The sequence below is a fragment of the Nyctereutes procyonoides genome, unplaced genomic scaffold (genome assembly GCF_905146905.1).
Source record: "Nyctereutes procyonoides isolate TBG_1078 unplaced genomic scaffold, NYPRO_anot_genome, whole genome shotgun sequence".
Lineage (NCBI taxonomy): Eukaryota > Metazoa > Chordata > Mammalia > Carnivora > Canidae > Nyctereutes > Nyctereutes procyonoides.
This window is the reverse complement of record NW_026575142.1, coordinates 67,260,804-67,332,892: the sequence shown is the minus strand read 5'-3', so window position 1 is coordinate 67,332,892 and position 72,089 is coordinate 67,260,804. Positions and strand designations below refer to the sequence as shown.

The window sequence follows — 72,089 nt, the reverse complement described above, 5'->3', positions numbered from 1 at the left end:
TCAAAATAAACAGTGTTTGTATAGGAGAAAACAGTGACAGAGGTGATAATCAGAGCATAGATATTACATTTAAAGAGATTATTACTTTCTTTAAAAAGCATTTATTTATTTGAGAGGGAGAGAGAGAGCACAAGCAGAGGGAGGCACAGAGGGAGAGGGAGGAGAAGCAGGCTCCCCACTGAGCAGGGAGCCTGACAGGGGGCTTGATCCCAGGACCCCGGGATCATGACCTGAGCCCAAGGCAGATGCCTACGACCAACTAAGCCACCCAGGTGCCCCTAAAGAGATGATTATCTTTAAATTACACAGTATTATGTTATACAGTAACTAACTCGGGACTTTGAATTTAGGAGGGACTCACCTATTTTGGGGCTAGCACAGATTAAACTCCTTTCCACCCCGCTGTGAGAACATGCCAAGAGGAGCTCTGGGGGGTCCAGGGCCTTCCCTGCCGTCTTGGGGCCGTGTGGCTCTGAGTGCCACCGTCCCACCCTTGAATGGAGGCGGGGGGGGAAGTCCTATACCCTCTTCTGCATTCTCGGTGTTCTCCTGGACCCGCAGTGTCCATCCCGGGGCACTTGTTAGAGACGCGGACTATCGCTCTAGCCCCAGAGCCACTAAAGCCAGATCTGATTCATATGCACCTTAGTTTTGCGCTGTTTAGATAAAAATGGGCTAAAGCCATTTACCTGCTTTAAATGTCTCCACCATTGCTTATAAGTCAATGTAAGATTACAGCCCAAAAAGATTTCTCAAGACTGAAGTCTTTTTCTTTGCCAACACTTTGAAGAGAAATGTTTTCCTAATCAAATAGAAGTAGCTTATGTTTCCAAAACTTTTTTTTTTTTAAATTGTTGGTGATAGTGATTTTGCACCTGGGAGCTGAGTGTCTCCCACAGTTACTCTCATCACGGTGACAGGACACTTTTAGCTTATAGGTCATGTAAACGAAAGGCTTCTTTAGCCCTAGAAAATACTATTCTAAAATAGAAAATGATACCAACTAGGATGCTTTAGTTTTAAAAATATAAAACTATGCCATGGGTTGTAAGAGTCTGCTGAAAAGTCTTCTTGACATTTATAATCCTCTTCCCAGTAGCCCTTTAATGAGAGACAATTTAAAAGTAGTTTGCCGAGAGTTCAAGAGTTTAGAAATCTGTTTTCCCCTCACTTTTATTATCCTGCAGTCTGTGCTACGGCGGCCGAGGAAGAGGCGAGGAAGAGGAGCCTTCTCATATCTTCTGCAGCGTCCAGATGGGGTTGAAAACGAAAGGCTTCCGGGGCGACGGCTTCAGGAGAAAGATCAAGTGTGCAAATTATATTTGTGACTCGGAGATTTTTGTGAGGTCCTTGTTAGCATGGGAACTGTGGCCCTTCTTCTGGATAAATATGTCCAGTGTAACTATTAGACATTAAACGTGCCTAAAGAGAAAGAGGGGAAAAAACCCCCAAAACAACCCCTCACATTGGAGTCCTGCATCTGGAAGCCTTTTTCTCCCCTTAGGAGATATTTGTGGCTGGTTCCGTCCAGGAGGAAAACGTGCTTGTAAATTTGACCCAAGAGCAAGCCCATCTATGCGGCCACCGCGTCGGGAAGGAATAGAGACAATCCCACAAACATAGGCCCAAATCTCCAGAAATCTGACCAAAGGCTAGGGACTGGGAGGGGCTGGGGGGGGGGGTGGACATCTGCTCAGAAAGCAGCCCAGCCTGGAAAGTTCCTCCAGGAGGCCGCCTGCGTGGGTCTTGGCCTCTAGGACAAGCTCCCCCCCTGCCGCCCCCCACCAGGTTGCTGGGCCCGCAGAGAGGGCAGGCTGCACCGGGCCTCGACGTCCCTGCACACGAGGCCTGCTGGGGAGACAGAGCAGACGGGCCTCACAGCCCGCACACCGGTCTCTACTGCTGGGCCCGGCTGGGCCGGGGAAGTCAGCCCAGGGTTCCTGTGATGGCCTGTTGGGGGCCTGAGCCTCAGCCCCTCCCAGTCCTTCCCTTCTGGCCAGTGTTGGAGTCGCCCCATCGCCTCCTGGTGATGCCAACCGACCCCAGGGCAGGGGACATCCAAGCCCAGGGTTCTCTGTTGCACCCAAACCCACCCGAGGCCCTGCTGCCAGCACGGCCCCGGTGGTGATGGGGAGCAGAGAGGGTGATCCTCAAGCAGGTGCATCCATCATTCCTGCTGCCACTCTTCCTCGTTCCTACTTCTTGGAGTGTGTGTGTGTGTGTGGGGGGGGGGGGTGAACTGTTTTCACACCAACACGAAGTGTTTGCTCGCCGGGTGAGGCGGGTGGGAAGAACTGAGATTAGACACTTTATTATGCTTTGCATCCTTTGCTTTTGGATGGCGAGGATGGGCTCTGGCGGGATTCCTCACTGGTGGTTTCCCCCCATTTTGGGGGATGAGACCTCTTCTTGAGTGGTGGCTGCTGGATATCAAGCATTGTCTTGCCAGTTAGGGCCCCAGTCGCACCCGGTCGCTTGAGAGCCCCGATCACTGCATATTTTCAATGCCCTCCCCCGCAACCTCTACAATTAGAATACTTTACACTTAAATGCTTCCTGAGGTGAAACCCTCTACTTCAACCAGAAGTCTCAAGGGAAGCATTTATTGCATTAGCCTTAAAAAGCCACTCCTAACGATTAATTAAATCTGTTACCTTGAATATTTAATTCCTACCATACCTAATTTTAACGATCCCTTCAAAACAATTTGTTCCTTTATTTTTTTATTTAAAGATTTTACTTATTTATTTGAGAGAGAGACAGAAAGAAAGCATAAGTGTTGTGGGGGGGGAGCAGAGGGAGAGGGAGACAAGCAGACACCGTGCTGAGCATAGAACCCAACGTGGGGCTCGATCCCAGGACCCTGGGATCATGACCCGAGCTGAAGGCAGACACTTAAGCGACTGAGCCGCCCAGGTGCCCCAAAACAACTTGTTTTCATCACCGGGCTTAACGACCCTCTCCTCCTGCTGGAATCACACTGGCCCTTTAGGAAGGAAATCTGGGTATCACCCCAGCAATACTAAAAAGAGCTCAGCAGTTAGAGGTGAACTGGGGAACCTTCGCTTTGTTGGTTCTGCGTAGCTCACACCTGGGCTTGAGGCCTGTGCGTGTGAGACAGGTGCACACACACGCCTCACGGAGGCCGAAGCTGGTAAGTCTGAGCGGCCCTGATTCATACTTCCTGGCTTGTGCTCCAGCTTCTGAGGCTCCTGACCTCGGGTTTCTGCAGCGTGCCAAGCAGGAACTATCTGTGCACGAGGCTGGGAATGGCAGTGGAACATTTGAAAAGCATCTGGGGCTCTTGAGAAAACCTCCCTCTAGATTGCATCTTTGGCCCTGTTGGCGTCCTTCAATCTCTGCCTGCCCCCCCCCCCCCGACCCCCTCCTCCCTCCTGAGGCATCTCCGCCGGGGGGGGGGGGCAGCTCTGCTCCCCACATGCGTCCCACAGTCTTTAGAGATCAGTCTTCTTGCCTCGACCTCCTGTCCTGTCCCCCCCTCTCCCCACCCTTGTCCCCAACTCAACTTCTCTTCTAGTTCTTCCTTGGTAGCAAAATTATAATAACTAATATTTTTTGGCACTTGCGACTTACAAAATGTAGATAATCATGTTGAGCACCAACAACCCAGGCGGGGTGGTGTAATTATCCCCACATGAGCATAAAAACAAACGCAAGGCTCAGAGGGCCGAAAAGACACGAGAGAGCTTCCTTCCTGGGCTCCATGTTCCAAAGGGCACGGATACACGCACATGGACCCACATGCACACGGACGTTCACGGTGGGAGCCCGTGACTCATGGCTACTTGGGTTCCTGTAAATGTCATCTCACCGTTCCTTAGAGTCACATGACAACCTCTTTCCTGCTAGGGATAAGAAGGTTTCTCCTCAATCATTTCGGCCACTGGGGCCTCCTTTCAGGTGGGGAAGGCCTGGCTCTTGCTGCTGAGCAGGAGGCCCGTCCATGGTAATGGGGTGACACGGGCCCCAGCCCCACCATCAGCCAGCTCCTGGGCTGCTGAGAAATCTCAGTAGGGCTTCTGGTCAACCTCCAGGTTTTCATAAACAACGTAGGCACCGCACATTCCTGATTACTGTTTTTGGGGAGAAAAAAAAAAAGGGGGGTTTTATTTGTCCACATAATACAGCAGTTACAGGTAGGTGTTCCCTGGGCACGACTGCCCGCCTGGAACCCCAGCTTTGTCAGCCCCCCCGTCGGGCGAATGACTGAGGAAGTGGAGGCCCGCGGCCTGTGACAAAGTCCCTGTGGGCCGCAGGCACGGAGGCGGGCTGGCTCCTCTGGTAGAGTTGACACAAAGAAAATGAGGGAAGAGTGAATTTTCCACCAGTGTATTTCCTCATTCTTCGTCCCCACAGAGACAAGGCTGTGTGACTGAGCAGAAGCCAATCAGGCTGAATTCCTCACTCAATGGCCCCGGGGTGACAGCCGTGGGGGACACGGCTGAGGAGGACAGAGGCGGGGTGCACAGGGGGCTCTGACTGCGGGGGCCAGGGCCACCCCCTGCCAGGAACACCTCCTCCCCCTGCTCTGCGGGAATCCCAGCTCCACCCCCACTGGGACCTGGGAGCCCAGTGTTTGACCCCGGGAGCCCTGGCCTTGTCCCCTGCAAACTGGGGAGTGTGGGACCCCTGTAGATGCTGGCTGGGAGAAAGGAATGGGGAGCACATAGGCCAGACACCCGCACAAGCAGTATCCCCTGTTAACAGGACCTGTGGAGGTTTGCGAGGCCCTTGCGTTCATTTATACCCGAGCTGGCATTAGTTTTTACTGAGCTTTTATCTTCCTTTAGTTACAAGTTGTTTTCCTTTTTTTTGAGGATTCTTATCTTTTGCTGAGCTAGGAGCCCCCAGTCCTGAACTCATTTTTGGCTCTGGAGGGGGTGCGGTTTCTGCTTTGTGCATTTCTGTGTCAGGATGTCTATTTACTGTACTTATCACAGGGCATTTGAATGGTCCTTTTGTCTCCTGTGCTAAATTATTTTTTTTAAGATTTTATTTACTTATTCATGAGAGACACAGAGAGAGAGAGGCAGAGACACAGGCAGAGGGAGAAGCAGGCTCCACACAGGGAGCCCGACGTGGGACTCGATCTCGGAACCCCAGGATCACACACTGGGCTGAAGGCGGCGCTAAACCGCTGAGCCACCCGGGCTGCCCTCCTGCACTAATTTCCGGATGGCTGGGGTGTGGGTGGCTGAGTGGGTTAAGCAGCCAACTCTAGATTTCGGCTCAGGTCATGATCTCGGGATTCTCGGATGGAGGCCCACGGTTGGTGGTTGGTCAGTTGGTCCAGCTCTGCGCTCAACAGGGAGTCGGCTTGGGATTGTCTCTCTCCATCCCCCTGTGGCCTCCCATCCACCTGCTCTCACACAGGCATCCTCTCTCTTAAATAAATAAATAAAACTTTAAATCAAGCAATCAATCTCTAAATAAATCTTTAGAAAAATTGTGGATTGCTTGAGGAAGGGAGGCTCTGTTCCTAGAACCCAGCACTTAGTAGGCTTTCACGGAATACTTGTTAGATAAGTGTACAAGTGAAAAGACACCTTATCTAGAAGGCATTTTGATGTACAAGGAGATAGAAGCCTTAGGAACCCTATCCTCCCGTATGTATCAGACTATGAGTGGCCCAGGCTAAAGTTGACCTGTGGGCCTAAACGAAGCCGTCTGGTCCACGTTGTCTGCCTCCAGTAGGAGTGGCTAACCCCCGAGGCTGTCCTTTGAACCACCAGGCCGACCTGGAAGGTGCTCTCCCAGCTTCAGTATAGTCTCCGAAGAGAAAATAGCAGCCCTGGGACTGCTTTATAGAAAATGAAGAGCTCCTGCTGAGAAACAGTAGCTACCTGAGGAACTGAACGTGACTCTTCCCTCTGCAACTGCTTTGGCTTCCAGATTTTACACCCTCCCTTCTGCTTTGTTCCCTTCTGGCTTTACTTCAATTTCTCATGGTTTCTTGCCCGAATTACTGAATCACCAGGCTGGCTTATTGGGCTCTTCCATCCCATCCCGTTCTCCATAGTGCTTCTGAGGGGAGCATTCTCTAGAACAGACCTGTCCCTGTTCCTTCTCTCTCCCTCATCTATTATCGTTGTTCAGGGACTATCGGCGCCCCCACTGCTCCCTGGATAAAGGCTGAATGCCCTCCTGGGGCTCCCTAACCCTTTCAGGGTGGGTCCCAGCTTTCTGGCCATTTTCTCCTTTTCCAACACTGCCCCTACTCCCCTCTTCCTTTTATCTCCAGACATACTAAGCTACAGGATGTTCCAGAGCAGGCCCCTCTCTCAAGTCCATGTTTTCATGCCTTCTAGAAAGTACGCCTTGTTTCCCACCCCATCAATTATTAGACACAAGGAGGTCCCCAGATCACTCCTCCACCATGGCAATAATCGTATTGGGTTGCAATGAGCTAATTGCATTCATTCCTCTAACTTCCATTCATTCATTGTCTTTTTCAATGCTCCTAGAGTGTGCTTACTAGACACTCTTTGATGTTAGAGATACATGTGCCCATAAACCAGGCAGGAAAAAAATCCTGCCCTCATGGAATTTGCATTCTAGTGGAAGAAAATCAACAATAAATATGTGGGCAATTTATTTTCCAATAAAAATGTGATACGAATCTTTAAAGGAAATAAATAGGGTGAAATGCTGATTAGCTGGTGTTGCGTGTATGTGAGTGGGAATGAGGGAAGGCTTCTCTGAGGGAGGTGATACTCAAGTAGAGTCCAGAAGCATAGTGAGAGGAAAATTATACGCAGAACTGGGGATGGATCATGAGTCCTCCAGGAAGGACTGCGCTTGGCCTGCTGGAGGAAAGAGAGAGGCCACTCTTGGGGAGCACAGCATGAGCCTCCACTAGATGGTGTGCTCTTGAGACCCTGCACAGAATCTCATACCTTCCCATAATCATGGGCTCTAGACTGGCGCTGAGGATGTTAATAAGTATTAGAATGAATAAATATGATTCCAGAATTATATTTTCTTTGGTGTTTCACCTCAAAAGCTAAAAAGGTCTTAAATTTTTTTAGAGCTTTTGTGCTAGAAACTATAGTAAAATACTATTTTTTCTCCAGCTTTACTGAGATATAATTGACATATGAAGTTGTATAAATTCAAGATGCTCAACGTGATGATTTGCTAGGTCAATGCATTATGAAATGATTACCACAACAAGGTTAGTTAACACATCCATCACCTCGTATAGTTATCTTCCTTTTCCCCCCTTTTTTGTTGTGGGAATGTTTAAGATCTAGCCACTTGGCAAAATTTCAAGTATACAATATTGTTAACTATAGTCACCATACTGCACATTTGAGTCTCGCAACTCATTCATCTAATAATCGAAAGTTCGTATGCCTTTGATCAGCATCTCCGCGTCTCCCCTCAATGTTCGGCCACTAGTAGCCACCATTCTGCTGTTTCTACAAGTTTGACTTTTTAAAATATCACCTATAAAGAGCACTTTCAACAAAACTCCACGTATATTAGAGTAATTCAGGAGACATTCCCACTGAGAATCAAGGAGAAAAAGTTATTATTAAGAAACAAATTTGAAAGCTCTCCCATAAAGATGCTCAGTGGGGGAAAATTCTATAAAATAAAAATCACAGGGCAGCTCCGGGTGGCTCAGCGGTTTAGTGCCTGCCTTCAGCCCAGGGCATGTTCCTGGAGTCCCGGGATCGAGTCCCACGTCGGGCTCCCTGCATGGAGGCTGCTTCTCCCTCTGCCTGTGTCTCTGCCTCAATCTCTCTCTCTGTGTGTCTCATGAATAAATGAATAAAAATCTTTAAAAAAAATAAAAATGATAGAATTGGAAGGAGAAGTTGGTTTCACTTAGAAAAGTTTTGCTTCAGAAGGAGGGATCTTTCAGGAAATAAAAACATTGGCTGCCAAGAAAATTAAGGAATAAGCAAGCCACAGATTTTCAAGACCCTGTGAAGCTAGGGGGTGGGAATAGGAAGTTCCCTTGAATCTCTATCTCAGTATCTTAATATGGAAAGATCACAGGATTTTGATTGATTAGAAGACAACTTAAAAAGGATGTGGTTAAGAGATAATAGTCATTTTTTTTTTTTGGATTCACATACTTCACAATGCTTTGTTTGTTTGTTTTAGGTCTTTAGGGGCCAAGCGTTTTCCTCACCATTCCCAGGAGTTTTTTGTTTGTTTGTTCCTATATTTTGGCAATGCATCTATTTATATTTATAAGAAGAAATACCTAACTAGCCACCTCACTAGGTGAGTAAAATGCATTTTAACCCCAGGATGATTTTATGCAGTACTAGCCCAAGTAGCAATCTTCTTTAGAATGAGAACCAACACAGAATAGAGTCCAGAAACCACAAATAACTCCCGAGAATGAGACTGATAATGGGTAACTCAGTGGCTTGATAATGTGCTATTTTAAAAAGACTAGATTTATCTTTATTCACAACAAATCCATTAAAATAAACTTGTCCAACACGAAGATAACTAAACATTTCTTTATATGGAGCATGTAGCCTTTTTGGAGTGCGAGTGCAACAGGAGTCCCAGGCTGAGTCTAAGGAACTTCGGACTTTGGAGGGGAGGGAAGAAGGAGTTCAGCGAAGTGGTTGTCATTAGATTTCACTCCAGGCCCAAGCCCCACTGGAATCGTATCTGAGCCGCGTAGAGAAGAGAGAGCAGGGTTATCAGAAGACATGAAGCCGAGGCAGGAGCCAACCTGGCTGGCTGCAAAATGGCAAGAGAGGAATGAAATGTTCTTGCCTACTTCCTAGCACAACACTCGGAAGCTTGAAGCCTTTGGCAGGAAGGACTTGGTTACCTCCACTGTGGCAAAAGGCGGTGGGACTCAGGACAGGGCAGGGTGCCGGGGTTGCCCAGGGAGCGATGGCACAGCAGGAAGTGCAAGCAGCAAAGGCAGACCCTGGGAGCATGTGTAGCATACACCCAGGGGCATCTAGAGGTTCTCACGAGACAGGCGATCCAGGTCCTGCAGAAGGTACCCATGGAAGATAGTTTGGAGGCCCACGGAATTTGGATTCTCATTAATGTGACTCCATTAGTACCCTGAGGCTATGGAAGCCTGGGGAAACATGGGTTAGATAAAATCCCGGGTTCTGTGTGGGGAAGAAGTAAGGAATAATTGAAATAAAATTAAAAGGATGGTATGACTCTGTACAGGGTTCTTCATATCAAAATTGGATAGTTGGATGGAAAATACATGGAGATCACAGTCCTGCCACAAGTAATGTATGCTTTTATATGTTTTGACTGAATAAAAAGCAAATCTGAGATGTTACTTGGTGGCCTCGCATCTCCAAAAGAACTTGTAAAGCAAATTAATTACAGAATTTATAGTTGCAAGCACATTTTCCCAAGTTCTTCTGGTTTCATGTGTTTTACTCCCAAATCTTGTTAACTTCTAATATACTTGTGATGTGGATTCCTTCTTAATGCAGAACACATTTTAATATTCTTGTTTTTGGCAAGATTTTACACAAACATGTTACTTCCAGAAAGTGACTTAGTAAGAAATGTTAATAGAAACACCTTTATAATAGTCATAGGTGTTTAGTCTTCAAAAATATGTGGGATTGGATTTTGAAAATCCTGTAATCGCTAAAATTAGCACGTTAAAAAGGAACTTTTATCCTGGGTAGTAAATAAGCGCTATGGAATTGCACAGAAGATAAAAGGGAGATGAATATTAATTTAAAATTTTGGTGTCCATGGGTTTCTCTGAATTACAAAAAACAGCATTCTGATCATGAAACATTTAGAAAAAGGTGAGACACATTAATAAAAAAACAAACCACAAACTCCTTAATCCCAACCTGTTGAAGACAACCAGCGTTCGGATGTTTCTTTTTTGTATTTTTTAATATGCGTTATGTAAACGTACATAAAAATGGGATCATACAGTATAATAGTTTTTATATCCTGCTATCTTTTCACCAACTGTATGTTCTCTTCTCTCTTATTTCTCTAGTAGTTTAAAGCTATAATCACATTTTTCTATTAGTGAGAACCTTTTGGTTATTAAAAGCAGTTTGAAATATGTTTCTGTCTGCTTATCAAGCTTAAGAACGTGACTATCTATTAATTATCATCTGTGTAAAACGAGAACTCTTTCAGGCTTTTACTCCCCAGCTCACAATTTTAATTGATGTACTTTGGAATTTAGATCTAAATTAAAAACAATTTTTTTTTTTAAGGGAGAGAAAAAGGGTGAATGGCCCGGGTGGAGGAGGGCCAGAGGGAGAAGGGGAGAGAATCTCAAGCAGGCTCTGCACCGATCGAGGACCCCAACTCGAGAACTGGACCTCACCACCCTGCGGTCGTGGTCTGAGCCAAAATCAAGAGTCAGACGGTTAACCAACTGAGCCACCTGGGCGCCCCAGTTCTACGTTTTGATTGTTATTTTACATTATTAACTTTTCTTTGGAGATTGATTTTTGAAATTTGTTTTGTCTTATAACGATATTAATGACAGTTTTCCAGACACTACTCTCGGTGTACTTGGTTTCCATTGCTCCCTACCATCTCTTTTTATCAAGTTACCCTCATGCTTGAGGTCTTTATCTTGATCCATCGGATCTCTAAACTGTGAGTGCAATACTTTCAGAGCCTCAGCCCACAGGAGGATATTAATCTTCCCTACAAATGATCTCTTGACTTGAGTATATCACGCTTCCCCCCCCCCAGCTTGGAAGCCAGTCTCCATTTACTGCTGCTCTTTGGTTCCCTGGAGGAGAAGTGGATGACTTTTCTTCCCTTGGGGCGGTGGTTCTCAACCCCGACTTCTGCACATTCAAATCACTGAGGGAGATTTTTTGAACCTCAATGCCCAGGTTCCATCCCAGAGTAATTAAGTTAGAATGTTCGAGGATGGAGTCCAGACAGTAGTATTTTTTAAAGGCTCGCCCAATGATTTTAATACATAGCTGGGGTTGAGAACCACTGCTTGAGAAAATAAGCTGTTCTTTCTTGCCTAGATGCTTGTAGAGGGTTTTTTTTTTTTCCTTCCTCCTTAAATCTTGAAATATTCAACAGGATATGTCTGGCAATCTTTAATTCTATAAACTCAGCAATTTCCCCCGGTTATTCCTTTGAATATTGCTTCTATTGTATCTCTTCTCTTTTCTCTTTCTTGGATCCTTAGGACATGTTGATTGTATTTCCGGGATCTCTTCCTTATATTTTCCTTATTTTCTCGTATCATTTTATCACTGTGTGTTTACCAAGCCATCAGTACTGGTCTGGGTCTTTTGCGGGGGTGAGGGGGTGTCACAGACTCTTTGGAGAACTCAATGGGAGTTGGATTCCATTCCCCCCCCCCCCAAATGGCCACACCATAAAGCTACATATCACTTCACAAACTAGATCTTCAGATGTCTGTGATTCCTACATGAAAGCTCCTGTCCCCGTGATAGACCTCCAGCCTAAAAGACGTTCTATCCTTGCTCAGGGTCAAAGGGCAGGGGAGAGAGACAGGCTCAGAAACTGAGTGTGTGTTCCTGTACACATGTACACACATGAAGTCCACTTGGGGTGGTGGTACTGCCACTGCTCTAGATTTGGTTTGATGACACTTATTTAAGTTACAGGGTTTTCACAGTGTTCCGACAGGGTGTCGACCATTATTTTCCAGCCGCTGGTTCTTGCGCAGTAGGGCTCATCAACTGTATGATACTGGCACGAATCGCTTGGATTTTCTAGTGGCTCCCGGTCTATCCCCAACTTCTAAGTTTTTACTAGAAATGTGAGATAAACGGATCAATCAAGAAAGTGAGCATCACTCTCTTTAACACAAGGGTCCCCCCCTCCACATCCCCATCCCGCTAAGTCACCCACGGGATTAGCTCTTCCGGCTCTCGCCTTTTTCACTCTGTAGATGTCGCTCCATTATGTTTAGGCTTCAAATAAAGCAAGGGAGAAATCTAAGAAAAAATTATTTTCCTTTCTTTCTGGGTGAACGATATTTTTCTTCTGCCCGGATTCTCATAGGAATCTTTATTTTACCTTATTTTTAAGGTAAAAATCCATATTTGGTAAAAACAACAACAACAACAACAACAACAACATATTTTTACCTTGAAATTCAGACTTTCACCAGCATGTGTCCAGATTTCTTTTCATTTATTATTTTTATTCCCCCAGGATCTAGGAAGCTATGTTGATCCGCAGATCGAATCCTACCTTTAGCTTATAAACATTTTTCTTTGTGCCTTTAAGTATTGCTCCTTTTCCACTGGTTTAGGTCTTTTCTTCAAAATGACCACAGTGGCCCTTCAGGGTTGATGCTCCACGTCTGTGCTCTCTCCGAATGCACATCTCTCCCGTCTGCTTTCCCTCCCCGGTTTGCCCCACAAAAGTTCATCAAGCTCGTCGCCTGTATTAATGATGCAGTTGTCTACGCCGTCGGTTCTGCTCCCCACCGCTTCTGATGAAGTATGAAATCTCACAATGGCAGAATTAATTTCAAGATGCTTTTGCCCTTGGTCATCCAGTTCCCTTTTCATCTTTATTTCTCAACGGACTCCTTCCTGAACTCCATCTGTTCAATTTATCTTGGATCATTCATTTTCAAATGTGCAGCATTAAAAAAAAAGATGTATTTATTTGAGAGAGAGAGGAGAGAGAGAGAGAGAACGACGAGCAGGAGGCACAGAGGGAGAGGGAACCAGAATGTCCAGCTGACGCCGTGCTGCCTGCGGAGCCTGACTTGGGGCTTGACCTCAAGACCCCCCAGATCAGGAACCAATGGGAAACTGAGAGTCAGACCTTGAACCCTACTATGCCACCCAGGTACCCCTTCAGCATACAGCATTTTTTTTTAAACATTAAGAGCACAATACAGATGCATCTAAAAAGTTTTGCTCTTTTTTTTAAATTTTTATTTATTTACGATAGTCACACACAGAGAGAAAGAGAGAGAGAGAGAAGAGGCAGAGACAGAAGCAGGCTCCATGCACCGGGAGCCCGACGTGGGATTCGATCCCGGGTCTCCAGGATCGTGCCCTGAGCCAAAGGCAGGTGCCCAACCGCTGCGCCACCCAGGGATCCCCCAAAAGTTTTGCTCTTAAAGCATGTACGTGTCTCGGATATGGTCCTCTCCCGTCTTGGGCATGCTCTGTTTCCTCTCCCTTATATTACATATCCTTCTGGGGGTTATGGTCGAATGAGCGTGGTGTCTCTCGGCGTCTGATTGCCTGTGTCTTTAGTCCTAGAACTCTGCCATCTAGCTGGGCACCTGGCACCTGAAATGCGTGTCACGGCTGCCCTGTGGCTGGGGTGCTCAGACCAGCCCCGTCCAGTGGGAGGTGCGTGGAGGTGCTGTGTGCAACTTCTGGGTAGTGTCTCTACATGGAAGGGAGAGTGTCCCTTTGCCATTTTTGCTTGTAGCTAGAATGCGGATGTGGTGATTGCAGCTAAAGCAGCCCTCTCGGACGGGGAGGTGAAAACCATGAGCCAAGGATGGCCCATGAGCAGCAGCAAATTAGGACATGACTGCCTACCTCTGGACTTCTTTTAGATGATAGCGAAATCAATTCAGTCTTATTTGAGTCAGTATTACTTTGGGTTGTCTGTGATAGCCAAACCTAGTCCTGCCCGATATGGGACTTTTCTGTTCATTTTGAACAGTGAGACTTCTTCTTAGCTATCGCCATCAGAAACCAGGTAAGGGGACTGAAAAAAAAAATCTTTTTACTCTTTTTCCTAAAACTACTTTCAGGGACCTCTTAAGTCTAAAAAGGAGGTGTGTGGCTAGTGCCTTAGATAAGCACCCTCGTGGAGTCAGGGCCACGTGCAATCTTGGAAAGGAAACTTCACCTCTATCATTCCCTCCCCTTCTGAACAGAAGTATATGACCTCCATATCATAGATTGCATAAATTATATAGATGCAAAAATATATATATCTATATATTTACCATCCAAATCTAGAAGTAGCTTATTTCCTACAATCCAGCAGGCTCCCTCCTGCCCCCCTCCCAGTCATAATCCTTGCTTTTCTGACTTCTGTCACTGTGCATTAGATTCGATTAGACAGCTCTGGACTTCCAACACATGCAATTATTTGGTGTGTACCTGTGGCAGCCACGCGGGCGTGTCACTCAGGTCACCCACCACCAGGAGTACAGTTGGTTGACAGTCTCAGGGTGTGTATGTGTGTCTCAGCTTTGGTTGTTGATATATATTTATTTATACCAAAGTATGGTTTGACACCTGATGTTACATTGGTTTTAGGTGGACAACATAGCTATTCGATGAGCCTATAGGTTACGCTATGCTCACCGCAGTGTGGCTGCCATCTGTCACCCTACAACACCATTCCAATACGATTGACCATATTCCCTAACCTGGGCCTTTTATCCAGGTGATGCTTCAGCTTTTGAGTTAAGGTCACGTACTCCCTGGGTAGCACCAGTCAATGACTGAACATGGTGGGACCAGGGCTTTCCCTTTCTGGCAACCCACAGACCCCTCTAGGGGTCACCGTTAGTTGAAGCTCCTCGCTGAGCTCACCAAGATGTTCCTGGAGCTGTACTGAAGGCTGAGGCTCTTTCTACCTAGCTTGTATCCTTTCTCTTCTAAATGTCAGGCTTGGAGGTTCCCCCCGCCCCTTCCTGTTTCCAGCAAATCCTGTGTGCTTCTAGCTCAGTCTTGGCTTCTGCTCCTTGGAGGACACAACTGTCATCCTAGTTTTTTGAGCCTGGCTTGTTTTGCTCAATATTATGCTGAGACTCATCCATGTTTCTGCCTATAGAAATAGTTTGTTTTTCTTTCACATGGATATGGATATTCCAAAATACATATATTTGTTCCACAAATTCCATAGATATTTGGCTTCATAAACAAAGTTATGATCATCCTTGCGTACGTATTTTGGTAGATACAAGCATTTATTTCTGTAGGATGTAAACCTAAAAGTGGGATTCTGAGCCCCAGGATATGCATAAGTTTAGTTTTAGTGGACACTGTCAAACATCTTCCTAAAGTGATTTTTTTTAAAATCAGTTTGCACTTACACCCACGATTTATGAGTGTTTTGGTTGCTGTACCTCTTTGCCAACACTTGGTATTTTTAGCCGTTTGCTTTTCTGTGACTAATAATGTTCATACTTATTGGTCATTTTCTAAAGTGATTGTTAAAGTATTTTACCCATTTTTAGTTTGTTTTCCTGTCTTATTCTTATTGATTGGTGAGAATTCTTTACATGGTGTGAATATGAGTCCTTTGTCAGGTGTACGTATTGCAAATATCTTCTCCCCACCTGCAGCTTGGCTTATTACTCTCTTAATATTGTCTTTTGACAAATGTAAATTCTTCGTTTCAACGAAGTTCAGTTCTCCAATCTTTTATTTTCTGAATGGCCCTGTTGATGTTCTTTTTAAGAAATTCTTGTCCAGAGATCATGAAGACATTATGTTCTCCTCCAGAAGTTTTACTGGTTTACTTTTCACATTTACATCTATGATCCATCTCATATTAATTCTTATGTACTACGTGAGGGTAAAGACTAAATTTCAACTTATAAATTTTCTTCTTTGCATTTGGGGGAAGGGCTGTGCTATTTGACAGATTTTGTGGCGGGCTTCCTATCTAGGGCTTCCAGAGGCACCCCTGAGCTCACTGCGGGTGTGTGATAGAACTACCCAGGCCAAGGTTCCTAGCCCACTTCCCACTGCATGGTCAAGGAATACCACTGCTGGGGACAGCCTGCTGCCTGCGGGGCGGGGGGGGGGCACATAGGCCTTGTTTTCGTGCCCAGCTCTGCAGAGGCAGTGAAGGTCTCCGAAGTTTGGGGAAAATATCCAATAATATAACTGTGGCCACCAAGCTTTATGCTTGAAGCCTTTGCTGTTGTTTGCCACCTTGGCTACACTCAAACTCGCACAATGTTCCAGAGCCAGAAGAATCGCTGATGTGGTCCTGCAAGTCGGCCTGCAGGTTAAGCTGTTCCTTTGGTGTTTGGCAAATTGGCCTTGGATGTCTTTTTTAAATCTGGTCCCAACTGCACAGGATTTAGAAGAAATTCTTTGAAGTTTCTGGCACTTGTGTGGTTTCCTTCCCTAGCTTCCAGGACTGATTTAGGGTTTTGCATATTTTTAAATTTTCTAGGTCATTGTGGATAGGACTGGGAGGCAGGTGGTTCAAATATGTGCCCTCAGTCTCCCATATTTCTCCTGAAATAAAGTAAGATTTTTTTTTTTTACTTTTAGTCTTACGGGGATCATGGAAAAAAAAACCCCTGCATTAGTTCTAGGAGAATATATATTTATTAATAGTAAACTATTTATTAATACTGGCAGTTAGAAATTACCAGTCATCCATTTACACATTTATTATGTATTTCACTCTGTTTTTTTTTCCCAGGCACTTTTTGAAAAGTAATTGAGATCTTGCTATATATCACATTTATATATTATCTATAAAACTTTTTATTGTACTATGAGGATTTCTCCATGTTATTGATAATTTTTCTTTTATATATGTAGTATAATTCAATTTTAAAATGCCTTGTAAATGTGAATTCATATCTGTATTTGTTTGTACAGACAAAGAAAGAATTATAGAAAGATATACACTAGACTGTCAACAGTTAGGGGTGAGGATGTCATAGTAGGAGAGGGAGATTATTGCTTTTCCCTCATAAACTTCTATATTTTTAAATTGTTACCACAGAATGCTTTTTAAGATAAAAATGTTCCTTGTTCCTTTAATTTCTGAATTCAATGAATATATAGTATTTTATTACCTATGCCATTATGTTGCTATTTAAGTAGTTTCTATTTTTCTTATAAATGTCTCTGCTGTTAAAGCTTCACGCACACACATGTGCGCACGCACTCATGCAAATTCCTTACGATGTGTTTCTGCAAATAGAATTACTCTATAAGAACATTTACAAACCAAATCATTTTCCAGAATTATGTTTTCACTTTCCATTTTACCTGCACACCATAAAATAATCCATTTGTTTGGATTATAATTAGGTTTGGCAGTTTATAATAGAAAATAAAAACTAACAGTGGCAAAAACAAAGAAATGAACACGCAAATAAATAAATGAAGTCACTGTAATAGACACATCAAAAAAAAAAATAAAGAAGGGGGCCTGAGTGGCTCAGTGGGATAAGTACCTGCTTGCAGCTCAGGTCATGACCCTGGGGTCCTGGGATGGGCCTGCATGGGGCTCTCTGCTCAGCAGGGAGTTTGCTTCTCCCTCTTGCTCTGCACATACCCCTCCCCAGCTTGTGCTTGCTCTCTCTTGATCTCTATCTTAAATAAATAAAATATTTTAGAAAAAAAGATACTAAAAGTTAAAAAAAAAACTAAACTAAGTGGCTAAAATACCTAAGGTTGGCAAAGTCTTATTTATAAGACTCCTAAAGGTCCTGGGATTTTGTTAGGTAGCGATACAGATGATATGGTGCTTCATGAAGTAGGCGCCCAGCCCCTCTATATGTTTCACTGCGGTTGCCATCCTTCGGGTCCCAGCGTGATCGCTGGAGCTCTAGTTGTTATAACCCCATTCCAGTCAGCAGGAAAGAGGAGGGGAGCTGCCAAAAGAGGAATACTTACTGAGTTTACTTTCCTAAAGGCTCAGTCGGTTACAAACCCGACCCTTGACTTTGGCTCAGATCGTGATTTCAGGGTGGCAGGATCAAGCCCTGCACTGGGGGGCAGGGGGTAACCTGCTGAAGATTCTCTCTCTTCCTCTCCCCTGCCTCCCTCTCCCACTCTCTATTTCTCTCTCTAAAATAAATACATAAATAATAAATAATAAATAAAAGAGCCTATCTGGAAGTCCAGCAATACTCTGATTGACATTTCAATAGCTTTGTCTTAAGATGTCAGTGTGAATGTAATATAACGTATGATGTAATATAATGTCACATAAATACCTAGCTACAAGGGAGGCTGGAAAATATATCATTCCTTATATGACACTGCTGCCCTCAATAAAACTGATTTAAATTTGAGCTTTTTTGTTGTTATTAGTGAGATTTTACATTTAATGCATACATATATGTCACATATGGAGTTTCCCAGAATTCACATCCTGAGATGGAGATTTGTTTTGTTGTTTTGTTTTTGAAATATTTTATTTATTTATTCATGAGAGATACAGAGAGAGAGAGGCAGAGACACAGGCAGAGGGAGAAGCAGGCTCCCTGTGGGGAGCCCAATACAGGACTCGGTCCCAGGACCCCGGGATCACCATCTGAGCCGAAGGCAGATGCTCAACCGCTGAGCCACCCAGGTGTCCCCCAGGATGAGATTTGTGATCAGGAAAGTTCTTGGGGTCAATACTTGTGGGAGAGGGGGAGAAAGCAGGACTCAGACATGGGAGAAGTTGGGTTGAGGGGCAGTCTCACAAATGTCTCAGATGAACCTTAGGGAATTTTGAAGCCAGGATGTCTCTTCAAAACTGTTCCAAGTTTGGGCAAGGGGAACAGGCTTTCATACCTGCACCGACCAATGATTGGATTGAGGTGACTGAGTAAGGGGAGCATGCTCATGGGGGAGGCAGCTTTCTTTAGCCAAAGCAATTCCTGAAGCTAGGGGAGTAAGTCTCGCAGTCTAGAAGGGTAGCTAGGGTGGGGCAATTTCATTTCCTCTTTGTAATTTGTTCACTTCCTTCACTTATTATCATAACATTAAATTTAAAAGGCATCGCATAAAACTTCTACGTTGCTTTTATTTAAATATTCCCTGTTTTGATCTGCCCATCAAAATTAGACACTCAAGAATGTTCTACCCAAATTTTACACATTAACATGAAGGCCACATTTGCTTCAAATTTCTGTCTTCCTCTCTTTAAAAAACAAACAAATCTTTATCCATGCAACTAACATTCTACCTCCAATTCTTTCCCACTCTCCTGAAACAACTATTATTCTGTTTGTATCCCTCCCATGTATGTTTTTATTCTCTTAGTGCAGATAAGTAATTTAATATATATTAATGAAGGTTTAAAATAAATAGGAATAGTATTTATAAATATTATTTCTAAATTTTCTTGCAATTTATAACAAAAAGTTTTCTTTCTTTCAAAGATTTTATTTATTTATTCATGAGAGACACACACAGAGAGAGAGGCAGAGACACAGGCAGAGGGAGAAGTAGGCTCCATTCAGGGAGCCCGATGTGGGACTTGATCCCAGGACTCAAGGATCACGCCCTTGGGTCAAAGGCAGGCACTCAACCGCTGAGTCACCCAGGAGTCCCACAAAAAGTTTTCTTCATGAAGTTATGACTGTTCAATTTTCACTGATATCTATGTCTCTGAGTCTTTGTTAGAAAAGATTGAAAATCCTCACTTGGCAAAAACACCAGAGAGAATGTTGGAAATCACTTTTGAGGTCAGTGAACAAATCATATTCAATCTCCTCCACAGTGATTCTTCTCCTCAATCTCAGGCCAAGAGGAGTTGATGTAGAATGGGATTCTGGAGAGAATGAATCATTCTATATTTATTAGGAAGCAAGAAAAGAATTCACCATTAAAGTCATATACTCAAAAATATTCTGCAAAGAAAATCTCAGGCCCAGATGGCTTCATTGGTAATTTTTACCAAATATTTAGAGAAGAATTAACATAAATTCTTCATAGACTCTTTCAAAAAATGGAAGAGGAAGGAGTGCTTCCCAACTCATTACATGAGACCGGTATTGCCCTAAAACCAAAATTAGGCAAAGTCATCATAAGGAAAGAAGACAAAAAGCCAATATCCTTCATGAATATAGTTCTTAAAATCTTCAACAAAATACCAACAAACCAAATCCAGCAACATGTGAAAAGGATTATACACCTTGACCAAGTCAGTTTTATCCCAGGAATTCAAGGTTAGCTCAACATGTGAATATCAATTAATATAGTACATCACATAAATAAAATAAAGGATAAAAACCATGTGATCATCACAATAGACAGAGAAAAAGCATTTGAGGAAAACCCAGCACACTTCATGTTAAAAACATTCACCAAACTAGAAACGACCAGGAACTTCCTCAAGCAGATAAAGGACATCTACAAAATACCTGCAGCTAACATGCACAATTGTGAAAGGCTGAAAGCTCTCTTCCCATGATCAGAAATAAGATAAGGATGTCTGCTCTTACCACTTCTATTTAACACCGTACTTGTGGTTATAGTCAAGGAAATTAAGCAATAAAAGAGAGAAAATGCATCCAGAGTAGAAAGAAAGAAGTAAAGGTATCTCTATTTGCAGATGACATGACCTTATCGAAACCTTGAATTCAAACTGTCTGTCAGTGTTGTTTTTTTTTTTTTTTTGAAATACAGTTAGGAATAAAGATCAGAGGTAAATTGTTCTTCTGTTTGAGCAGGGCTTGTGATGGCAGTGTTATTGTCATCCGTAAACCTTTAGGCCATACCCCGGAAGTTGGAGATGGAAGAGAGGAAAAGAATAATGACACTGGGTAATAATGTAAAGGTCTATTTTTCAGAGTTTATTTCAAGGTAAGTCATTGCAGATTATCAGAACATTTTGAAAGCTTTGTCTATGCTTTAGATAATATGATCTCTAAGAATTATTATTTATCTTTCAGAAGTGTGTGGGTGTGTATTTACCCATAGGGCACACAGAGTCAAGATCAGAAGATCACAAAGAGAACGAAAAGTCATGTCTCCACTTGACCCCGGCAGAGGGAATCCTGAAAATATTGAGAAATGGGTTGGCAGAGGCCATCCTGGCTTACTGTTGTTCTAGATAACAATTTTTTAATGCTTAATCTAGATGGAATCATTCCGATTTCGAGAACTAGACTTCTGTTGATTATTGTGTCCTCTGGGTTGTTGTGGTCATTGAAACAGATCATAGGTGAAGCATAGGTATGGTATCTGCGGCCAGGAGGTTGGGGTTTCTGTGAACGAATGGAGATTCTCATTGTATGAGTTGGAATGGGACTCTTCCCGGGAGTAGAGGGTGATCCTAAGATGAAAAAGTCAGATCTGGAACTGAGGTATGCCAGTGACTACAGCTCTGCAAGATGTTTCCCTTATTTGGACTCTGGAAACAGTCATATACAGTATTCATGGCTTTATCTTAGTTTTTACTTTTGAGTAAGTAATAAACACACCAAATACAAAATTCAAAAGGTACGCAGTAGGTAGACAGAAGCCTTCTCCTCCCCCTTCACCCACAGACATTCAGGATTTGAATCAACCTCAAATCCTAACTAGATCAGTCGTGTTCAGCGGTGCCATGAGGACCGAGGGCTGAGACAGTGAAGACACATGTAGCCTTGCAGCCCGTCCCCTCCTCTGAAGCCAGCTTGGCAGTGGCAGCATGATGTGGGGTAGGGTGGGTGGGGGGTAGCTGTCCAGGAGTTTGGGAGAGTACCCAGCAGCAGGGTTAGCAGAAGACCATGGCATGGCTTGGACGCATCATTAAAAATCTAGTGAAGGTGCAAGTCGCAGTGTGCACCTTCCCGAATCTGGTGTGAGGCTCAAGCCCTCTGTCTCCAAATGTACAACTAAAAAGTGACCCCTGGAGGAAAGGGGCGGGGTGAGGGGCTACATGGAGAGTGAGGGGGATGGCTTCCTCCTTTTCTTAGGAGAACAGAGGCAAGCCAGCCGGCAAACAGCCTGCACGTAGATCAAATCAGGAGACAACGTGCCCCCCACAAACACACACACACACACACACACACACACACACACACAATGAGCACTTTTAAGAGGACAGGGCTACAACATTATTTTCTTCCTACAACCTTTGCCTTTTGTTACCTCTCTCTGCTCACCCATTCTCCTTTACCTCCGCTCTGCTGTCTCACCACCCACCCTCTTACCAGACCAACACACGTACTTTCCTTATTACAGTTTCCTTTATCTTTACCCCAAGAGGAGAGTAATTTTGACAGAAATGAGAGTTCTCATTTGATTCTCCAAGATATCATTTTCTGTCTATTTAAGGCAAGTCATTTAACCTTTCTGAACCTTCATTCCCACATCTGTAAAACTGATGACTACTCACATATTTCCCAGGCTTGCTGAGTAAAGCAATTATAACACACTCAGCCATGTAAAAATTACTGTAGAAATTAAGAAATCTGCCAATTCCTGCTTGGAGCATTTTGGGTGCTGCAGACTGGGAGCTCCCAGGTAAACTCTTGATGTAGGACGGCGAGCCGTGGAGAAGACACGCTACTGGAGATTCTCTGGTCTCATAAGACGTGTGCACGTCTACACAAGCCTGTGTCTTCCCCAGGGAAAAAGAAGAGAAAATCGGAGAATAAGATCTGTGGCTTGGAGGGGGAGGCCCCTGGGAGGACAGGGCTGCTACAGGGTGGCTGCTGGCATTATCTAGAAGCTGAGATTTGGGCTGGCCTCAATGTGGGGAAGGATGGCCTGGGACTTTGTGCTGAGACAAGAGCTTCGCCAGGATCAAATGACTTACAGTAACCCTAGAGCACATTTCCTCTGGAAGGAATAACCATATAAGCTTAAATCCCTGTAATGGTGTAAGCTTCGTGACCACGTAAAGCTAACATAAATGAGAAAAAGTTAAAATCAAATCTGTACGTCTGTATAGCACAATGTCACATATATGGGGGGTTTCTGTTATTTTCCTTAGAGTCCAAATTTTCCACAGTTAGAATCTTTATTTACATAAGCAGAAAAAAAATGAGTTAGAAATAATTTTATAATGGAAGCAATCTCAAGCCCCAAAGATCCAAATGGTAATACGATTAAGGAACTTAGGAATATTTTTTTAATTCTTTTTTTTAAAGATTTTATTTATTTATTCATGAGAGACACAGAGAGAAAGGCAGAGACACAGGCAGAGGGAGAAGCAGGCCCTATGCAGGGAGCCCGATGTGGGACTTGATCCCAGGACTCCAAGATCATGCCTTGAGCCAAAGGCAGACGCTCAACCACTGAGCCACCCACGCGTCCCAAGGAATCAATAAAATAAAATAAAATAAAATAAAATAAAATAAAATAAAATAAAGGGTATACAAGTCACTATGAAAACATAACAATGACATAGTGTGACAAAAAGACGGTATATGCATATTCAGTATGATTAAGACGAGGTAACATATATGATATATAAACACTGGGAGAAAGAATATACAAAAACACTAATAGTCAATGTTCTCAGAAGGTTTTTAAGACCTAGGAGCAATTTCAAAACTTGCTTCTAATTTCAACCTTTCTTAAAGGTTGCTTTTTATTTCAAAATGTAAAATATTAGTCAAAAGGATGCAACAACTTTTTTTTTTTTTTTTTTTTTTTTTTTTTAGAATCCCCCAGGGTACCCAGAGGGCTACCGTGACTCCAGAGTCCGGATAGTTGGCAGGGAGAGCTGGGGCCCAGGAGTGGCAGGCGTGGGAGCTGGGGTCCAGCAAGGGGCAGGAGGGGAGGCCAAGGAGGGGGTGCGGGGCGTTCCTGCCTCTGCCCCGGAGCCCGTGAGGGTGACATGGGCTGCGTGACCCACGGGAGTGGGCTGTGTCCCCCGAGTTTGGCAGACTCACGTTGTTCTCTGACCTTGTTTTATCTTCTGCAGTCCCCAGGCCTTCAGTAAAATCGTGTTGAGACTGGCGTCTCCTGGGCTTGGAGCAGCAAGGGCAGGTGCCCGCGCCCAGCTCAGGGCGAGCCTTGCCCCCGGGCCAGCGCCGAGCAGGGACAAGAGGTGCCCAGTGCAGGGCAGCTTTGCTCTCCGGGGGTCGGCGTGAGGAGAGCTCTGGAAGCTCTGCTGCTTTGTTTTTGCTCCGGCTGCAGGCATTTGCCGCCCGCTGTGCGGGGGAGAAGGAGGCCTGGAGGCCTGGAGGCCCAGGAGGGCTGAGGGCTGAGGTCTCTAAGTCTGCGGCCCTAAGTGGCCAGCGCTGGGTCTCAGCAGCCTTCAGGTCTGTCTACTTCCCGAGCCACACGCAGGCTGCTCCAGCGCCTCGGGGAGCCCAGCCACTTCAAGCTGAGGCTGCAGGTGGGGTAGCCCAAGGTCGCTCTCAGCAACGAGGCTTCTCACCCGGCGGTCCCTAACTGGCTGCCTCCTGCGTGGCCCTTGCCTCCACCGCGGTTCTCCATTCCTGCTCCCACCACCTGAGTTGTCCTGAGATGTTACGTCCGCTTATTGCAACGACTTGGGAACTGCTTTCCCCGCCCCAAGCTACCCGAGCGCTGTTTTGAAACAGACTTGGCCACGTTACTGCAGTATTTTAATGTTTTGTGGCTCTTCACTGATTCCAGGACAGTCTAAGTGTCTTAGTCTGACCTTTAGAGGCAGGTGGGGCAGGGCCGAAGCCTCCGTCCCCCCCGGTGACCCCCCCCACCAAGGGCACAGCCTCCAGCGGTAGGTACAGGCTTAGAGCATCTGACAGGCCTCACTTGCTATATGATCTTGAGCAATGTACTTAACTTCCCTAAATGTTCATTGTTTTTCATCTGAAATGCTGATAACCATCCTACCTACTAGGTTGTCGTCATGGTTAGAGGAAATGTGAAGCGTCTGGCTCATAGTAGGCACCCAGGAGAGGGGAGTTCTCATTAGTATTATTGCCTTTGAAGATGAACACAAAGGAAAGATGAGGTGAGGACAAAAATGGGCACCACCAACAAATCACTCAGCCTGTGATGATTGTTGTCCTTCGGGGGGTTTGAAAAGCTGATCGTCGCTTGATTTCATGATACTGTCCTTCCCGAGGCCCCACAAAGTATCGTGTGACAGGTTTATTAGTTTAAATGATTTTAGCTGCTTGAGATCTAGGATTTTGTAACACCCTTTGTGCGACTGAAGGTCCTCCGGGGAGTCACAAAATCAAGACCGAGGTTTCCTTTAAAATATTAACAAAAAAGTAAACAAATAAAGTATCCTCTTCCTCATGTAAGATAACGTGAAATAGATGGCTGGCTTCATATGTTGGCTGACACCAGAGACTGATTTCTTCCCTTGACCCTACCATTCTCAGGAAACCTGAGGACCAGGCCCAGCTCCACCGTCAATGGTTTGGGAGAGCTTCAGGACATTATCTCTTTGAACCTCAGCGCCCTCATTTGCATTCTTCTGTTTAACAAATTTTTGTAGAGCACTTATCGGGTGCCAGGTATTGTGATTCACCCTGAAGATAAAACAGAGAATGGGGGAGACCGGGCCTTGGACTTCATGATGCTCATTGGGTACCATAGGTAGACGGAAAACAAACAAACAGCTAAATGAATAATTACAAATGATGGTGGGTCCCCCAGGGAGGCCAAGAAGGAGCATTCAGGCCAAAGTAGCAGGGTAGAGACCCCAAGGCTGGCAAGTTAGGTGAGCATCCGGCCCGCAGCCAGCCGAGGGAGTGCCAGGGGGTGGGGGAGAGGGGACATGGGGGATTGAAGAGGCTGCCGGATGGGAGGAGGCTGCAGAGGCATGTACATAGGGGAACCAGGACATGAGTTTCCCCGGAAGAACAGTGGAAGAAGCCCCTGGAAGATTCTAAGCAGAGAGGACATGATCTCTGTGTGGTTTATCCCCATGCTGTCAGCTTGAAAATTCTATTCTAACCACCTGCTTCTAGTTTCTTTGGTCCAAGGAGTCCCCTTAGTAGAAGAGAAAATCCTCTGATCTGAAGAGGAGTCCTTGGATTGGGCAATCCCTTCCTAGGTGTCTGCTGACCTCCCATCACCTCTGCTCCCATTTGCCTGGAAGGTGCACCCCTCTGCGATCGTAGCAAATCCCCATATTTGAAATCTCTTGGCATTTCCCTACCAATCCCATGTCGTGGTGCATCCCTGGTCCCTTACTGACTTTAATGACCTGTGCTCCAACTTGTCTTCAATTCGCTCTAAACCTAGAGGGTCACGTGACCGAAGCCTTCGGCCTCAGCATTCTGAACCACCACGATTCTTCTTCATGAAATCATCTGCCTTCCCGTACCATCTGCTTGAGAACTGTTTGGTGAGCTCTTTGTCAGCAAAAAGAGAAGGAATCCGACAAACATTTGTGTAGTGTCCTGCATCTCTCACAAAGATAAAGCTGTTCTCTCCAAATTATGGCCTCCAAAGACATCCTAAACCCTTCAGGCTTAAGTGTTTTAGGATATCCAGAGAGAGCTCAGCAAACCCCATGTGGCAGGGACCATAACCACAATGTCTGCTTTTAAGCCATTTTAAGGCATTTGACTCATGGGATCTGAGCAAAGAACTGGTCTCTCCAGACTCCCTTTTCTCCCAGAAGTGCTGGTGATTTCGTCCCCACGCCTTCCTTTAAGTCTGGCAATATATTGCAGTAATTGTGCGGCGTTTGTGTTTGGCAGGTTGACTTGAGAAAAGGAGAAGTGAAGCCTCTGATACCTTTGGATGGTGTCTGAGTGGTGGGCGCCCCACATCGACCTTGCCCAGCAGCCGGTAACCAGCTTTAAGATTCGGGACCTCTTCTTTTTATTCTCATTTGCCTGGAGAGCCATCAGGGTCAGTCTGGTAACTTCCTCACAAACAAGGCCCATTGTTAAGTCAGGAGAAGCAGGTGGCATGTGAGCCGAGAATAAGCATGGGAGACACTTCATTCCCTTGTTTCCCGGGGGTGCGGGGACCCAGTGGGCAATCGGCCTGCCCAGCGCACCCGGGAATTATGTTTTCAAAGCTCAGTTGAAAGATGCACTTAGCATTCAACAGCAACAGGTTAAGTGAGATGAAAGGGCCCTTCTCATCAAGGTTTTTCTATAGTTTGAAGGGTTTGGAATTAAGAAGATTGGATTCTTATGTCAGAAATGAGGGCAATTGCAGCGTGTAGACCGTCTTCTTAGGATGGTTGTACTTATGGCACAGGAGTTAAAAAACCAAATTTCTTCCCTTGCTTTTTTACATTTATTCTCCTCTTCTCTAAAAACTCTCATTCCACACTCAACTTATTCCTGGAGGATTGTGTCTAAGTTGAAATTATTTTAAAATTTCACTCTCTTCAGAGTTATCTGTCAGGGTTTTTCTTTTTTTTTTTTTCTCCTTCCCCTAGAATGTTAAGTCCTCCTGGCAAAGCCTTACAATCTGTTTTCCTTGAACCTACAAGAACCTTGTTAACTGTGTGATATGGAGTAAACCAAACATTTGTGTAGTGTCTGTCTGCCTGGGAGATAAAGCTGTTCTTGCAATTAAAGTCCTGGAAGACATCAATAACTCCCTTTGGTTTTAGGCATTTGAGAAGACTTGCCTCAAAAAAAAAAAAAGTAAGAAAGAAAGAAAAAGAAAAGACAGTTTGGAGAATCTCACTGTAAGATTCTGAGTATGCTTTTGGTTCAAATAAACAAGTGAAAGAAAAGCCTCACATAGAAACGAACATGTTAGGGACATAACAATAAAAATTCTACAAAATTAATTATTTTTGACCAGGTTTTTAAGATTAAAAGCACTGCTTGATCCTGCTTGATTGAATGCCACAATCTCTTAATTTTCCCATTTTAGGTTCATGTGTTAAATTTTTCTAAAAGAATAAAAACTGCTAATTCCAATCAACTAGTAGTTTAAAAGAAACAACAATTTATAATAAAGTTCTTAGTTTGTACCAAAAGTGATGGAAATAACCAGGCCTAATTCTGGATTTTAACAGAATGTACTTTTTCACATGTTATAATCCAAAATGACTAAAATTCAGGCTTCTACACTTCCCTGAGTTTCGTTCAGGTCTTGTATCCAGGGTTATGCCAGTTTGTAAACTGTACTGAAAAGCACGATTACCCACAAATCCCCTCTGAGGACTGAAATGTTTTACTTAAGGAGCAAAGGATATATTTTGTGAAGAACTCGTCCATTAAAGAACACAATTATTACAACAGCATGATTTATAAGAAGTAGCTTGCCTATTGTTTGGTGAATGCTAGTTTTCTGTTATTCTAGGAATGAGTCGCAGTTTCTTCCTTTTCTGGATTGGAATCCCCCCTGTATGTAACGTGTTGGGGGTAGGGGTGGGGGTGGGATCTCCTTTTGCGCGGACATGACGGGGTAGGGATGTTGGAGGGAATATGACACATTCAGGTCTAAGTAGAGCTTGGGAGAGAGTCAAACCTGGAAGCGCCATGCTAGTGTGCCCCAAATTTAAGTGTCCAGCCAGCTGACTTGGCTATTATTTCTAAGTGTTACAGAATATGAATCTAAGGAACACGACCTCTATGGCACCTCAACTCACATTTTGGGGAATTTCCTAGAAGAAATCCTTTATTCAAAGCATTCCCTTCCCTCCTCTCCCCTCTTCTCTCCTGTCTTTCCTTGATGTCCGCTGGCCAGAATCAAGGAAGACACCACAGTGGATGCAACTGGTGTCTGGTGAGCTGTGGCCTGCTCTTGAATTTGAAATTAGATCTTCAAAATGATGCTACCCACGTTTCCCCAAAATACAACACTGATGTGTAATAACTCAATACAAACAATAAATGGCAAAAAATAAAATTGATCACAAGCAGAGAGTCTTAGATTTAGTTTCTGTACAAAGTAGGTTGAAGGGTCCCCAGAGGTCTTTTCTTCTAACGGCATCAAAGCCATATTAGGAATGGGCCAGAAAGTCATGCGCGTTGTTGCAAGGGTTCAGTGTCAGGCTTGTTTCAGAGCAACATGAACTAAGTGGCTTTTAAAGCTCCTTTGTTGATAGGATTCTGTGGTTCTGAGACCCAGAGCCTTGGAATTCCCCAGGAGCGGCTGCAAGAATTTCTAGTCTTGTGTGGTGCCCCAGGACAGTTGAGAGTGACCAGTGCTCCAATTCCTAAGCAGACTAGGGCTAAGGAGGGAAGGAAGAGAAAGAGGGGGAGGACGAGAAGGAAGGGAAAATAAGTTCAGTGGAAATTTGTTTAATATTTAAGGGTCAAAATGTAAGGCATGCTGACCTCTGAGCACTTCCTTCCCTTAGTTTTTGTGTGCCTGTGTGTGTGTGAGAGAGAGAGAGGAGAGAATTGGTACAGTCGGCTTACATATATTTTTTAAAGATTTTATTTATTTATTCATGAGAGACACACAGAGAGAGGCAGAGACACAGGCAGAGGGAGAAGCAGCCTCCCTGCGGGGAGCTCGATGGGGGACTCGATCCCAGGACCCCGGGATCACGACCTGAGCTGAAGGCACATGCTCAACTGCTGAGCCCCCCAGGCATCCCATGGCTTACATTTTAACCTTCATTTCATTTACTTCACACAGTCATCCTTAAATTCATTCTTCTCCTCGATTCCTTCCCAACACCCCCCACCCCCACCCCAATACCCTAAGATCCAGTGCTTATCCTGATTGTCCTCGGAAGCCTTCCCTGACCACCCCAGCCCGGGACAGTTTGCCCCGTTGGTCTCTCACTATTTGAACTAGCCATTTGGCCCATATCAATGACAGCCTGGTGGTGCCACTTATCTCGCCCCATGTGTATGTCTTATCTGTCCAATTAGATTCCGAGCTCTTAAGAGCCAGAGCAACTATCTTTTGTTTTTTTATTTTATTTTTTAGAAGACTGTATCATACATAGCAATTTAGTGCAATGCTTTACACATAGTAGTAGGTGGCCAATAAGTACTTGTTAATTGATGAAAAATTTGGGGAAGTAACAGGTTTTGCAAGACCATCTTGTTGGCCCAGAGAAGATGAAGGTTTAACAATCTTCATGCACAGATATTTTTCTTTATGGAGAACTGAACTCCTTTAAGGTTTAAATTTGTGATTTCAGGATGAGGAATATTCCACTTCTGCTCTTGTTGTAATGTCTTACATTTAATTGGCAAAATACCCACCGTACTTGTAGTATCCATTTCAAGTTATATATTTTAACAAAAGAGAAGTTTTGGGGAAATCTGTGTTGAAGTGGTTAGAGGGAAAGAAGGAATCAGTGGCTGGAGTAGCATTATTTGTGCTTTCATACCCCCCTTTCCATATATCAAAGTTTGCTTCTTCAAATTTCTCTTGCGAGCACCATTCTTCACAGTAGCCAAAGATCTACTAAGCATTAATTTTCCTTTTTGCTATATTTTTGTCCAGATCATACCATTAAGCTTAGACTGAAAGTCAGGGAAGATTTTTTTTTTAAATCCTGGATGGGTTTAAAACAGAGTTTGTCACAAAAAGCAGTAATTATGGGGCACTTAGTATTTGTAAAGTGCTTACCAATCTTTTACCAGTTTGCTTTGAAACAGCACTGTTGGTGGAGGGTGGAGGCTACTTATCTTCTGAATTTCCAGATGGAGAAAGAGCAAAGTGGTTAAGTGGTTTGCCTGCAATTTAATAGTATGTTACTAGTTAGTGCTCCAGTACTAATGCTCCACGATTCGTAAGAGGAAAATGTTATCCATGTTTCCTTTCTAGTTTTGAAGGAAAAATAACCCCAGAGCTACCCATTATCTACTGATTTGTAGGGTGGCAGTAGTATTCAGTTCCTGGTTTTTCTTTGGTAAGAGATCAAAAGGTACTTTAGCAAAATAATACTGATTAAAGAAGTTTTAAGTAACGTAGTGCATGAAGAAAATCGTTTTGTGGTATAGCGGTGCATATAAAGCTACAGTAAGACCTTTCACCACAGTAGCCCAATAATCAAAACTCCATTTAAAAGCTAACAATGGAGCTCTCCTTTGCTAAACAATTTTTTTTAGACAATATGCTTTCTGCTGTATTTGAGATAACTTCATTGACAGAAGTGGGGGCATGGGGTCAGACTACTGGTGTTGTGGAGGGTGTTGGTGAGGTGACTGGCCCTCACCTGATCTCAGTTTCCAGAGGCCAACCCCAGGACCCAATGCTATTGACTTATCACTCCTAAATTCAGTAGGTGACCTGGAATGACCTGGAGCCTTAGATTTCTTCTTCTCCAGATCCATCCAGGTGATTCATAGATGCTTCTTTGCACACAACCAAAGAAATCCATCTTGGGATGCTATCTTGCTCCGAGTAGGCCTCTTGTGCTGTGATTGGCTTCCCTTTTGGGAGATGGACTGTAACTGGAGAGTGAAACTCTTAATATTTAAAAAAATTTTTTTATGAGAGTTCAATTTGCCAACATATTGCATAACACCCGTCAAGTGCTCCCCTCAGTGCCCATCACCTAGTCACCCCAACCCCCAACCAACTCCCCTTCTACTACCCCTTGTTCATTCCCCAGAGTTAGGAGTCTCTCATGTTTTGCCACCCTCACTGATATTTTCACTCATTTCCCTTTATTCCCTTTCACTAATTTTTATATTCCCCAAATGAATGAGACTATATAATGTTTGTCCTTTTCTGATTGACTTATTTCACTCAGCATAATACCCTGCAGTTCCATCCACGTTGAAGCAGATGGTGGGTATTTGTCCTTTCTAATGGCTGAGGAATATTCCAGTGTATACATAGACCACAGCTTCTTTATCCATTCATCTTTCGATGGACACCAAGGCTCCTTCCACAGTTGGGCTACTGTGGACATTGCTGCTATAAATATCGGGGTGCAGGTGTCCCGGCCTTTCACTGCATCTGTATCTTTGGGGTAAATCCCCAGCAGTGCAATTGCTAGGTCGTAGGGCAGGTCTATTTTTACCTCTTTGAGGAACCTCCACACAGTTTTCCAGAGTGGCTGCACCAGTTCACATTCCCACCAACAGTGCAAGAGGGTTCCCCTCTCTCCACATCCTCTCCAACATTTGTGGTTTCCTGCCTTGTTAATTTTCCCCATTCTCCCTGGTGTGATTTGTATTTCCCTGATGGCCAGTGATGCGGAGCATTTCCTCATGTGCATGTTGGCCATGTCTATGTCTTCCTCTGTGAGATTTCTGTTCATTTCTTTTGCCTATTTCATGACTGGATTGTTTGTTTCTTTGCTGTTGAGTTTCATAAGTTCTTTATAGATCTTGGATACTGAAACTCTTAATAAACTGGATTTTTATCAAAGTTAAATCCTATCTCTGCTCAGATATGCCTGGTTTTCGGTTTGTTGCTCACCTGCTCGTGGAGCAGGATTATATGCCTCTAACTTAAACATCATTGATGAAGCTTTATATTGAGTCCCTGTCAATATTTAAATTCTTGGCCCACAAGCCCAATAGGGCTAAAGAATCCCACCCTTTTTCAAATTCACTAGCCAAGAATCACCTTAACCGGGTTTTAAGGGAATCTTCTCTTCGGTGGGGTTCTGGAAAAGCCGGATGGAGAGTTAACTCTTTTCCTTCCTCTGTTTCACTATATATGAAGAAATGTTTTAGAAGGAAGAGAAGTTTATATGCTTAATAAAGTCTTCACAGCTCAGATAGTCTTGGCCTCATCTTTGCAACTATTCATCAAGTAGGAACCCTAGATATATTTGGGGGAAAGAAAAGGATCAAATAAGGCAAAGCACAAGGTCATTCAAAAGTTACTTCCAGAGAAAAGATAAGTGTTCTTATCTGAAGTGGCCAGTCTCCTTCATTCTCTGAGGAAAGATTTTTTGGCTACCTTAGTTAAATAAGTTCACAATAACATTTAGGATCTACGTGGAAGAAAAAGTAAAAGTTCTCTTTTGATAGCTACATTTATCTTCTGCCTGCATAAAGGCACATCTTTAGAAATATAGTCTTCAATCCCTAATGCTATATCAATTAAAGTCTAAGAGATTTTTTTTAAAAAAAGATTTTATTTATTTATTCATGAGAGACATCGAGAGAGAGAGGCAGAGACGCAGGCAGAGGGAGAAGCAGGCTCCATGCAGGGAGCCCGATGTGGGACTCGATCCCAGGACCCCGGGATCACGATCTGAGCCAAAGGCAGATGCTCAACCGCTGAGCCACCCAGGTGTCCTAGTCTGAGAGATTTTATAAGCTTAATACTGACTTATTTTTGATGACTATAATTATTCTCTCCCCTCCATACTGTTAAAGGCCTATTCAATTAGAGAGGACTTTCCTTTCCTTGGAGATTTAGAGTCAAATGAAAAAGTCACTTTGGAAGTGATACCCTAAAGCAATGTCACTATGATAATCCAGGGAGAATGTAACTAAAGAACACATTTCTTTTTCATTTTACTGCTGGCATGTTTATTACCTATTTACTTCACTCTGTCTATCTCTGGAAAAAGCTTGACATTAAAGATGTTTTTCTTTTTTTCAAAGTATGTCATTGGGTTGTGAGGAAGAAACCTGAGAACTTATCGTGGGGCATTTGGCTATGTGTACACCAACAAAAAAATAGCATTTCACCTCTTTATAATAGTTTTTCCCTTTGTGGAGAGCCCCTAGGATGAAGATTAGTTGGGCTTCTGCATTAATAGCAGAAAATAAGAGTAATTGACATTTATTAGGTGAAGATTATATAAGAGGCAAGGGGATCACCACTTTACATGAAATATTCTGCACAGCAACCTTGTGATAATACTAATAGAGAGCCCGTGATAATACTAGGGTTGCATTATCCTGAGTGAGCAGATGAATGAGACTGAGCTTTGGATGGCTAAGGGAATTGCATATGGTCACATTGCTCATGGGAAATAGAATTGGAATCCAAACTCGGGCAGTTTTATCCAGAGACAGGACTTGGCCCTTCCACAGCTAAATCTAGCTGCTTCCTTGTAGGTCCTCATTTAGGAGGTAAGAGAACATCTTCCCATAACTAAGAGGCTGTGGGCCACTATTTAGTGAGTACTGCCTCCGTGTAGACTACTAGAACTCATAAACTCAAGAAACAAAATACTTCCACAAAATACTGAGGAAGAGAATGGAACTTAATTTATGATAAAGAGCATATGTTTGCTGGTGGCCTGAAAGGACCAGAAGGACAGACGGTCTTTATTTTGGTGGACAAAAATTATTGTTATCTCCTCAAAGCCTTGAAGCTGCCGGCTAGGGTGGAAGTACCAGCCGGCCAATCTCTAGGACTAATGATAAGGAGGCATAATTGTTTCTTCCCACTTCTGACCAATAAAATGATTCCAGGAAACCATGAGGAGTTTTCTTTTTTTTTTTTTAAAGATTTTATTTTATTTTAAATTTTTATTTATTTATGATAGTCACAGAGAGAGAGAGAGAGGCAGAGACACAGGCAGAGGGAGAAGCAGGCTCCATTCACTGGGAGCCCGACGTGGGATTCGATCCCGGGTCTCCAGGATCACGCCCTGGGCCAAAGGCAGGCGCCAAACCGCTGCGCCTCCCAGGGATCCCCATGAGGAGTTTTCAACAGAGGCTGCCACTTTATGGTCAGTGGCTTGGGAACCTCAAGAATGATGTAATAACCTTAGGGAAATTGAGATTTGAGAAATAATTAATGTGTTTAATGGATTAAATTACACCATCTACACTATCTATCATCTATCTATCTATCTATCTATCATCATCTATCTATCTATCTACCTAGATAAGTGAAAAATAAATCTTGACCCCTGACCTCACACCATACTAAAAAAGCAATTCTGGATGGATTATAGAACTAAATGTAAAAGGAAAAACAATAAAGTTCCTAGAAAATAACAGGGAAATATCTTTGAAGTAGAAAATTATTTCTGAAACAAGGCATAGAAAATATTAACAATAAAGGAAACATATTGGTGTATTAAACATTGATAAAAGTAAGAGTTTCTGTCATTCAAAGACACCATGAAGAGAATAAAAAGGCAAGCCACAAGACAGAAGAACATATTTGCAATGCATTGAACTCAAAAATGATACAGAGCGAGAAGTTTTTAAAAACTTCTAAAAATCTATAAGAAATAAAGCAGACAATCTAATAGAAAATGCAGAAAAGACTGGAACAGGGTTGTACCAAAGAAGATACTCAAAAGGCCAGTAAATATTACTATCCATCAGGGACACACATAGGTGATTTCACGACACTTTTACTAGAATGGCTAAAATTAAGAGCCTGACAATATGAAGAGCTGACAAAGATACAAAATAACACATACTGCAAGTAGAAATGTAAATTGGTATAATCACTGCAGACAACGGTTTGGCAGGATCTCCTAAAACAGGACATGTGTATATTACCTGCCAGATGATTTCATTCCTGCATATAAATGCAACAGAAAGGCTTTCGTATGTGTACAAAAGACTTTTCTTAGCAGCTTTATCTATAACAGCCAAAAACTGACCATCAACATGAAAGTGGAGAGATGAACTGTGGGTGTGATCGTACAATGTATACTGTAGAGCAGCAGAAAGGAATGTATTACCAATACATGCAACAGGATAAATGAATCTCATAAATGTAATGCTAAGCAGGAGAAGCTAGACACACAAAAAATATACTGTAAGATTATATTTATATGAAGTTCACAGACAGGCAAGATTCGCTGGCCGTCACGGTAACAGAAATCAAGATGGGGGTATGCAGCATAATCTCACCCACCCTGACTGGGACATTACCAAAAATGACACCTTCTCCCTGATGTTCTCCTTCTGCAATGACAAAGGAATATTGTTTATGTTTCTACTTAAAATTCATATCATTCTGCCTTTCTTAATAATTAGCTTTCTTGTTAAATGTCTGCTTTCTTCTTCTATCATCAACTACATTTTCATCATACACTTATATATATATTATCTCATTTCAATAAATGTACTCAGATAGTGATAAAACAAGGTTGAGATTATTTAAGGATACTCCCAATAAATGTCTAAAAAGAATCTTTTACTGTAGTGTAGCATACGTAGAAAAAAATGCACAGATCAGACAGACCAATTAATTTTCACAAAGTGAACAATCCCATATAATGAACACAGATCAAGAAATAGCACTTTTTTTAGCACTCCGGTTATGACCTCTGCAAACTCCAAATTACAAACTATTATGGTCATTTCTCAAAAGCAGGATGGGGTCTCCTACCCCAAATTTGGTTCAGATGTCAAGTCTAATAATACCACACACATAGCAAGATGATATGAGAAGACTTGTCACATAGTGAGGCTTTCTGGGGGAGTAGGGAAGTTTTCCCAAACTGATCTGAAAATGGCTTGAGTGAACCAGAAAAGGAGACTAGCCCGAGATTTTAATAATAGTTAGAAGGTGGGCCAGAGGGAGTGTTCCTTCATGCAAGAAGGGGCTTGCATGGTCTGAACTTCCACCAAAGAGAGGCGCACCCAGGTTTTTTATCAGCTTGTACAGATGTGGGACCAAAGGGAAGAGGGAGGGGTGAGGTTTAAAAGATGTCAGCAGTTCGGCATCAAAAAATGGAGTCAGACCTTTTATTATGTGAAGACAACCTGCATTTATTTCTTGCTCATGTTACTTGTCCATCATGGTGCAAGGGGAAGCTTTGGTCCATGACATCTTAATGCTAGACTGTCAGAGTAACCGTCATCTGGACGTTGCCAACCACTTTAGTGAAAAAAAGAAAAAAGAAAAAAGAAGAAAGAAAAAAATACCCCACCTCACATTAAATGATAGAGCTTCCGTCCAGAAGTGTCATGTGTCCCTGTACTATATTTCACGGGCCAAAGTGAGTCACGTGACTCTGCCGGATGCAGAGGGGTAAGAAGATTGCAATCCACCATGTATTTAGCAGGGGGAGAACCAAAAATAGTTGATGGACCATGCTGCTATCTACCACCAGTGGATCTTAAAGATGAGTGGAGTATTGACAGGTAATGAAGGAAGACTGTTGAAACGGAGGAAATAAGATGAGCAGAGGTGTGGAGGCTCAACACCTCCACAGGTGTGGTGTGGCTCAACCAGAGAAGGTCTGAAATGAGTATATGGGAGATAAGGTTAGAAAGAAGGGTTGAGTTTAGTAATAGAAAGTCTTGAAAATGAAGTATTTTGGATTTAGAGCATGGGATGTAATGAGCAATTTTGAGAGTAGTGAACATGTATTTTTTAGCAAGATGGCTTAGATAAAATAAATAAGAAATTGGGATATTATTGTGACAGTCAGGGAAGAGTGGATGAAGCTCTGAACCAGAACAGTGGCAGCTGCCACAGAAAAGCGCAGACTGGGGTCTTTGGAGGTCCAACTGGATTTGAAGCAAAAATGAATAGTGAAAGTTATTCCATTTTCTTTTACTCTGGATGCCTGGGAGAATGGTGGTGACATTTCCTAGGGCACAGAGGACAACATGGAGTAAATTAATACATTTGCTTCTGAAAATACTGAGTTTCTGATGATGGAAGGACATTGCTATAGGCTGAATGTTTGTGTCCTCTCCCAAATTCATACGCTGGAATTCTAATGCCCAGGGTGATGGTGTTTGGAGGTGGGAGTCTTTGGGAGGTGGTTAGGTCATGAGAGTGAAACTCTCATGAATGAAGATTAGCATCCTTATGGAGGAGACCTCAGGGGGTGCCTTTACCCCTTCTGCTACCAGCAAGCGGGTCTTTGCCAGACGCCGAATCCGCTGGTGCCTTGATCTTGGACTTCGTGGCCTCTAGAACTATTACTTCGAGCCCCCATGCCCCGGTCTTCTGTCACAGTAGCCCGGACACACTAAGACAGACATCAAAGTGTAAAGGGGCACCAAAAACTTTTTGTCCGACACCCAAGAAGAGGCAGAGGATGAAATTTAGAGATCCTAAAGTCAACATCAAACAGCAGAAGTTTGGGCCATGCAACTGAACGAAGGTGCCCCCAGTGAGAGACTCTAAAGTCAGAAGGAAAGAAGACCGAGGCCTGAACCTTGGCCAATATGTATGTTTAGGGAGGTTGCTGCACATGAGCAGAGGCCGGGAGAGAAAAGCAAGAAGAATCTATCATGAGAAAAAGAAGGAGGCCAAGCTGCAGGATGGAGGGAGCCAAGAAAAGGGGGGTTGGCTCAGGGAGTCTAATGCTGCCAGGAGGACGAGCCCAGGAGACAAAAAGATGCCATTGGATTTGGCCCTTGAGAGGTGACGAGTGGTGGCAGGAAAACCATTTCAGTAGAGAAGTGAGGTGGGACGGCAGGAGGGTCGTGCAGGAAAGGGGAACGGGCAAGCACAGTCGAGTCAGGCATTGGAAAGGGGGCGATGTATGGGCACCCAGCTTCGGGGAAGGCAGGGTTTCTGGAAGGCTGAGCTGGGCCGCATGGCCCACCAGCGTCGTCACTGTCTGTGAAGCAGAGGTTGGGCTGGACGGCCAAGCGTGCTGGACCCCAGCTCCGGCCTGGGGCGAGTTCCAAAACGCGTCCTCAGGCTCCCCCAGGTGTGGCCGAGGGGGAGGCCACACAGGTGGGCACAGGCCTGGGGGGCCAGCGGGCATCGGGCCCGGCCTGGGTCCCGAGAGCCCCGGAATCGGCCTCCGGGATGCGGGCCCACCTGCGACAGGTGCCAAGCGGCACCGAGGGTGACGGGAAGAGCCAGGGCCTGGAGCTGGGAGCCTCGATTGCCCCCCTTGCAGCTGCCCCTGCGGCCCCCCATGTGCAAGCGGCCTGATTCCACTTTGGGTTAAATCGAGGTGACTCGTGCCCCGACCTTGGCCACCGAGAGCCTCGAGCACCAGCATCACCTCCTCAGGCGCCCTGTGCATCTGTCCCGGGGGTTTCCAGGGGCTGACACGGGCTAGAATCTGTGAAGCTGCGACGAGGGGACATTCTGAGCAACACTGCACGCGACGCTCTCTTCCCTTGGAGTTTTCACGGGGTTCGCTGCAGGGACACAAAAAAGGTAAGAAGAGGAGCATGATTCGCTTTTGAGCCATCCGTGTACACGATTCGCCTTGAGCTACGGTTCGTGGAGGGCACACGCGCCGGGTTGGTCCGCTGTTTTCCTCGGTGTCTCTTAAAAACATAATGACATCATCGCTACGAAAGGCTGATTAGCGTCTGTGATGTTTTTCAGGGGAAAATGTCTCCATCCTTCTCAGGTTTAGCGGCAGAGTCCCAAAATCTAGAAGAATCTCTTCCCCTGCATGAGCCGCTCTTCCTTATTTGCTTTTCGGATTCGTGCCCAGCTGACATCAGATACAGACCCTCTCCCTCTGTGCTATTGGGAGGCATCAGTCTGCAGCGCCAAATACCCAAACTCTGTCCTGGACAGTAGCCTTAACGAAGTGGCCCTGGGGCCAAGACATGAGGAATTCTTCCTCCACTTGAAGAATTAAAAAAAAAAAAAAAAAAGGAAAAAAGAAAAAGAATCTAACTTTCAAAAGGAACAGGAAGCAGCTTGTCCCTAATCAATCACCAGCAAGCAAGCGTCTGCGGAGGAAAAGGTGGATATTCAGAGGCGGCATTTTTCTTTCAGCAGAAAAGCTCTTTCGGTGAATTTGGACCTGACGGCCTTGAAAACGGAGGCAGTAAGAGTTCGAGTGCCACGGACTTGAGAAGAGACGTTATTGTGTTTTGGATTCTCGAACAGGCCTCTTCCTCTAACTGGGAGGTGGCCGCACTCAAATGTCCAAATCGGCCGCAGCGTGGGTGAGCTCCGTGCGTAGGAGGCCACAGTTTGCTTTTTGTTGATACATCAAGGAGTTTGGCTAATCCGTGAATCATCAGTGGGAAGAAAGCAACCGTGGGGGCAAAATCACGACGTGACAAAGAGTTGTTCTCTGGACCTGCATATGACTGAACAGAAATTTTTCCAATGCATTATCATATATTAGAAAGAAAAAGGCAATGGCCTGGGGGTCAGAGGATTAGTTCCCACATAGGCCACGTTACTGCTGCCGATTTAGAAACAGGGTTAAACAAGTTAATGTCTCTGGGTCTTGGTCTCCTCCATGGGGGGGTGGGGGGGGAGATTGGGGAGGATTCCACTGAGACTTTGGTTGATGTGCCAGCCACCGCTGCTATTAACAAATCATTCCAAATTGGCATAAACCAAAAGCCACTTTATTGTCCAGAAGATTCTATGAGTTAGATATTCAGGCTGGGCTCAGCTGGACAATTCCTTTGCTTCTTGAGGCAATTACTAAGACCACTCAAAGGCACTCAGCTGGCAGATGAGATGGTCTCAAGGGTTCAAGACGACTTGGCTCATCTTTTTTTTGGCAGAGCTGAGCTCAGTCTGTCGACTAGAAGGTCCAGAAAGATGGCTCCTTGGGCCTGGTGGTCTCGAGGTGGCCACACTTTTTTGCACGGTAGCTGGCTTCTCCCAGAGCGAGCGTAGTAAGAGAACCAAGTAGTTTCCAATCTAACCTCAGAAATCACGCACCATCATCTTCACTGCTTTCTGCAAGGCTGCTCAAGTTCAAGGGCAAAGGCTATCGATCCCACTTCTCAAGGAGAGCAAAGTCAAAAGAATGTTGCAGCCGTATTTTAAAACCACCGCACCTACTTCTAGGTTCCCAGGTATTATTTCTCATTATTCTTCTCCAACAATGTGTCTATTCCCCTATTTCTTTTTTTAAAAAAAGATTTTATTTATTTATTCATGAGAGACACAGAGTGAGAGAGAGAGAGAGAGAGAGAGAGAGAGCAGAGACACAGGCAGAGGGAGAAGCAGGCTCCATGCAGGGAGCCCAATGTGGGACTTGATCCCAGGACCCTGGGATCACGCCTTGAGCCGAAGGCAGATGCTCAACCCCTGAGCCACCCAGGGATCCCTATTCCCAAGTTTCTTTGTTTCCTCCTTTCTTTCTTTCTTTTCTTTCTTTCTTTCTTTCTTTCTTTCTTTCTTTCTTTCTTTCCTTCCTTCCTTCCTTCCTTCCTTCCTTCCTTCCTTCCTTCTATTCATTCATCAAACATTTCAGTCCCTCGGGGTCACCTATATTGAGTAGCCTACAGAAAAATCGAAGACAAACGCATAACCCTTGCCTTCATGGAGCTTACAGCCCACTGAGGGACTCACACATAAATCAAATGAAGGCAAGTGTGCAATTACAAACCCTGTGAAGGACTGTGAAGGAAAAGGTACGAGGATCTCTGTGGCTCCACAGCAGGGAGACGTGGTTCAACCAGGGCGCAGGGAGGCTGTCCTGAGGAAGAAATGCTCACTTTGATATCTAAAGAATGTGTTGGACTTGGCTAGGTGAAGAGCATCCATACATCCCACACAAGACTTCTTCTTGTTGCCCTGTAGCCCCTGAATCTCCGAATTAGAAGACTCTTTTTTTCTACCCTGCTTAATTCCTCTTCAGCAGTAGCTCATTACAGAAGTTTCATGTTTGATATCGAGCATTGTCCAGGCCCCTGTTTGTTCGTACCCTTACGAGCCTCTCCTGACTCCCTGCTGTTAGCTGCATAGGATCAGCAGGTTTAAGATTGTGGCATCGGAGGACTTCCATGTGCCGGCTCCATCCTAAATTCCTGGCCTCGCCTCACCCTATTCTCTTTGGATAGCATGCTCCAGCCATACCAGGCTACTTGCTATTCCCAGCACATACATTAATTTTCATGCCTCTGTTCTCACTGAATTCTCTTTCTGAGATGACCTTCCCCTTTGTCTCCACCATTAAAATGCTTTTCATCTTCCCTGCTCCAGGGCCATCTCCACTAGGAGGCTTTCCTAACCTCTGGGCTTGTAATTACTCTGTCCTGGAAGTGTTCTCTAGCCCTTCACTGATGCTTCCTTTCCATGCTGCTTTGTTAGCTGTTTCCTCTAAATTGCCACTACATTTTAAGATCCTTGAAGACAGGAATCATTAGGAAATCATGCCTCTGTCCTCCAAAATGCCTATCACTGTGCTTTTGCCATAGTAAGCACTCAGTAATTGTTTGCAGAATGAATGAATAAATGAATGAATGAGTATCCTTTTAATTAGATGATAAGGGTATAAAGTGCATAAAGGGTATAAATGATCTTTGTTATCATTTTTGGTCGGCATTTAGCATAGGGGATAGTACTCAATATTGATATTTCACTATAAATGAATGTGTAGCTTTCATACGGACGTATTTCAAATATCACTGAATCTATTAAAATGTTCTGCACACCATGCTGGTTACATCTTCAGGCGCTTCTGCTGGATCGTAAGTTCTCCGGGGCAGAAATTGTGTCTTCCCTTTATTTGTGTCTGTTATGCTCTCAGATGTTTGTTTTATATATAAATCACGGATATGAAATAAAAATGTTTATAAACCTCTTCCTAAGTTCACAAGTTATCCCGATTCTTTTCACATTTATTCTAGACAGACTGCTGTGCTAATAGGTGACCGTGGGCACGATGATACGTGCCCAGTAAGACTCGGTGTGAACAGCTTGCCTTGGGTTGGGATATGCTACGAAGGAAATGACTATCCTGAAAAGCGACCACATCCAGTAAGTCTTTGCCGTGGCTCAATAATCCTCCGGTAGGTCTCAAGCTTGTCTTGCAGTGTTGCCATCACACCCGTGTCACCACCGTACTTGTTTGCATATTGCTTTTTATTAGTTCCGAAGAGGATGATAATGGTGACTCTCTGGGCGGGGAGGTGGAGCCAAAGGGCTGGACGGAGAACCGGGCCATAGGGGGCCGGGTGATGAGAGCGAGAAGGGGCTAGAAAACTGGGAAGTCCAGCTCCTTTCTTCTGCAGAGCGGGGAAGCTGAAACTCAAGTTCGCACCCTTGCCTATGTACTCCACTGTGCTCAGTTTTGGGGAGTCTGACATAAAAAAAGAAGACTTCTTGGATTAAGCATATTGACTGTGTTTTCCTCGAGGGTCTTTTCCAAGGCGCACTGTTCCGGAACACACCTGTTGGGGCCCGGTCAGAGCTTAGTCAGCACACACTTATTTATACCACAGATGACATCATCCATCCATCCATCTCGGAAGCCGCAGTGCTCACCCCCGTTGGCTGTCAGCGGTTTCTAAGATGTCCCCTGATTTCATTGACCTCTGTGTGTCCTGGAGCCTTGACCTCTAAGGCTCCCTGGTGCCAGAATGTCTGCAGCTGTAGGATCAAAGACCCTCAGGGGAAAAATCCACTCCTAACTGAGATGAAATGGAGTGAGTTATTAGGAAAACTAGCTATATGTCCCAGAACCCTGGCTCATCTGGCAAATGCTTGAACTGTATCCCAAATATAAACACGAAGCCCTAAGACCTAAACACAGCACAAGCCAGAGACAGAGTCTCCTGACGGCCAGGCCACAGCCACATTCCACCTGCCCTCCGAAACGACTGGACGTGCCTGGCACGTAATAAATACTTTCTAAATAATCTGTGAAATAAATGGATGACGGAGGTGGCACGGAATTAAAGATACAGCTCTCACAGAATTGCTAAGCGCCAAAGATCAGGCCAGAGGTTCACACATTTTATTTATTTATTTATTTATTTATTTATTTATTTATTTATTTATTTTAAAGTCACACATTTTAAAACCGTAGGTTAGAAATGGAAGTGGAGGGACACCCGGGTGGCTCAGTGGTTTGGCATCTGCCTTCGGCCCAGGGCCTGATCCCGGAGACCCGGGATCGAGTCCCACATTGGGCTCCGTGCATGGAGCCTGCTTCTCCCTGTGTCTCTGCCTCTCTCTCTGTCTGTGTCTCTCATGAATAAATAAATAAAATCTTAAAAAAAGAAAAAAAAAAAAAGAAAAGAAATGGAAGTGGAAGTCCTGAAATGGAGTCTCAGTTCTGTCTCCAGCTTCCCAGCAAGCAGAGCAAACAGGGCGAGGAGGGGGCCTCCCCTCGTTCCCACCGAGGAAGAGAACACAGCGTGGCGGGGCGCGGAGTCTTTTTCTATCTCTAAGAGAAATGAGTCCTGTGGGAAAGCTTTCTATGACAGCAAAGTGCCATTTATGTCTTGAGGACATGTGGAGATTCCTCCCTGGTTGGCAGTCCGCCTCGTTGCTTGCGGCAGTTTGGGGACACCCTTCCCAAATGGTGGTTGTCCCAAGTCTTTGCTGAAGGAGAGTTCAGTCCATTTGGGGTACCGTCCCCCGGCTGCCTGTAGCTGCTGTTTCTTCACCGTCCTTAGCCAGGACCCTCTGTTTGAAGCTGAACCTCAGAGCATTCTTAAAATATTTTCTAAGCCCTTTTTACTTACAGATGCCCTTCCTCCGCTGGTCTTGGAGAGCTGGATGCTAGGATATTTTTGCAGTCTTCTATACTTAGCATGGCTTATAATCCTTGGCCATGTTATCTCAGGCGCCCCCTTAAGAATCCCTTAACAGATAAAGTAACCCGAGTAGAATAAAATCCTTGTTGATTGATTGATCTGAGACCTGCAGTGCACTTAGCCCCATCCTGCTTTACAGCTCTCTGCCCTGGCTCCCTCTGGGCCAGTCTGTCCTCTCCATTTGGATATTTTCTCCTACTTATGGCCAAGCTCCATAGTTTTCCTCCGGTTGTTCACTGCGTCTGTTATAGCACCCATCTCCCTATCGGTGGTCATAATTGGGATCTGAGCTTATCTCCCTTGGGATATTCGCCAAACAAGGCTTGTGAGGGTTTGCACTTTTTCAATTTGCTTTTAGCCTCAGCACATATTTATTTTAGTCCCAGACTTTTAGAGCTAAAGGGTCCGTGCAATGAAGTCTGGCTCCTCCGTTTCGTAGATGAGAAAACTAAGACCAAGAAAGGTGAAATGATTGGCTTTTCAGTCCTAGGCCTGGAAAGTATTGCACCCGCATAGTCTTTGTGGGTTTGTTTCTGAATCATCTCTATTTCCTGAACTAGGAGATTTAATTTCCCAAGTCATTGCTCCTTGTCCTCTGCCAGTCACTCCGTGTATTCTTAATCAATAATAAGTGAGTGAACAAAGTGAAACAATATACCATGGTTTATTTTATATTCTACTTCAACCCAAAGGAACTAATAAAATCAACAAATAAATACAGAAAGCCATTTGGTCATTTGGTTAGTTCCTGGCAGACCTGACAACAGGGCAGACCCCCTTGTTCTATATCAGTCTTATCATTATAGCCTATTGATTACAAATACCTTTTTAAAAAAAAATCTAATTCTGACAATTCTTTCTTCTAAAACATGTGTTTTAAATACTACGATTTTAAAGAGCCATTGTAAAGGGGAGAATCTATCCACATAGGTAAGTTCCCTCTTCTAGGAGGCCTAATGGGCCACGACAGTCTTGCATGTATACCAAGCAGATTTATGGAATTCCGTCTTTGCAGAAGCTTCCACAAATAGGAGATGTGAGAAGTGTTCAGAACAAAGAAGGGGTCATCCCTAAAAAGTAGAGGAAGCTTTGATCTTTCTCCTCGCCCGGAGCAAGGTGAAAGGGTAGAGTCTTCAGCAAGTCTGAGCCGTGTATTCAGGTGAAATGACACTTGTGGCATGTGTGGGCAAGCAGAAGGCTTACTCAAATGGTGAAAAATGCAGATCCCAGATCTTGTGACTCTACAAATGTACAAAATGTGAAATAAATTCCATTTTTTCCCTCGTGAGTTTAACTCTAGGAAACAATGAGTCCTTAAAAGGGAGTGATTAGATAGTATAAGAATGCAAATTGGGCAGAGTAGTAAAACCCCAGTAATTTCGGACACTTTACATTCTATACTCTCTTCTAGGCATGTCATGCTCCCCAGATTGTAACCACTGATACTTTGAACAGACATTGGAAATAGTTACTCACTTAAGAAGACCGCATACCTCTGAGAGAACACCCAGAGGGTGATGAGGAAGAGGTGTGACAACTATGCTTGTGTTTTGAATCATCCTAAAGACATGGATTAGCCCTTCAGATGTTTGCTAATTTTTCCAGAGAAGGCATATTCGTCACTGCGTCCAGTTACCGTGTAATGATTTATAGAAGCCCTTCCCATTTTGGGGCGCTGTGTAAACCATGCCTCTAAGCCTCCCTGCCACGGATCCACTCAACCGCCACAGAAAGCTTAAATCTGTCTGGTAAACCTAGTGCAACATCTAGAAACATTGCTTCCGGCATCCAAATCCGCCATGGATACCAGGACTTCACATTTCTCAAGTCATAACTGTTTGATTCTTTTGTAGGAGAAACTTCCCCTGCTGACTCTCCTCCGCCGTAAAAGTGACTTAGTATGAATTTTGTTTTGAGATGGGCAAAGGAAGCATCGGGAAGCTGTTAGCAGATTCCACTAGCCCCCGAGAGGATCCAAGCAGGGCGACAAGCAGAAGAAAAATGACAGAAGGTTCTAAGCCTGGACTCCTCATTCTGTTGTTTATGGGGCCGCCCGGAGGTCTCTAGGAGAGGCACTGTAAGGGAATCAAGGGATCAGGGCTCAGTTGCAGGCGGCACTCCCCAGGCACCCAGGCACTTGAATTCACCTTTGGCAGGAACCCAGGAGCCGAGTTACAAGGCCACAGATGGAAAAGCTAGGACAGTTTGTTGTCCCAGGACTGGTACGAGCCCTTAAATTTTTGCCTTGATTCAGGTCTCTAAATCGATCTTAAGACCTGGAGCAGTTCTAGCTGCACGGGGAGCCCAGAGCAATGACTATCATACTGGAGGCCAGTAGTGCCATTACGGGGTTATAATCTGAGTGTAAAATTACTTGGCCAGCCTGACACCTAGCTCAGAGCCTCTACTCACCAAGCCATGTACCTCACACAGCCCGTGGGGGCTCACCGGGAGCCCTTGTTTATAAGTCCCCTCAAAAGGCCCTCTGTGTGCTGGGGTGATATTGCCAGGAGACTCCTTTGCCCAGAATTTGAAATCAGGCAGGTCCTCAGATTTGCACTTCTGTAGACTCTTCTGCAAGATGTTACACCTACAGCTACAGAGACACCCAGGATCGAAAGCAGAAGACGGATTCATCATTCAACTTAAACCTGTGTCTCTTACAAGACCATCTGTCACTGGTGGTAACACATGTGTGTGAATCAGAAAAAGGTAGACCTAGTATTGCACCAGCAAGCATGGTGTGGCAATCGGAGACTGAGCCAGAGTTTAATCCCTGCTCTTCCCTTTGACCAGCATGTACAATCATCCCTCGGGGCTCTGCCTATGTGTCGCTTTTAATAGTAGATCTAACAACTGTTCTGTAAATGGCAAAATTATGTATGTTTTGTTTGAAAGCGCTAATTGCTTGAACAGTTAAGATATTCCACAATTTTTGCAACTAAATTTTAGCATACCTTCATTTTAAACCTAGCAGGACTGTCGTAAAATCAAAGTGGCTTGTGTCTCTCCTCTCTCTCTCTCTCTCCCCCTGACCTTTGAGAAGCTCCAGCCCAGGGGCAGGAGGAAGGGAGGCAGGAGCTGGAGCGAGGGAGCCCTGACACTTCCCACTGCAGGGAACGAGGCCGCCTGTCAGCTCGAATCGTTTTCCTGTAGGAAATGTCATTGCATCAGTGCATTGTAAGAAAGTGATGTCATAGTGTGGGGCCCTGATCCGCTTCCTGACTTTTAACCTGAGTCTTGCAACCTTTTTCAGCTGTGCTGCACCCAGAGAAAATGAAACACATTGAAATGGAAAGGCCAGTGGGTCTCATAAAGACCTTTGAGGCCCCAGGGTGGGGTTCACTTCTGCACACGTATTAACGATCAAAAAGCAGTTTTGTTTGGGCGTCACATCCTGGATCTGACATGGACCTAGTACCTAGGAAAGTAAATGGAAAAGAAACAATCTTCAGGATGTGTCTGTAATTTCTCGGCAGAAACCCTTCCTTTTTCCCATGTTGGGTTTAATTAGTGGGGACAACGTTAAAATTTAATTAGGATGCATTGCTTGGTTTGTGTCGTGGTGGTGTTTTTGTTGTAAACTCTCTGTGAAAATGAATCATGGCTCCTGAGCTGATATTTTAAATCTTACATACGGCATTTGTGTCTCCATGTCTTCGGATTGGTTACAACCCCAGCCCAAATGACATTATTAAGCTATTTCCTGGAATGTCAAGGGCTGAAATTGCCCTGTCAAGAACGACTCTGTTCTTTCAGGGATTTCAGAGAGCAAGGGCTCGGATTGCATTCTTGCTCTGTTATTATAAGTTTTTGCCTGGCAGGAAACCACTGGGTCTCAGACAATTTGCATATATCCAATAAGAGTGATCCACTGTTCTATGGAGGTTTCCAAGATTGCATGACAGCACTGCGGAAGAATCTCATGGAGAAAGGGGATTTTTTTCCCCCTTTCCCTAAGCCCCATTTTAAATAGTTTCCTTCCCACAAGCTGATGTGTCCACATTCAAAGAGTTATAAGTAACCCAGTCTATTTTCTTGCCTTGGCCTCTGTCACTAGTCCAGTAATATCACCAGCCACACACAACTGGAAACAGGCTGTCTGAAAGTATAGGTGCCTTATTCCTTCCACAAGGCCTGTAAAGCAGACTTTTTTTTTTTGGCATGTGAACAATTTAGTTCTCCCCGGTGAGGGCATAGCAAAATGCTCGTTTCTTTGTGAAAGCAAGGGCAAGAAAGAACCCCACATATTTCTTGATAACTGAATATAATTTTGTGCACGTTATCATGGGATTCCGGTTAGCCCAAAGCACTCGGTATTAGACCACTTCCTTACCATCAGTTTGGGATCTTCAGGACCGTGCACATTTGGTTGAGCACAGAAGTTCTGGGAAGCAATCACTGCACCTCACTGGTCCCACAGTGGGTGCCGTATCGGCCGGAACTCCACGTCTTGATAGAACGTCCAAGGATCATCTTAAACCCTCTCAGAACGGAGAGGGATACAAATCAGAAAGGAAAATGGGAGTAAATTAAGAAATAGCCAGGGCACTAGGTACTGGGTGGATATGTTCCAATAAGATTGAGATTGATTCAGACAGTCTGCTGCTAAAACTTAAATCCCTACTTGTGTAATCACCAGGCCCAGAACTAGACGTCTCACAGCTTCATTAGGTGACAGATGAGCATGCGTCGATTGAAGAGCAGAGGCCTGGGTGGCACCTACAGGACTTCCAGACACCAACGACTGAGCTGTGTGTTCTGGAACATGTCATTTAGTTTCTGAAAAAATACCATATTTTTCATGAAATGTCTAAAATGTTCATTCTGTACTTGCGTATTCTCAAATGAATGGAGTCTATAGAGACTGATATTCAAAGGCATCTAATAAACGTGCTGAATCGAATCAATAATACTAGACACTATTTTTGTGCTTAAGTTGTGTTAGATTTTCTGCTGTGTGGTTTACCTCTATAGTGCCATTGAAGTCTTTTTTTTAAAGATTTTATTTATTTATTCATGAGACACACACACACACACACACAACAGAGGCAGAGACACAGGCAGAGGGAGAAGCAGGCTCCATGCAGGGAGGCCGATGTGGGACTCGACCCCGGGGTCTCCAGGATCAGGCCCTGGGCTGAAGGTGGCGCTAAACCACTGAGCCCCCCAGGGATCCCCAGTGCCATTGAATTCTCGCAGGAAGCCTGGGAGTAAGCTATCCTCATCAGTACCATTGGACCAGGGAGGAATTGAGGCTATTGCCTAAAACCGCAAGAGGGCCAGGATCTGAATCCAGATGTTTCTCACTCTGAGGTCCCACCCACTTTCTGCTACACTCCATGGGTGCTTCTTACACTTCAGCATGCATCAGGATCAGTGGGAGGAGGGCTTCTAGATGCAGACTGTTGGGACCCAACCCCTAAGTTTCCAGTTCATACAAGTTCCTGGATGATGTTGATGCTGCTGGCATTGGAATCACTCTTGAAAACCACGGCACTGTACTATTAAGAGTTGCAGGCTTAAAGGCATAGAGACATATAAGGGCATAGAGGGGAGGCTGGGTGGATCAGGAAGTTGGGCAGCTGACTTTTGATTTCGGCTTAGGTCATGATCTCAGGTCCTGGGATCCAGCCCCGTGTGGGGCTCTGTGCTCCTTGGGGAGTCTGCTTCTTCCTCTTTCTCTGCTACTCCCCCTTCTTGTGCTCTCTTCCTCAAATAAATCTTTTAAAACTAAGAATATAAGACATAGAGAGTACAAGAAGCAAATCTCTGGCCAGATTAAGAAAGACCTCTTACAATTTTTTAAAAAAATATTTTATTTTTGAGTAATCTCTACACCCAACATGGGGCTTAAACTCACAACCCCAAGATCAAGAGTCACGTGCTCTACCAACTGAGCCAGCTGGGCACCTCTAGACCTCTTCCCTTTAGAGACAGTCAACAGTGGAATGAATGAGGTTGCCTCTTGGGAATGGTTCAACTATCCGGGCATTTAGATCTTGGGACATGTGATGAGAAGCTGGCCTAGAGGATAACTAATGTCCCTTCTAACAATTAAGCTGTCATGAGTGCCGTAGACAAGCTACAGAGAGCCCAGGAGAGAGGGTCATTCTTTCCCTGCAGAAGGCCCTTCTCATTATGGCTACTATTCCATGTTTTAATTGTGTTTGAAGGACTACAATTGCCTTGGTAATGGCATTGAAGAAATGCTGAGAAAAATGGTTTTAGGTAATTTAGAATTATAGTTTAATAAAACACCACACAGGGACAAGGGGAATTTAAAGAAAATATTCATTCACTGAAAATTTTATATTTTAGATTTGAAAATTTCTGTGACAATGATGGTAAAATTTCTATTTTTTAATTTTTTTAAAAGATTTTATTTATTTATTCATGATAGACGTAGAGAGAGAGAGAGAAAGCAGAGACACAGGCAGAGGGAGAAGCAGGCTCCATGCAGGGAGCCCGATGCAGGACTCAGTCCCGGGACTCCAGGATCAGGCCCTGGGCTGAAGGCAAGCGATAAATCACTGAGCCACCCAGGGGTCCCAAAATTTCTATTTTTAAAATCATAATATGTAAATCAGAAAAAAACAGGGTTAACAATCTAAAAGGGCTACAATGTACAATTATCTCAATTTTTATTTCATAAGAACATAGAGAAAAAAGTTTGGAGATAAAAATTATTTTGCAAGTATTTCAAAATAATGGCCACAAATATAACAAATTTAAGAGGAACACAGCTTCAAATTTATTGTCCATTCTTTTGACCCTAGGAAGAAAAAAAATAAAGTAGTGTTTATTTCTACAATTTATCAAAGAAAATACAGTGTCACTTCTGACATTTAATTTAGCCTTTTTTATGTCACAGGAACCCAGTGAAGGATGACTCAAGTAACAGGACCATGGTACCACTTAAGGATTTAAGAGGAATCACCAGAGAGAACAATATTGGTGATATTGGTGGAGGGGGATAGCAGAGAGATATAAAAAAGAAATATATGTGTAATAAAACATCTGGCATAAGCATAAAACAATTCAGAAGAACCATTACTTTTGTGGGCAGGGACTGTCTAAGGAAGTGAGGGATCTCTCAGTTGAATTTCTTTTTTTGGTCATTTGTTATTTGTTTTGTCTGGTTTGGGTTGGTTTGGGGTTTTTTGAAAATTAACAGAAGGTTAAAGGGTGCTTTCTAAAAATCTTTAAATGAGAGCCAAGAATTTAAATTTGATTAGAAGTAAAGGGAAGAAAGCAAGCATTTCTTGAGCAACTATCAAGTGCCAAGCTCATGTAGGTCTCTTACTAGTATTTATGTCATTTCATTTGGCAACATGTGAGGTACGTGTTATCTCTTAGGCTCAAAGAGGTTCAATATTGATTTGCTCAGGGCCGCTCAGATGGTAGGTGTTGGAGGAAACAATTACACATCAAACTGTCTGACTTTAAAAGTACCGTGGCGTATCAGGTTCTCCGTGTGTCATAAATAATGCTGAACCCAATGCTTCTTCAATAAGGCACTGTTCCTTGGAATGGAAATTCCAATCTTCTTTTTTCTCTGTAGCCTTTCCCGGAGACTCTTCTTGGATTCCATGACCACAGTAAACTCCCCCGTGATGTGTGAATTATTTTTAAATTTGAAATAGTCCTGACATAGACATTTAGGTAAGATTTTAGCAATGGCTAGGGAGCCATAAAAGTGACAGCTAGTATTGCAACCTGCCACTCCGCTACTCTTGACTCCCACGCTCTCAGTCCCACCTTTTCTGCTCACCTCAGTCAGTCCATGTTCTTGGAGAGGAGCTGCACACACATGAACGTCACATGAAGGAGCTCGGCTGTATCTTGATTGTTAAGGGGAGCCACAGAAGGATGTAATAAGATAATATTTATTACTTATGCTATTAGAATAAGATAATATTTATTACTTATACTCTTACTGTTATTCCACAGGGGAGTAATAAGAGCAGATCTGAACTTGAGAGAGCTCATTCTAGAGCCTGTGTGGAGGATACTTCTTCAGAAAGACAAGATTGGAAGCAAAGATGTCTGAGTGTGAGAAGAGGGAGGGCTGAACCAGGGCCATCCCAGTCAGCACAGAGAAAGGGGGACACAGTGAATAAATATTTAAGAGGTGTAGTTGCCAGGACATGGTGATCAAGTCAGGTATGAGAAGTCAAGGACGACTCCAGGTTTCAGGCTTGTCCTGAGTGCATGAGTGCTGGCAACTGAGCTGGAGATATAGGAAGATGAGCAGGTGTAGGGAACAAGGAGATCATCAGCTCCATGTGATGTGTCTGTGGGACACCCAGGAGAGTGTCCAGAAAATAGCCCGAGGTAGAGCTTGATAGGGCAGGAGAAGGGACTGGGAGATAAATATGGATGTGTGCGGTATCAGCCCAAAGGTGATAATTGAAGCCACCAGCCTATAAGGAATGAGCAGAGCAAAGGAGCCTGCAGATAGACTGAGGAAGAAAAAGCCATGGAAAAGGAAGAAAAGTAAAGCAAATGGTGTGTGGAAGTCAAAGGGGAGAGGATTTTGTGAAGAAAGTGGTTAATAGTTTCAAAGGCTGTGGAGAAGTCAAGGAAAATGCAGATTGAAAGGACTCCATTGGGCTTGGCATTCACTGGTAGGTCATTCACTGGTGATCTTTGCCATGGGACCGTCAGTAGAAGAAGAGAAAAGTTGTTAAATGTGGCCTAGTGGTTTAATATGTTAAAGTGTCTTACAGTTCATGCTCTTCAGCACTAGATTTATTATGAACGCAGAGCACGGTATCACTTGTATCTGATATGGGGTGTCCGGTGGCAAGCTTCAGTACCTCATTGGCTACAATCCCGGGCAGAAATCCTCTTGACACCTATTAGGTTCTTAAAATGGCTTATTATTAATGATGAGATATGAAACTGAATTAACCCTAAACGACAAGAGTAGGACTCACACATTAAATCCAATCACCCTCTCTTGTCTCTCATGGTCAAGAAACCACTTAACATCTCCCTGGACTCCTTCCTTGTCTCACACGCTACCTCCTACTAAGTCCTGCTGATTCTACTTTCTAAACATCTCTCAAACATATCACCTCTTCTCCGTGCCCACTAGCACTGCCTCGTTCATATCTCATTATTCTTCATCTGAGCTCTAGGTCCTCCTGGCCCAGGTGACGTTTCCCCTCAGTCCCGATGAGTCAATGGAGGACTTAGACTGTGCCTTGTTCATCCTTCTGTCTCTACCTTTAACCTTCAGCACGATATCTGGCACATAATATATGCTCAATAAATGCTGAGAGGCAAGAATAAATAATGAATGTTGTATTTGGGGGCTTTGGAGCCATATTCCTCAAGAGGTGACAAGGGGAAAGTCACATAATAGTGAACACAAGATATTCCTCTTGCCCAATAGGTACTAATTACCATCCAGTACCTAGGAATTCTATTGCTTTAAGTAGTAGCTTCCTTTTCACCCATGACACTAGGGTAGTTATGTGAAATAAGAGAAAAAAATATTTAGAGCAATATTTTTGCAAATAAACTGGAATTTGAAGTTCCTTACTTATTTAGAAATATAATGGTAAGTTCTGCAGCAACGCCTATGGATCTAGAGGGTATCATGCTAAGGGAATAGGTCAATCAGAGGAAGACAAATATACAATTTAATTCATGTGCGGAATTTAAGAAACAGAAAAAACAAAGAGACAAATGAAAAAAATTCTTAAACACAGAACAAATATACAGAAGGAAGATGGGTGGGGGAATGGATGAAATAGATAAGAGGGACCAAGAGCACAAAAAATATACTTTTCTTGATGAGCACTGAGAAATGTATAGAATAGTTGAATCATTATATCATACACCTAAAATTAATGTAACACTGTGTGTTACTTATACTTGAATAATTTTTTAAAAAGACAACCAACAAGGACTAACTGGTTGATATGAGATTGAATTGGTTGGTCTGATATGCGATTGAATTTTTTTTTTTTTAAGAGAGAGTGCAAATGGGGAGCAGCAAAGGGAGAAGGAGAGAGAGGATCTTAAGCAAATCCCATGCCCAACGCAGAGCCCTTCTTGGGGCTTGATCTCACGACCCTAAGATCATGACCTGAGCCAAGATCAAGAGTTGGACACTTAACCAACTGAGCCACTCAGGTGCCCCGACAGATTGAATATTGAGCAAAGAAAGTTGTTTTTCTAAAGCTATTTAAAGCGACCTGTGTATCTGTCACAACTCTCACACCACCTTGCTTGAGTAACGTTGTTGGCACGTATCACTTCCTGAGCTAGCAGAGTAAAGGTCGTACATGTGTGTACCCCAGCGACACATCCGCATGGCTTAGCACAAGTGCCACTCCTTGCTACTAACAGTCCTCCCTTCTGATTATTAATTTTCTCCAATGGAATAAAGTTTTCTTTGAAAATAGCAGACTGAGGGGCTCCTGGGTGGCTCAGTTGGTTAAGCATCTGCCTTTGGCTCAGGTCATGATCTCAGGGTTCTGGGATCGAGCCTGTGTCCAGCTCCCTGCTCGGCGAGGAGCCTGTTCCTCCCTTTCCTTCTGCCCCCTGGCGCTGTTCATGCTCTCTCTCAAATAAAAAAAATCTAAAAAAGAAAGAGAGAAAGAATGAAAGAAAATCACAGATGGAGACAGTGCTGGAAAGGTCTTTGGATGTGCCTGGCCAAGCCCCAAGGCCTTGGAGATGAGGAAGCTCGAGTATACGACCACTGATGGCTGTGGGGGTGAACTGCTGCGTTGTCCACAGTCCCCTGGCCTGTAGGGCCTGGGAGGGGAAGTGACACTGTGTCATTGGTGACCCCTCACAGCCTTCTTTGTATTTTACCTTAATTACTTCATCTGTGTCTCTCATTCTTTCCTGGGGGAATGAACCCAGTAACACCCAGTAACGACCACAGCATAGTCTCCTGGTTAATAAAACACAAAGCATCCAACCAACACTGTTACCTTCCTAAATGGTTTTGTGTTCATGTATTAGCACCATTACGGCCATTCTGAAATATTCACCAGTAATTAATTCCATTTTCTTTGTTGAAATCAAATTTACCTGATTATAGAGAGTGGAGGCTTCTTTTTTTTTTTTTTTTAATTTATGATAGTCACACAGAGAGAGAGAGAGAGGCAGAGACACAGGCAGAGGGAGAAGCAGGCTCCATGCACTGGGAGCCCGACGTGGGACTCGATCCCGGGTCTCCAGGATCAGACCCTGGGCCAAAGGCAGGCGCCAAACCACTGCGCCACCCAGGGATCCCCAGGCTTCTGATTTCTATTTAAGTTTCTGCCCTTTTGTGAAGCCAAACTTTCTTCTGCATTTTAAATATATATTTTATTTGTTTTAAATACAGCATTTAAAATTTGTTGAAAAATATATTCATAATAATAACATTTTGGATAAACAGTATGGAGCAAGGGGGGGGAATCCAGTAGGATATTTTATTTTATTTTATTTTATTTTATTTTTTTAGGATATTTTATATTAAAAGATTAAACTGACTGAACGTCAAAAGGAAAATATGTTGATGCTTACAATGATGATCAAGTAAAATTTTTTTTTATAAAGTAAAAATTGACCAAAAACAACTGTCTGATTGCCTCCCCACCTATTGCTCTGCTTTGACAAAATATCAAGCTTATTTTAATACAACATAATAGACACTTTGGCCTCATTTCTTCTCTTCGTAAGCTGCTATCACCCTTGGCATGGTCTTACTGATTGAATGAAATGAAAATAGCCTGGGAAAATATAGCTTCCATTTCTAAGGGGTGAGTTAACTCTTGTCTGTGAGAAACAGAAGAAAGACCCTCCACAAAGTGCAAGCCTATGCAAAGCCACTTGGAGTCTGTAAAACCGAAGAAACACTGTCTAAGAGGAGTGGGCCAGCAGTGAGAGGCCTGGCCTCCAGGGAGCGGACCCTGACGCCACATGGCCTGCTCGACGTGGTCACCTGTGGAACGGGGACAGTGAGCTTTGCCGTGTTGTGAGTAATGAAGGAGGTGGGCACCTGACAATGGGTAGCTGCCCATTAAATGGCACCTACTTTCCCTCTGCTCCTATCCAGCCTTCCGGCAGCACCACTGTCATTCCACAGAACACAGTGAGATAAAGGGAATGCTAATGCCCTGAACTGCAATTATTTTCCTAGATTCTCATTTTTCTGTTGACCAATTTGGGGAGGCCACATGAAGGAACTTGTGAGGAAGAAACAGTGAATTCTGACTGTTGTGTGGTCCTGCTTGAGGTTTGCTTGGCTCTCCCCGAGGGGATTTAGTTCCCAGAAGCCCCAGAGAGATCTTGGTAAAGCCCAACATGAGGTTTCAGACCTATAGGATGAGAGTCCTAATGAAGTTGTTGCAAAACACATTTCTATTGCTAGTGATGCAGGGTACATCCGCTAGAAGACGTGAAGCCAACGTATTTCTGCAGATTTGTCTTTTGTTTGGAGGAAGAGGCTCCTCCGCTGATAAATATTCTGTCCTCATATGTTTTTGAACTGTTTAAAGGGTTTACCTACATCTTGTGTGGGAAGCAAATATTTCTCAATTCACTGAAAAAAAAAAGAAAAAGAAAAAGAAAACCACTATATCACATGATGGGGGGGGAAATATTTTCTTTCCCCTTTCATTAAAAAAAAAAAAAAAAAACAAAAACCCAAACATAACAATGAATAATGAAAGGAAAACAGACGGAGCCGTTCCATTCCATGCAGGAGGGGCGGAGTAGCTGCAGGGGACAGCTGCAGCGCGTCTGGTGTCCCAATTCCTTCCTTTCCCATCACTTTATTACTTACTGGACCAAGAATGTAGACAATTTCGGCTATGGTTGTTTTGCATTTTAGTTTCTCAGCTTAATCCTACATGGTGCTCCTTTGGCCCCTGCACTGAGTCCTAAGCCGACGGGGTCACTTCAGTCTGTTGTGTGTAGCCACACATGCGGGGCTCCTATTCCTTTACCAGCTCCGCCTCTTCCCATGAGGCCCTGGAAATTTGGAAGGACTTGAGGTCTTGGCTTGGGCTGCTGTTACAGGTCGAGTGGCTTAAACAACAAACATTTCTCACAGTTCTAGAGGCTGGAAGGCCAAGATCAAGGTGTCAGCAGATTCAGCGTCTGGTGAGAGCCCTCTTCCTATCTGGCAGATGGCCACCTTCTTGCTGTATCCTGACATGGCAGAGAGAGAAAACTCTGGCCTCCTCATCTTCTTCTAAGGGCATCGTGGAAACTAATCCCATCAAGGGAGGTCTACCCTCCTGACCTCACTAAGCCTGATTATCTCCCAAAGGGCCCACCTCCTCATGCCATCACAGGGAGGAGTAGGGAGTTTTGCAGAGACACCAATATTCAGCCCATAGCACTCATATTTGCTTTTATCAAAATCATCAAGACCTTTATGTCTCTTTCAAGCATTTCTCACTGTGGTTTTGGTTGGGGACCAACTGACTGCATGCTCACACACCAACACCGTGTCACCTTCAGTGAGATGCTATCAGCTGTTAGGGCTTCCCTCACAAATCCATATAGTGAAGCCCTAATCCCCATGGGACAGTCTTTAGAGGTGAGTCTTTTGGGAGATTATTAAGTGTAAGTGAGGTCATGAGGATGAGACCCCCATGATGGGATTAGTGCCCTTATGAGAAGAGGACAGAGATCGTCTCTGTCCAGGAGCAGGCCCAGGAAGGGCCACCTGAGCACAGTGAGGTGACTGTCCACAAGCCAGGACGAGAGGCTTCACCAAAGACCGACCACACTAGTACCTTGATCTTGGACCTCTAGGCTCCAGCACTGAGCAAAATAAATGTGTTGGTTGAGCCACCAAATCTATGGTATTTTTGTGATAAAAGCTTGAGCTGACTGGGATGCAAGATGACTTTAATTCTCTTAAACTGAAAAGGCACAGAGAGCAGAGAAATAATGAATGTGCTGCTTCCTAAGGGAGTGTTTGATTCGTTTCTGAAAACATGCTTCTGAACTTACAGAAAAACTCTTAGAAGGGAAGATTTCCATCATAATATTGACTGTTACAGATCTGAAGAAAAAAGATTCTGTTCTATAATATAATTACAATCTCCCTTCCCCAATTCTTCCTTCAAACTATCACTTTTTTCTTATTTTTACAAATTTTCATAGCTCTTGAGTTTCCTGATAGGTGATGGGCACTAAGGAGGGCACTCGAAGTAATGAGCACTAGGTGTTGTACGCAACTATGAATCACTGACTTCTACCTCTGAAAACTAATAATAATACGGTATATGTTAATTAAATTGAATTCAAATAAAACATTAAAAAATAAACCAAAAATAAAAATATTACTATCTCTCTCAGCATGTAAGGAACCTAATACTATAACTATATGGAAACTCATTAAATGCAGAATCACCATGTAGAATTCTATATCCTTACTAGTGATACGCCGTTTCTTCTAGGAAAGTTGTGTGTTTCTGAGAATTTTGACAAAGGATACATTATTTCACTACTGGAAATTGGGCCTAATATAGCTGAGATTCCTACATGGTTACATGGCAACACAGGTTGTTTTTTTTTCTCTAATATTTTACTTATTTATTTTGGAAGAGCAAGAGAGCATGTGTGTGCTTGTGTGTGTGTGCGTGCACAAGTCGGGGAGGGACAGAGGCAGGGGGAGAGAGAATTTTTTTTTGTATATTTTTTAATTGGAGTTCGATTTGTCAACATATAGCATAACATCCAGTGCTCATCCCGTCAAGTGCCCCCCTCAGTGCCCATCACCCAGTCACCCCAACCCCCAGCCCACCTCTCCTTCCATTACCCCTTGTTGGTTTCCCAGAGTTAGGAGTGTCTCATGTTTTGTCACCAAGAGAGAGAGAATCTCAAGCCGACCCCACATCTGTGTCTGTCTGACATGGTGCTCTCCCCTACAACCACGAGATGGTGAACTGAGCCAAAATCAGGAGCCAGACACCTAACTGACTGAGCCACTGAGGTGCGCTCATGGTAACAAAGTTTTGCTCAAGCTACATGTGCTCCTTGTGGGCTCAGGGGGCAGGGGTGCATTTATTAATACAGAAACTCATATCCCATTATGACTCATATCCCATTATGTCAGCCACTCACTCTTGCTAATTAAACGTGATCTGCTGCCATCATGGATTAAGTGGTGTCAAGTCATTCAAACACACTTACCAAAGATTTCGTGCTTATTACATTTATCGAGAACTCTCACCCAAACCAGTGCTGCATTTTATGCAAATGGGAAGACTGAGATTTGGGCCAGAAGTTACACTAAGAAAATCCTGTGCTAGGAAGAGAATTTGCCCCAGAACCTCGTGGGGCATGTGTTAAAAATGCATATTCCCTGCCTCCAGACCCAGAATTTCTGCCCTAAGAATTGGGAAGGATGGAAGCCAGAAATCTGGTTTAACAAGAACTGTGGGTGATTCTGAGGTCTTTGATCCACTTTGAAAAACATGTTGTAGTTGTGTCGGGTCCTATATGGAGTTTAGAAATCACAAACAAAGAAACTACTCTGAGCAAGATGGGCAAAGGCAAAATTCTGAAGTTGGAACACTGTGCTCTGTTTTCAATTAATTTTCTCTCTTTTCAGGCTCTTTAGGTGGCCTCACTATTGGGTTTCCATGAGGCTCTTACCAAGCTCTGCAGATATTTTTTCATCCTTTTCTCTCTGTCCTCCCTCCCATGTTAAGCCTTGGGTGTCATGGCCAAGTTGGCAGCCAGATGTCTGATTAGCTATCCATGCCAAGGGGTTATGAGTAGCCAATGCTTTAATGTGTGGTTCTCCAGAGTTTGTGTTCTTTTTAACAAAGGGCTCTAGGAAGTTGGGATGGTCTCTACAAGGGAGAAATCTCAAATTCTAAACTTCTAGATGCACTGGCAGTACAGCAGGGGAGGTCATTTTAGTCTGCTAGCCTCAATTCTCAGTGGGCCCCCTTGTGAAATCAACTCTGTTCCTAAGAATGTACAGGATTTCCTTTGCAGACTTATGTAGAAGTTGAAGAGGACAAGACTGACCACAAAAGGTATCGAGAGTGCCAAGTTCTTGTCTTCTAGCTTTGCTGATTTGTGTTGATAGGATCAAACTGGGAAAAAAAAATCGGCTAACATAACCCAAATTCACCTGACCTTAATATAATACTAACTTGACTCATAAAGCCAGTATAAGAGTTTGTTGTGGGAAATACCTCTTTCCAGGAGGAGGCTGTTCGACTCACAGTGGAGTGACCCAGTTTCAGACATAGGAATTTGGAATCAGCAATCACTAGTGCTGTTCTCCCAGTGATTCTCTCTAACCCTCCTAGAGGCTGGAACCACGCACCTTGATGATCTAGCAGAGGAGAAGAGGGTACAAGGTGGGTGACAAGGGGGCCCAGGATAACTCTGGCCTGTTAAAGAGAACTAGCTCTGGGTCTCAATCTGGCCCTACTGCTCCTTAGCTGTGTGACCTTGGGTAAGCTACACGAACTCCTTAGCCTCTGTCTACTGTCTGTAAAAATGGGAAGAACACTGACACGTAGTAAACATTCTATTTCTATTACTGTCATATTATTGATATAATTAGCCATTTTGGAAAAAGAGAGCCAAATTTGATGTTGGTGTACCAACCTTTCTACAGGGGCAGACATGGAAAGAGCGGGGAAATTTTGGTTATGCAAGAGACAACGGTGAGTAAGGGAGGCAGATGAAGTGCTAACATGCAGACTTTCCATTGTAGCATTCGGGATGGAACAAGACCTGGTTCCTCCTTTCTGGAAACTTACCTGTGAGTGTCTATTCCAGATACGTCCCGCAGAAAGCTTGATGAGCACTGTCAGGGACACACAGAGCATGGCAAAGCTCAGGCACAGGTCAAAGGCTTGAAGTGCCAGGTGGTACTCTTCGTAGTGTGGTGGGTCCACACAAACTGATGGGAATTTTGCATATGGAAACGGAAAGGCAACCGCGTAACCGAGGTAATCGGTCCCTGCAATCCCTGAAAGCGAGTAGAAGCAATATGGGCCGAGGAGGGCAGATTCCAAGGCTACTGCAAAGTGGAGTGGACATCCCATCACGCTCAGAATCACAAAGGTGAAACTAGCTTCCCACTGGAAGTAAAGCAAAAACAAATGGTTACCTTGGGGACTAAACTCTTCAAAAGCTCCTCAGCAATATGAAGAAAGAAAGAAATGTCAGGCATCCATCTCTTTCGCTGGGAAGCGAGGGAGAGATGGGTCACGTCACAACTTTCTCTTTTGGGCTCTTTGGTTCTCCTCTTGAATCTGGACTATGGAAGAATAATGTATGAACCAACCGGGCCAAAAGTGAAATGAATGCCATTCAACATCACGTGTTTGTATATCTTCTATCATGTGTGGACAGCCGGGGTGGGGTGAGAAAAACAAACACGAGTACACAGAATCCTTGCCCCATGCTGGCACCTTGGGAGTCGGGGCATGGTCCAGGGTCCAGCAGCACTCCATCCGGGGGAGTTCGTTAGAGATGTGGAATCTCACACCTCACCCAGATCGGCTGAATCAGAATTTGCATGTTAGCCGGATTCCCAGGTGATTCATGTGTACATTGAAGTTTGAGCCGTGGGAGGTGTATGATCGGATCAAGGTAGTCCTTCTATACTGTGGGATCGCTTGGCTCCATACTATTGAAAGGCAAAATATCATAGATATTTCTCTCATTTTCCCTCATTTGGGGGGAGAAGTAACCAAGACATTGGAAAGAGACCCCAAACTGAGGGGCTGAGCCTTAAAAGTTGATTAGACACAGAGGAGCCTGTAGATCCATTTCTTCAAAATGAAATTCAGGAGCATTCATGTCGGTTGTGTCCTCCCCAAACCATAATACTTAAATATTTACAAGTTTCCTAGTTTATTACTGAAACCCATCATTGTGGGGCATCAATCAGAGAGAATTCAGTGATAATCGGGAATCACATTCTCTATGTTCCATCCTGAACCGGCAGAGATTTGACCTTCAAACCTATTGACCCATCGCACCCGATGTCTGTGTCTTTACCAGGTATGTCCCGGTCCGCTGTCTGCGAGCCAACAGCAGAAGCGTGCCCGTCGTGATGGCCTGTGGGAGGAAAATGGAAAAATAACATCCGTGATAGAGTGTACCCCTGGAAAGAGTTCAATCCGTCTCATGGTTTGACAACTTTATTATGAACTAGAAAGAACAGCAAATGGCTAAATGGATTTATGGCTCGCATCTCCTCCTCATCTGGGATGACAATGAGGAAAAGAAGCCATCAGTGTCATAAAGACGTGATTCATACGCGCTCATTTTTTGATTTTCGGCGTTGCCTTTGCCATCACAATTATAACCTTCACTACTGTAAGGTGTCACTGCGGTAAAAGCTTGGCTTTATGACCCTTGCCATATGTCTTATTTTGATTAATTGTCGATTGTTCATCTTTCTCGCACATTGCTAAAATTGCAAAGGGGAGGAGCCGGAAAGGAAACGTGTCACAGAACCCTGAAAACCTGCCCAGCGACGGCATGATCTTTGATTTTCTGCTTTTCTTTTGAGATTCCGCAGCCTCAGCCTGCTGGTGGGATGCAACTATGTGATTCTTGTTTGCTAGGAACAAAGATTATAATTAGAGGGACATTAATCGTTCTGGGTGCAGTGGTGTTCAGCTGTTCAAGAGGCTTTTTTTTTTTTTTTTTAGTCTCCTTCCAGGGAAAAAGACCCAACTTGCAGAATGAAGACAGTTAAACAAAGGAAGGAATGGTGTCACCAGAACTGAGCAATATATAACAACAACAACAACAACAAAAATTCTAGGCTCATCTTTGATTCAGCTCTGGGTCCGATGAAGGAGACCTTTGTGGTCACTGAGCCTGGAAACCGCTTATTCCCGACCCATAAATCACTTGTTCCTGGTCAAGGAATGTTTTGAGGTTGACAGAGAAAACCAGGAAGAGGCTGAAATAAGATACAGAATGAGGGCAGGACCAAAAGTAGTTACAAATTAGGTTTTTGACAGAGAAATCAATATAACTATATGTATAGTATCCATACAAATGCATGCAAATTTAAGGGAGAAAAAAATCAAGAGTTTTTTTTACTAATATGGTTCTGGGGTATGCTGCTTCTGGAGCTTCTGTGTCCAGCCTGTTTTTTTTTAAAACAATATTTTATTTAAATTCAATTTGCCAACATTTAGTATAACACCCTGCGCTCATCCCATCGGCTGCCCTCCTCAGTACCTGTCCCCCGTTACCCCTCCGCCCCCCTCCACCCACCTCCCCTCCGGCCTGTTTTTTGTTGTTATTGCTGTTTGAGTTTGGTTTTTGTTTTTGTTTTTGAGTTCCAGCTCTTGATTTTCCTGGCATGTTTTATTTTGAACGTCCGACTTAGAGAATTTAGTTGTTGGGGAGGGGGGGTGGTGTGTGTGTGCGCACACACACACGTTTGCACAAAACCTCTCGTGCAGCTAAGTCTGAAATTCCAGACGTGGCGGGGCCATAGCATAACACTCCCGTGGATAAAAACAGAACCATCTGTAGTCAGAAGAGGTTGGCTTGATTCTGCAAGAGGAAAGTTTCCAAGGGAGCCTGCAGAGGTCGAGCCAGCGTAACTAGCACAACCAAACAGGGGAATTATGAGGAGCAGCCGAACCCTGATGCTGAGCCCGGGGCTGGTCTTTGCTTTCAGAGGCAAGGTGCTCTCCATGGACACGTCACTCCCGGGTGGGAGAGAAACCCTGGCCCCAGCAAGAGCAACCCGGCTGGTGCAACTCCCGGGGGATGGCTGGCATCACTAGATGCTTAGATTCCAGGTTGCCTTAACTACTTTGGCGTCAACTGTTGCTTTCCTTTCAAAAGTTGAAAAATGCTGCAGGATGGCAGTGGCCTGTTATTTCTGTTGCAGCTGCCAGCTTGAATTTTGCTTTGTTTACACAAAACTTTGAAAAGATCTTTCATGGAGTGGGCTGGTGTATGAATGCCATTCAGTAACTTGTGAAATCCACCCTGTGGATGGCGGCGGCTCAGGAGCGAGCACACCCATCTCTCGTGGTGCCCCCGAGACTGAGGGTCAGGGGTCCCCTGAGTCACAGCCTCCCTTTTCTTGCTTTTTTTTTTGTAAGGTTTATTTATTTATTTGAGAGATGGAGCGTGCACAAGTACGTGGGGGTGCAGAGCAGAGGGGCAGGGAGAGGCCCGGCCGACTGTGGGCTGGGCAGGGACTGGGCTGCTGGGCTGCTGGGCTTCATTGCCCCCCCACCCCCACCCCAGGTCATCACAGCCTGAGCCACAACCAGCACTGGGATGCTCACCTGACTGGGCCACCCAAGCACCCTCTCTTTTCCTTTTTAGAAACCTTGTATTTAGAGAGGGGGAGGGAAAAGAATGCAAAAGGAAGAGTTTTGGGGGGTAGGGAAGAGAAGTCAAGTGGGAAAGGCAATGTGGGAGGCAAGAGCCGGGAGCCAGGCCTCATCCTCCCCCAGCGCCTTTGGCCTTCGCCAGCTTTCTGCTCCCCAGGCAGTTCCCTGGCCATCACTTGGGTTTGGCCAGAGTAGCTGATGGCATGACCATCGGGGCCCCCCACCCAATCTTCAAAGCACCCCCACGAAGGACACAGTACCCAGGAGCCGATGAACTGGAGGAAGCAGGGAGGAGGCACAACAGACAGAGAGGAATCATTTTAAAATGGGCTAATTTATTCACTTGCAAACATCTAGCGGGGGTCTCCTACGAACACGGCTGCTGTGGGCACCGTGCGGCCTGCACACCGACGAACACTTGCTGAGCGCTCGCAGGATGCCAGGCACGACGCTCCACGCTTTAGTGCGCTCACTCACCTAACCCTGCTAACGATGGAGATCGTCTCCTACTTTTTAAATGAGGCACAGAGAGGCTCAATCCGATGAGCAGGCTCACGAAGTAATAGTCGTAGACATACTGGTTTCAACTTTCCCTGGAAGTTACAGTCCAGAGGCGACAGTCATGCGCTTCGACGAATGTCCACCAAATGAGGCAAGAAGAGCGCGTGCTTTCCGTGTGAGAGGAGCCCAGGGACAAGATCCCGCTCCCAGGGGGAGGATCGCTGATGAAAGCATCATGGGATGGGGATCCCTGGGGGGCTCAGCGGTTTGGCCCCTGCCTTCGGCCCAGGACGTGGTCCTGGGGTCCCAGGATCCAGTCCTGCATTGGGCTCCTTGCATGGAGCCTGCTTCTCCCTCTGCTTGTGTCTCTGCCTCTCTCTCTGTGTGTCTCTCATGAATGCATAAGTAAAATCTTTAAAAATAAATAAAAAAATAAAAATGCACATAAACACAACTATTAAAAAACATCTTCCATCATAACTTAAAAAAAAAAAAAGAAGATGAAGCATCGTGGGTTGAAGGGTGGATGTGATTCCAGGGGGAGAGGGCAGAGGGAAGGGCTTTCCGGGCAGCCTGAGCACCCTGTGCCACAGGGAAGCCAGGCTCGGGGAACAGTGAGACAGGTGCCCTGAGGGGGGACAGGCTGGTTCTGTGTACAAATGAGTAGATCAGGCTTGAGAGCCACCTTGGGGCCAGGTCGAGAAGGGCTTGGAAATTCAGGCTAACATATCTGGCCTTTGAACCACGAAGTCACACTGAAGGCTCTTGAAGAAGGAGCCTGACTGTCACAGCAGAGGTTTAGGAAGCTGAGCCTGTGGTCATGTGCACGATGGACTGGGAGGCAGGGAGGCCTGACGTCTCCGTGGGAACTTGGTCTTCAAGCTTTAAACACATTATTTTATTTACTTTTTTTTTTTTTTTTAAGATTTCACCTTTTTAAAAGTAATCTCTACACCAAACATGGAGCTTGAACCCACAGCCCGGAGATCAAGAGTCGTTAGCTCCACCGATGGAGCCAGCCAAGCATCCCCAGGCTTTTTTTTAAAACCTCTATCCATAGGAAGAAATATATTTTGCATGATGGTCAAGATATAAATATTTTTATATCTAACCAAAATCATAATACCGTTATTATGTGTGATACACTCTGATTCTATTCTATTCTATTCTATTCTATTCTATTCTATTCTATTCTATTCTATTCTTCTATTCTATTCTGGTTTTATAAGTGCTGCTAGCTACCCAATAGATTGATTTCATAACTCATTAATGAATGGGTTCTCACAGTTTGGCTATTGACGTTATCCTGGTGTAAAACCTGGGTGCGGGTGGGAAGTGGTGAGGAGTGAGGAGGAGGTGGTGCACAGCGACGCTGAGAGGGAAGCCTGCACAGGGATGTGCTTTGCAGGACAGAGGAGGGTCAGGGCAATGGGATGGCTGATGGGGTAGGAGCGGGGCCGAGGGCAGGCTGGCGTAGGGCACCGTCGCCCACATCACAGCCGCGGTGCATCCCTTGGCAACTGAGGCAGGCGGAGCCTCGTGCCTCACCCCAATTTATTGAATCTGCGTACACGGTTTAACAAGACCTGCAGGTGATTCATACGCACATTACGGTTTGAGAAGCGCTAGTTTGGAGGGAAGGATTGAGTCAAAAGTCACTCTAGGGTTTGAAATAGGATTCAGAGCCAGGAAAGTCAGAAGAAGAAATCATTGCTTTTGCTGGCGAGATGATTTGGGAGGGACAAGCTGAGCTTGGAGAGATAGAGGAGATCCAGGGGCACCTGGGGGGCTCAGGGGGTTAAACATCTGCCTTCGGCTCGGGTCATGATCTCGGGATCCTGGGATCAAGCCCGCTCTCAGGCTCTCTGCTCAGCTCCCAGTCCGCTTCTCCCTCTCCCTCTGCACAACCCAGCCCCGTGCACGTGTGTGTGCACGCTCTCTCTCAAGTGAATGAATCAAAATCTTTTAAAATAATAATAATAATAATAGCAATAATCAAAATGAAAGAAATTTAGGATATCCAAGTGGAAAACCGGCCATCAGGTGTTTGGGAATCACGGGACAGTTGAAGCTGTAAGAGGCTTGAGTGATGGTGTAATCAAGTCCCTTCTCTGGCAGAGGAGGACCCGAGGGCCTCTCTCCGCAGGCCCCGGCTCCAGGCGGGGTCCAGGGCGCAGCACTGCTGCTTGCCATTACCGAAGCCACTGGAGTTGCCAAGCCGCGCGCTCCAGGATTCAAGTCGAGCCCGGGCCGCAAGGCACTGCGACCTCCTCGCTGCATACTTTCTAGCAGCTGATGCCTTTAAATAGCCGGGGTCCGAAATGATAGGAAATCTGCTTATCACGTGGCTGTCAGAACAGAGCTAGGAGAGTCTGAGGACCAATATTCGTGAAGAATTTAGAAAGTCTGGAATGAAGGCACTGAACACAGTACGTATCACTTGTGGAAATCCATCTTCTATAAATCTCAAAAGAGAGAGGGAGTCTTTTGCAAAAGGAAACATCAGTGTGATTGAAACGTATAAACGGTTTTGCCACCAGAGCAGGATTCACTCTGCAGGCACGTTGAGAAGCTGGTGGGGTGTTAGGGGTGTCTGGGTGGCTCAGTTGGTTAAGCGTCTGACGTTGATTTTGGCTCAGGTCACAATGTCAGGGCTGTGAGATGGAGCCTGGCGTAGGCCCCGTACTCGCCGGGGCATCCGCTGGAGGGTCTCTCCCGCTCCTGCTCCCTCTGCCCTGCCCCCCATGCCCTCCCTCTCTCTGTCTCAAAAAAAAAAAAACTTTAAAAATAAAACAAAACCAAAAAAGTGACTGGTAAGGAAGGTTGTGGACTGAGTCAGAGACCTTTTAAAGTTGACCCCCGTCAAAAAGAGCTGTGGTTTGCAAGGAAACTCACGATGAAAAGAAAAAAAAATCATTGTTCCAAACTTAGACATCATAGAAAGAGTGAGCATTCTTATTGCTTTCCTTCTCATGAGGATTTTTTCCCCCTGCTTTAGTATAAATACCAGCTTGACTTTTAGTCCTTGACACCTAATCGGAGTTCAATGGTATGAAAAATTTTGGGCCTCCAGAGCACGGGACTCATTCACTTATTCAACCACATTTATTGAATATTTATTGAACCTGGTATGTGACTCTTTGTCCCAAGTGCTAGAGGTACAGCAGTAAAGAAAAAGAAAAAAAAATCCCACCCTTCTACATTATACACTTTTTGGGGAGGGGTATAAACAAACAATAAATAAATATATTATATAGTATATTACATGGTGATAAGGGTCATGGGGAACAGAATAGGACAGGGAATGAGAGATTGGGGATGCTGGTTGTGGGGGAGATTTACAATTTTAAATCAGGTAGTGAGGGTAATGAAGGAAGGCATCAATGAGAAAGTGACTTTTCTTCAAAGAATTAGGGAACCAGGGAAGAATTAGGGAAGTTAGGGAACGAGCCATGTGTGGGAAGAGGCTCCAGGCAGAGAACAGACAGTGCAAAGGCCCTGAGGCAAATAGCACATCTTGGAATATTTGCAAACAACAAGGAGTCAGCATAGTGGTTAAGGGAATGGGAAGAGCTAAGGGAAGAGTGGTAGGAGATGAGGTCCCGGGGGTAACAGAATGGACAACTCAGCTGCTTACCCGGGAGTGGAACGGGAAGGCCAGCGGATGGCAAAAGAATAGGAAGGAAGGGTTCGATCAGAGGTTGGGCACTGACCGATGGGATTCAGGGCAGGTGGCCTCCACATAGGCAACCCTGGCATATTGATTATTTTGAATTAAAGTTATTTAAGAAAAAACTTGTACAAGAAGAACACGGAGACTCCTCTGTCCCCCCGAAAGCAGTAAACGGATCCCCATGTGAGGGGGGTACTCTCTCTGCACCCGGAGGGGAGCAGCTTTCCTCCCTCGCAGCACAGACCAAAGGCATGGTATCAACTCGCGTATGCACAGGGCTCTGAAAATTGGCAAAGCTCTTTACCATACAACCCGCGTTCAAACTGGATCATTCTCGCTGAGCATCTTAGGGTTAGTTTCGCACACATTCTCTTTACCTGCCGAATTCCTCATGTTAGAGGTAAAAGCACTGAGAACTAGCCGACTGCAGGTCCTGCGCCTCACGACATACCAAGAACGTCAGAGGCAGGACTTGAACGTGGGCCCCATCTCACCCATCCCTCCTTTTGGATTCCAATTCCCCATGCTGTCAATCTCAAAATCAAAAAGTCACCCTGCCGGACACAGATCTTGTCATTTCTCTGGGTCTGACTGATAAAATAGATATTGGTGTAGAACAAGCCTATGTTCAATATTTTTTTTATCCTAATTAAATCTCAGTATCTGTTGAATGTCCTATGAGAGACTGCAGGGATAGGCAAACGCATTGTAAGAAGGGGATACAGGCCTGGACTGTCATTGTGGTGTTGTCAAACTTTGGATCCGTTCTAAAGACAGAATTTTTAAAAATTAATAGAACGTATCAGAATCCATTTCACACAGAAGGCTAAATATTTTCTGGAACTTTTGTTATATGGATTCAGTTATACGAATATATCAAAATCTATTTACCTAGAGAGAATTATATAGATGTATTGACGTACTCTCTACGTCCCGATGTAAAATGTTTTTCTTGCTCTGGGTCATCAACCAGGAGTGTGGCAGCTGCTTGGATAAATGTAACTGTCATCTTTGCATTCCAGTAGATGTTTAACAAATAATTCTTTAAACGGACGTACAGGTTTAGGCAGGAGATGGGGAAAAGAGCAGATTGGCAAGACTGGGGAGGGAGACGTAGAAGAGTGTTTTGGAAAAGAAAAGGAAAAAGAAAAACCCTATACCATGCTTTCCCTGTTCAGTTCCACACTCTCATCATTCTGCTTTCCCCCATCTACCCACCATCCTCGAACCCCACGAGATGGAATATTTAAAAAATTGAGACCTCGTTCTTTTGTTTTTTTTTTCCTTTGTAACTCAAGCACGCAGTAGGCTATCAATGCATATTTAATAAATAGGTTAAAATGATATGTTCTGGGGTCTTACTTTTAAGTGATATCCAAGTTAAAGCTAGATTTTTTTTTATGATAGTCAGAGAGAGAGAGAGAGAGAGAGAGAGAGGCAGAGACACAGGCATAGGGAGAAGCAGGCTCCATGTACCGGGAGCCCAACGTGGGATTCGATCCCGGGTCTCCAGGATCGCGCCCTGGGCCAAAGGCAGGCGCCAAACCGCTGCGCCACCCAGGGATTCCCTAGATTTTTTTTTAAAGACTGAAAATGTTGCCTCTCTCAAGAGTAGCTACATTTTAATGGAAAGACTTTAAAGTCCAAATTCTCCAGTGTCCAATGGTGAACGTCAGGCATCACGGGAAACAATGGGAGAGGGATTTGTTGCAAGGGTCTGTAACTCCCCTTAAATCATCCTGCCGGAGGACATCTATGTGCAAGGCTAGCTGTGCCCATTTCCCTGCCCCAGAGAGCTGGGGTGCCAGTCCCACCCTCGTTTGTGCCATCATCCAACAAGCAGGCCTGGAGCACCTACCTGGTACCGGCTTGTACTGGGCACACGCACCCTTTCCTAATGAACCGCAAAGTTAGCGAGGAACGTCCTCCAACTTCTTCAATTACGTTCGGTTTAGACAGTTGCGTGCAAGGAAAAACGTGGGAGAATGAATATTTGGGGCTTGCAAATCTGTGGATCATGACGACACACCTCCGTGGTTGTAGTGAGAGCGTTCGTCTGAAAATTATTTTACGTTCTTCTCCATTTTTACATTATTATTTATGGTTTACATTTTTTCCCCTAAATCCAAATTTCAAAAGATAGATCCCACTTTCTGAGACCATGAAGGTGAGAAGATTAAAGTAACGTTTTAAGAATTTCTTGAACAACAACAACAAAAAAATTTCTTGGACAGCATTTCAGTAGAGCACCCACGGTAGTATAACCATAACACCATAGTCAGAAAGACCCTACACTTATGAGGCAACTGGTAGAAATCAATGTTCTCCGGTAAGTGCTAATCTTCTGTAGGATTTTCACTTCTTTGTATCGTTGGAAAACTTAAACAGGCCCTGTTACTCTTTTTCTACCTTCTCTCCCTTCTTTCTTTACTCTCTCAATATAGGTAATAAAATATTTTCCTACCAAAGCTCCATTCCAGATGGGGCAAGCAATCCAGACACTCCATCCCGTGAACCAAAGCTTGTACGAAAAGACAGGGAAGAAAGCAGTAACTCCAGAGGATACACTGAGAGCCCCCAGAGAAATGAGAATTCGGCCTGCGGCCTGGTATAGGCTCTGCATTTTCGTCCGTGACCTGGGTCCTGGATCTCAAAGATGTTTTGTTACCAAAACATGAGAGTATGTCAGGCCTCAGTAAACAGAAGTTTCTTAGAGACAGTAGCCATGACATGTGTGCACTGTTGATCTACTTGGAAACAAGCTTTTATTTGTTTCACCCAAGATAATGAAATGTAATGAAATAATCCTTGACATGAATTTGACACAATAAATTCTAATACTAGTTTACTGAGAATGAGAGAGAGAGAGAGAGAGAGAGAGGGAAATCATTCCTCGTTTTGGATTACGGCCTCCGTTCCCTTCATTCTGCTCCGGCGTGGGGAGTGCCCACTTCCTGGCTTAATCAGATTCAAAGGCTTGCTGACTGAGCTAATTGTTTCTCAACTCAACCTGCCTGGTGGTTCCAGCATAAAGCCAACATCCTTTGTGCACAATAGATCCACATTCCCAGCACAATTTCCCACAAACCAAAGTAAAAATAAGCACTCTGATCACTTTGCATTACATTTAATTTAAATGATTTAAAGCAAAAAAAAAAAAAAAAAAGAGAGACTTCTCCCCATCTTTCAAAGTTCAATTCTACTACAATTGTGTTTGAAGTTTTGATAAAGATTTCTGATGTGGCTTCACTCCCAAAGAGGCATAAGCTGCATTATATGGAGTCACGCCTTGTTTTAAGAAACCGGCTTCACCTTAGTTATTTTACTATAATTCAATCATCAAGTAGAGGACAAAGATGGAAGGGGATGTAGTTGTAACATAAATGCTGACGAGCAATTTATTAGTTGACTAAAATACCAATCTCCAATCATTCTTGAATCATAATTCAAATTCTAGATGTTGGGCTTATTCAAGCAACTGTAAAAGTTTATTTCTTAATTTCTCATGCACTTGTGAAAGTGGTGCATATTTGCTTTTGACTAGTAGGACATGTTTGTCTCTTCTAAGATAATATCTTGAAAACTCAGACCACTTGGGACGCCTGAGTGGCTCAGTGGTTGAGCATCTGCCTTTGGCTCAGGTCATGACCCCCGGGGTCCCAGGATCGAGTCCCGCATCTCCCTCCCCGCAGGGAGCCTGCTTCTCCCTGCCTGTGTCTCTGCCTCTCTGTGTGTGTCTCTCAGGAATAAATAAATAAAATCTTTTTTTTTAATAAATAAAATCCTTAAA

The 72,089-nt window shown here is 44.3% G+C and overlaps 1 protein-coding gene across 1 annotated transcript; it reads right to left on the bottom strand.

The window, feature by feature from the left end:
* Positions 1-38,381: 38,381 nt before the first annotated feature.
* TMEM212 (transmembrane protein 212) lies at positions 38,382-70,922 on the bottom strand. Its single transcript, XM_055307779.1, has 5 exons — positions 70,764-70,922; positions 61,808-61,867; positions 60,559-60,882; positions 42,010-42,265; positions 38,382-38,467 (listed from the first exon to the last, which is right to left on the bottom strand). The coding sequence occupies exons 1-5, from the start codon at positions 70,920-70,922 to the stop codon at positions 38,382-38,384; spliced, it is 885 nt and encodes a 294-aa protein (XP_055163754.1).
* Positions 70,923-72,089: the final 1,167 nt, after the last annotated feature.

Excerpts from the sequence above, each read along its gene's own strand:
- TMEM212 (XM_055307779.1), bottom strand. The coding sequence starts at position 70,922 with ATGCAGAGCCTATACCAGGCCGCAGGCCGAATTCTCATTTCTCTGGGG. Across the intron at positions 60,883-61,807 it reads AGCGGACCGGGACATACCTG|TGGGAAGCTAGTTTCACCTT; the intron begins GTAAAGACACAG and ends CTTTACTTCCAG. Across the intron at positions 38,468-42,009 it reads GCAAAGACTTACTGGATGTG|CGAACCCCGTGAAAACTCCA; the intron begins GTCGCTTTTCAG and ends GTGTCCCTGCAG.